Source organism: Rana temporaria, chromosome 1 (assembly GCF_905171775.1).
Source record: "Rana temporaria chromosome 1, aRanTem1.1, whole genome shotgun sequence".
Classification (NCBI taxonomy): domain Eukaryota; kingdom Metazoa; phylum Chordata; class Amphibia; order Anura; family Ranidae; genus Rana; species Rana temporaria.
In genome coordinates this window covers 452,568,969-452,641,057 of record NC_053489.1, presented here as the reverse complement: position 1 = coordinate 452,641,057, position 72,089 = coordinate 452,568,969, and the positions used below count along the sequence as shown (strand labels likewise).

General features: G+C 41.1%; 1 protein-coding gene across 1 annotated transcript; it reads left to right on the top strand.

Annotated features, from left to right (window-relative positions):
* The first annotated feature begins 14,872 nt into the window (after positions 1-14,872).
* Positions 14,873-43,121, top strand: EREG (epiregulin). Its single transcript, XM_040327740.1, has 5 exons — positions 14,873-15,315; positions 34,611-34,691; positions 35,571-35,694; positions 37,247-37,393; positions 39,793-43,121. The coding sequence occupies exons 1-5, from the start codon at positions 15,273-15,275 to the stop codon at positions 39,857-39,859; spliced, it is 462 nt and encodes a 153-aa protein (XP_040183674.1). The 5' UTR covers positions 14,873-15,272; the 3' UTR covers positions 39,860-43,121.
* Positions 43,122-72,089: the final 28,968 nt, after the last annotated feature.

The following is a 72,089-nucleotide window of genomic DNA, read 5'->3' as shown; positions in this document are numbered from 1 at the left end:
ATTTTCCAAATAAGACCATGGGTGTACTGGTGAAGGTGTATAGAGGGGCTTAGGAGCTTGATAAGTTTATTGAAGATTGAGCCTAGGTTCACATTGGAGCGATTTGTCATGCGATTTGAGAGATCAAATCGCATGAGAAGTCGCAGCCCATTGGAGGCAATGACACTGTTCCAATCGGTGAAACACTGATTGTGCAGTGCCGCACTGATTTGCAAAAGTAGTTCCTGCACTACTTTTGCCGATTTCAGGTGCGATTTCAATAGACATCTGTGCATGAAGCCACACAGATGTCTATCAAGTAACAGCTGAAATCGCGCTGACCTTGCTACTTCAAGTGAACTAGCGCGATTTCAAAGTAGCATCAATGTGAACCAGGGCTTAAGCTGTTTTTGGACTTGCTATACATAACTAAAAAAAGAGGGAGCAACTGCGCTAAGTAGGTAAATTTAAAATGATAAGCAGCAATTATTATGTCAAACAAACACAAAAAATACAGAAAAAAAAGGAAGATAACTGCGCTAAACCAGAAACGTACACAAAAATGTACAGATCTTGTGATAATATGAACTGCAGTAGACAGGCAACTGTCTACTCGCTACGAGCAGTCCTGTTGCCTGTCAGCGTCCGGCCGGAGCTGCATGGCAGAAATGCTTTACTGAATCTTCTGAAATGTAAGTGTAATACCTGCTACATATATTTTAATAAAGTCACATGTGGTTTTATGCTATGGAAGCGTTTCCTTTCTTCTTTGTTTGGCTTATGTGAATATCATTGTGGAGTCTGCCTGCATCTGGATACCAACATCGCTTTTTTGAGGAGCTACATGCTGGGCTTGGTCCGTAGGGACCTTTTAATCTGGTAAGCGGCTTACGATCACTGGTGTTGGATTCACTTTTGGATAATCTATCTCACGGATAATCGCATGGTTAACAATCTGCACGGGTGTTTTCCACAGCCCATTATGGACTTTCTTTTTTTCTTGGACTATTCACAAAATTAATCATTTATGTCACAATTTCCGTGTATTGTGCAATATCACTTACTGCAAAATTGGTGATAGATTGATAGCTGTGACACATTGTTACGGTCATTTATTTGTTTATATTGGTTTCTTTTTCCACTTATAGATTTGGGCATCCAGGGATCTGGAACCCAATCGTTTAGTATTTAGTCACTTAATTACTAATAGGCCACCGTTTTGTGGCCTGTACTTTTGATACACACTTGGGCACCTGTCCATTGTATTTTCATATTATCACAAGATCTGTAAATTTTTGTGTACGTTTCTGGTTTAGCGCAGTTATCTTCCTTTTTTTTTTGCTATACATAACATTGGATGTATTATGACAATTGGATGTAGTTATATGCACTTAGTGGTTGGAGGGATATTAAAAAAAAACTAGGTATTTTTTATGTATTGTTTTTTGGTAAGAGCTTTATCAAATATGTTATTGACATTAATTGCAGAATAAGGGAATAAATATTTCAATCTTTCTTTTTGATAGAAATACATGAAAATGTATTGAAGGAAAGGCACATCCCGCTTGCTGTTTGCAGTCAAGCCAGCTGGTGGAAGTATTGTGTTTCCTGAACTGCAGCTGTGCAGTCTTATGCAAAGACCGGGATTTCCAGGATTTCACACACATACAGCGTCAAGAGGAAACAAAAATTAAGTAAGAAAACTCTGTCAGTTGTGTGGTAATCTCCTGTACAGCTAATTGTTCAATATACAGAAAATATTACTTAAGACCCCTTTCACACTGGGATGTTTTTCAGGTGCTTTAGCGTTAAAAAAAAGCGCCTAAAAGAAGCTGCATCTGCAACCCCAATGTGAAAGCCTGCGCTGGCAGGGCGTCAAAAAAAGTCCTGCAAGCAGCTTCTTTGCAGCGCTATAGGAGCGTTGAATACACCGCTCCTAAAGCGCCCCTTCCCATTCAGATGATTTTTTAACGCCAAAGCGGCTGAAAAGCGCCCCAGTGTGAAAGGGGTCTTAGCGGAGCTTTACCAGTGTTTTTTGGGCACTGGCAGTGTGAAAGGGCTCTGAAAGCACTCAAGCTTTCACATTGGGATTGCAGCTGAGGTTTCTTTCAGGCGCTTTACAGGTGCTTTCAACGCCAAAGCGCCTGAAAAACGCCCCAGTGTGAAAAGGGTCTAAAAGACCTTTCACCAATAACTGAACTGTCTGCCATTCCTTCATCCCATCCCCCACATACACAATTACAACTACTTTTCCTGCTTGGAGTTACATCAATATTTTAGCTGAATTCATCCTACCATATCCTGATTTTTTGCCTAGGCAAGAGTGACCTACCCTTGGACTGCCTGCAAGCCCCCTTATAAAGAGTGGTGCTACAGTGCACCACTCTTTACAAGCTCAGGGATACCGCTGAAGTAATGTGTCCTTTCCTTTAGCTGAGAATGCTCCACTGCCTCCTGCACCATCCTGTCCCCTCCCCAGGCTTAATTGCAGGGTCACACGCTCTAAGGTGAGCGCATATACGGAAGGGGGAGCATCTGAGTGGACACAAGGACACGTTTTGCTATGACCAGTTGCTTTGGATTTTTTTGAACTGTGAATGGACTGTATAAATTATGCATGTCAGTTTGTGAATAAAGCAAAATAGCACTTTGCACATAGCACTTTTGTAGTGATTAGGATCACATTTGTGAATATTTTGAGCACAATCATATTGGAGGTATTCTATGACAGATGTTGTTATTTGAGCATTAATGCATATCATTTTTATTTGTCGCACAGAATCACTTTAATTAGCATTAAGTTGTGGCACTAAATAGCACTTTATGTATGTGATCTTCTATAGGCAATTAATAGAGTGTGGATATATAGATAAGTAGAGAAACTAATTACCGTATTTTTCGGACCATAAGACGCACCTGACCATAAGACGCACCTAGATTTTAGAGGAGAAAAATTAGAAAAAAAAAATTCTGACCCAAATATGTACTGAAATAATATCCAGTATTCAGTTACCAAGTACTGTAATGTACTAACGTATATACTGTCCTTCAGATGCTATGCTACAAGTGTAATATTGCACTGCATAAGCCACTCGCTCATTACGGTATTTAAAAGTGACAGCAAGAGTCTGACTATTTTGTATTCTTCATATTTATATCAGTAAATGTTTTTTGGTATTACAATATACTGTACATAATATGCTGAACAGTCTGCTGATAACTTGACTGTCAGTGCTGGTTATTTTCTCTTTAGCAGGTACACTTTATCTCTGATCATTGAAATGTGATCCAACAGAGATTTGGTGATTTATATGGTATAATGCCTCTAGGGTGACATGCCTTGCAAATTAGGAATCCATCAGTTGTCTCCTTCTGCTGGGTTCAGTAGAGGGTCACACACTCATTCATACACTGTACTTCAGATGCTTTTGAAGTAGTGACCAATGAGCGCTTACTATATTGGTCAGCTGACTCAGGATTATAGGCAGAGTGCAAGGAGCAACACGTAATGACGACGTGTGGGCGTACCTCCGTGCACTGGACCTGCTGCTTCTTCCTCATAGGCCGCCCCCCTTCCCTTGCTGTGATAGCGGTACATGCCGCTGTAAATGCCCCCATGAAAAAAAAACGGTATACCGCCGTGGACACTGACACCGTGAGCCTTCTGCCTGCCATCTGCGGACGTGTTCTGTGACCACCGATGCCCCGGTATGTTAAATGGCGGAGACCGGGGGGGGGGGGGGGGTGGGGGCTGTCCATTCACTATTCGGACTATAAGATGCAGGGACATTTTCACCCATACATTTGGGGTAAAAAAGTGCGTCTTATAGTCCGAAAAATACGGTAATTAATAGTTTACATGCTGCACTATAATTGAGCACAGAGTTACACTAATTTGAGCTACTCTAGCTCTGAGGAAGAGGGTGCGCCCCCATAATGCGTTAGCTGTACCCCGTGTTCTGTGCATGTCCATGCACTGTGTTTATGGCCTTTTGTCAATTGCATTTTGTGAGTACCCACTTTTATACAAAAATTTCTTATTATTAAATTATCGATGGTAATGCACTAGGTGTGCACGCCTTCCATTTCTGTTTTTCTTGTAGTTCCTTTTGGATTACCCCATCTGAGGAAGGCAGCATCCACCTAGTTTTGGGATATCTGACATGTGTTATGCCACACCTTGGAAGACCTATTAGCGCTGGAAGTAACTGTGTTTTTAGTAACCATGCTGTGTCTGCTTGCGTCTTTACTGCTGATGTTGAGGAGCTATGATGAGACAACTTGCGAACATGTATCCAGGGTAGCAGTATGTAAGGAAACAGCACCAAGAATACAGCATTTAAAGCTAATGTTTACTTTATATTTTACTTTTTTCTATGTTCAGTCACCTTTGGACAGTTCTGGATAACTTCCATAGTAGAACTGGAAAGATGGAGCTGAGGGAGATCTGATAACACATAACTGCCATCTTATTTAACCTCAGGTTCCTTATTTGTGGATGGTAGTGTCCAATGGAAACTCTCCATATACTGTAGATTATACCACAGCTGAACCCAGTAGTACATTAAAGAGACCCTGTTAACTTTTCCACATACAATCACAGAAAAAAAAGGTATAATACTTACTTTTTTTATTCGCTTGTAATGTGTCTCACGTACACTACTCCTGAAGAGTTAATTCCTGTGCACAGCCCCCTCCCTCCCTCCCATGTCATTGCCCTCTCCTTTGGGAGTCTTTAATTACTTTGTGATGACCCAGCTCCTCTACTCCTCCCCTCACCTCCCTACATGACCTTGCATGTAGCTGCCAGGGGAGAAGTGAAGGGGGAATACTATAGAGCAGAGGTCTCCAACCTGTAATTTCAGTGGTGCGGCGGCGAGGGAGAGAGATTACATCATCTCTCATTGCCCGCACTGCTGTTCCGCCCTTACTTACAGGGCCGGGAAGGCTTCTCGACACAGAAGAGAGAGAGAATGACGTCATCTCTCACCGCCCGCCCTCACTCTCATTTCTCACTCGCATGTGCCTCTGTTTCACCTGCAGCTAGTTTACCCGCGCTGAGGAGAGGCTGACAGCATTGTACCTGGCTGCAAGTACTCTGCATTGCTGGGGGGAGCTTGATTTTACATGCAAATTATTAGGTAACTGTGACAATCCCAATTCTGCTAGCAGGCAGTGTGGCAAGTGACATTCACATCTGGTGGCAGGCAGCGTGGCAAGTGAAATTCCCATTTGTTGGCAGGCAGCATGGCAAGTGTCATCTCCATCTGGTGGCAGGCAGCATGGCAAGTGACAAGGTTGGGGACCGCTGCTATAGAGTGACCCTTGAATGATAGCTCTGAGTCTTCAGGAGCTGCTGATGTCACATTTAAAATGGCTACACATAGAAGCAGTCTCAGGGTTTGTGAATATCTACACAAGGGAGGCTTTTACAGGTAAATAACATAATAATTTAAATGCACATACTGTATATTCTCATGGAAGGATTTTTGTTGAAATGAATAGTCTGGTGACAAGATCTCTTTGACATGTAAGTGAAGGAAAGATTTTCCTTTTGTTTTGCTCTGGATAGGTTATGAAAGGTTTTTACTGCTTTCTGTGTGCCTGCTGAAGAGATTTCTCTCTTTATTTGTCCCGGAGACCACTGCCACTGAAATAAAAGTAGATTGGAATTCCACATTTTTGAAATGTCTTTAGAGCAAGAGCAATGGAAAACGTGGACACCTCTTCCTATGACAACTCACTAATTCCGCTCACTTTAGAGAGATTGCTTCTCATTTCCTTTTGCATCTCCAGGGCAGGAAGTTAAGGGAAATCTCCTAATTATTTTTATTTCTTTCATATGAATATAATTGTTAAATATCAGATACCTCTTTCACGGTAATTGAAGATTTTTGTTTTTCTGTTATTGCATTTGATTTAGAGATTACTATCACGTTAGATGTCAAAAGAGTTTAGTAGAGTTCTATTAAATGGAATTTGTAAGCTGTTTCAACATCTAACAAATCAAACATGTTTTTGTAAAAGGTTAAAGTTACAACAAACTAATGAGTTTGTAAGGTTAAATATTAAAAAGATAACCCTTTTTCTGTAATCTGTTAAACATGTTTATAAAGATAGCATACATATTACAAACTTTAGCAAAACACATACAGTAAATCTCCCATTGTGATGTATAATCTTTCTTTTTAAAGAATGTTCATGCTGTACCACCAAATTACAGTTTAATTACCAGAGAGTTGGCGCCAACTTTTTATTCATAGCACTGGTCTCCAATTCTAAACTCTTTAAAAAACAAGATGTAAACACTGGATTCTTGGGCTATAGAACTTTACATGAATAATATGGTACAGAAATCCAATAATGTTGACATAACGATACTACTATAGGTCCCTATAATTGTTATTGGCATCTTGAAACTCCAGTTAAATATGAAAAAGTGCATATGACCAGTTTTATAATTATTATTGCACAATTACTTTTCACAGATAAAACATGTTTTTGTGCACTTTTTAAGGACCCTACAAGCTATCTTTAGGTCCTCGGTAATGCCCTCTTCTTTAAATTCCTTAGACATGTCTCATTACTTACTTGCATTTAACCATTATCTTTGGAGCTTTTATCTCCACCTTGGTCAGCCCTTTAGAAATCTTTGAGTATTTCTTAGTCCTTTAGGGCAAGCTTTTTTTTTTAAGATTTATTTTCGTTCATAAAGTTTTCTTCCATTGGTCACCCACATTCTTCTATATGAAGCATTCTTCAGCTTCTGTGATGATCTGGATTTTCTTCTCAGACTGTTCTTCATTTTAACCTTTTACAATCTTCATACTTTCTACATCACTAAACTCCTTCAGTGCATATTTATTTTTCATTTAATACATTTCATTGGGCTGTGCATCAATGTTTTGTGAAGGTTTTGATTTCCTTTTCTCTCCAGTACATGGAATTGTAGGTCACACTTATCTATATATATATATATATATATATAGTAAATAACAAGCAAGACAACCAATTTGGTGTTTTAAATGGCGGCAGCACCTTTGGTATTTTAATAAATAAATGTCTTTATTCAAATATTAATCATTGAAATCATAAATAAATATATGTAAAACTTTTAAAACAAAATCTAAACACGCTCAGTCATAGGATTCGAGCTATAATGAATAAATTGATAAACCAAAGTCCCCCCTTTAACCACATAATGGTGCCAGCGACAGGGTGGGAGGGAGGGGGAGCTCCAAGCCTAATTGCTTCAGGGGCTGCTGTGAGGAACTCTGTCACACAGGTGGCTTACATAACCTCCAGCCACCTGTGCCCACACATTATTCCCGCTCAAAGCCCCATGTCTAGCCCGTTTTTTTTTTTTTTTTTAATACATTAAACAAAGCTTTTTTATAAAGTGTGGTGGCCACAATCCCATGTTGTGGACTCCTTATTGTGCCCACTGTTCATTCTTTAGGGACTAAAGGCTAACAAACACTTATAGTCTCTGGGTACCTTTTTCACTCACGTCTTTGGAGAGCCTGAGAAAGAAAACTGTTGTCTTCAAGCTTTATTTAGTCCAGGTCTCTTCTTTGTCTCTGTGATTGGGAATACCCTTATATTGTTTTAGCTTCCTTATCACTGGGGACTCCAGCGTTCCAGGGACTCCAGCGTTGTCCTTAACCACCACCAGCTTGTCACCTGTGAAGTCTGTTCAGCCAGTTAGGCCGCATACACACGGTCGGTCCAAACCGATGAAAACGGACTGAAGGACCTTTTCATCGGTCCAAACCGATCGTGTGTGGGCCCCATCGGTCAGTTATCCTTCGGTCAAAAATTTTAGAACTTGCTCTAAAATTGAACCGATGGACGCCTAACTGATAGGTCAAAACCGATGGTTAGTATGTAAAAGCATCGGTTAAAAACCCGCGCATGCTCAGAATCAAGTCGACGCATGCTTGGAAGCATTGAACTTCATTTTTCTCTGCACGTCGTTGTGTTTTACGTCACCGCTTTGGACTCGATCGTTTTTTTAACTGATGGTGTGTAGGCACATCAGACCATCAGTCAGCTTCATCGGTTAACCGATGGGATTGGTCCTTCGGACCATTCTCATCGGATGGACTGATCGTGTGTACGCGGCCTCATTATTGCATTTTTTCATAACTTAGTTTTGGAGCTTGTACAGAATGGCCCTAAAGAGCTCTGATACAAGGAATGAGTGCCTCCATTTGACCCAGTTTACATAGTGCTTTTCTTTGCGGGCTAGTTTTAACCATCCCTAAGGAGCCATCCCTGCCTATGGTTTGTCTGACTCTTCTACCTCAACTTGTTAATCTTGGTTGCCCCTACCAGTAATATAAGCTATTATAAGTATAGCTCATTGGGTCATATAGGAGCCTTTTCAACTCAAATGTACTTATTTCACAAGTGGACTGGACTTAACTTGAACTGTATTAACATTTTTTGAGGAGAACCACAAAATGATAATAAAATATATTTCCTATTTAAAAGAAAAATCTGCTCTAGGTTACCTCCAGTGCTGCTCATGCAATCAAAATATAAGGGCCTTGGTCATATGATCTCTGCTAAAGTAGAGGTTAAACTAGAGTTCTACTTTCTCTATGACTACAGCCACACATTTGTGCATGACGTTAACCTTGTAATGCTGTTAAGCAAATGACATGCACTTAGAGCATATACTTCTATGGGCCTTTGAAGATTCTCTTATACCCACAGAAAAATGTTCAGCATTTTGTCATTCTTGTAGAAGTCTGTCAAAAATGGCTGGCAAAGAAGTGCTTTAGTTAGTACCTGAGTAAAATGATTTGATGACTCTCATGATTGGTTGGTCACAATTAATTAGGCTGAAATTGTAGTGCAGAGAAATTAGGGTATAGAAGCAAACACAATGCATAATTTAGGCAAGGATGCACAAGGTATTAGCATTAAACCAGGTCAACACAAGATTCGATTAGGGTCAGTAACACTGCACGGCCAAAAACGTTGTTGTAAAATTGAAAACAGATTGATCCTTGGTCGGCCTGAAAGACACAGGATCACATGTATCAAGGGTAAAATTGGTAGTTTGTGCCTGGAAAGGGGATTGTACAAACACAATAACTGGTCCTTTCATGGTAGGAAAATATTTCTGTGGAATAAAGGCAGGGTAGCACACCAACTGTGCCATGGTACAGCATTGATTAGTGAGCATGGTGAAAGGTGAGTGTTCCTAGAGGACATGGTTTATTGAGACACAACTTCACCTCTTCCAGCATCAGCTTCCTTCAGGGTTTTTGGCATTTGGTCACACGATACAGTGCCTTGAAAAAGTATTCATTCCCCTTAAAATTTTCCACATTTTGTCATGTTACAACCAAAAATGTAAATGTATTTTGTTGGGATTTTATGTGATAGACCAACACAAAGTGGCACATAGTTGTGAAGTGGAAGGAAAATGATAAATGGCTTTCAAAATATTTTACAAATAAATATGTGAAAAGTGTGGCGTGCATTTGTATTCTTTGTAGAACCTCCTTTCGCTGCAATTACAGCAGCAAGTCTTTTTGGGGATGTCTCTACCAGCTTTGCACATCTAGAGAGTGAAATTTTGTCCATTCTTCTTTGCAAAATAGCTCATGCTTTGTCAGATTGGATGGAGAGCAATTTTCAAGTCTTGACACAGATTCTTAATTGGATTCAGGTCTGGACTTTGACTGGGCCATTCTAACACATGAATATGCTTTGATCTAATCTATTCTATTGTAGTTTTGGCTGCATGTTTAAGGTCATTGTCCTGAACCTCCACCCCAGTCTCAAGTCTTTTGCAGATTCTAATAGGTTTTCTTCTAAGATTGCACTGCATTTGGCTCCATTCATCTTCCCATCAACTCTGATGAGCTTCCCTGTCCCTGCTGAAGAAAAGCATCCCCACAACATGATGCTGGCACCACTATGTTTCACAGGATGGAGGGTTCAGGGCGATGTGCAGTGTTAGTTTTCCGCCACACATAGCATTTTGCTTTTAGGCCAAAAAGTTCCATTTTGGTCTCATATGACCAGAGAAACTTTTTTCACATGTTTGCTGTGCACCCCACATGGCTTCTCGCAAACTGCGAATGGGACTTTTTATGGATTTCTTTCAACAATGGCTTTCTTCTTGCCACTCATTCCATAAAGGCCAGATATGTGGAGTGCACGACTGATAGTTGTCTTGTGGACAGATTCTCCCACCTGAGCTGTGGATCTTTGCAGGACCTCCAGAGTTACCATGGGCCCCTTGGCTGACTCTCTGATTATTGATCTCCTTGCCCGGCCTGTCAGTTTAGGTGGACGGCCATGTCTTGGTAGATTTGCAGTTGTGCCATACTAATTTCATTTTTGGATGATTGATTGAACAGTGCTCAGTGAGATGTTCAAAGCTTGGGATATTTTTTTATAACCTAATCCTGCTTTTAACTTCTCCACGACTTTATCGCTGACCTGTCTGGTGTGTTCATTGGCCTTCATGATGCTGTTTGTTCACTAAGGTTCTCTAACAACCCTCTGAGGGCTTCACAGAACTGCTGTATTTATACTAAGATTAAATTACACATGGGGACTTGATTTACTAATTAGGTAACTTCTGAAGGCAATAGGTTTTTCACTAGATTTTAGTTATCGGTATCAGACTAAAGGGGGCTTAATACCAATGTATTTCTGAGCTGCAGATGATGTTGGTGCTGGAAGACTTACCTCTGCCAGAAGCTGTAATTACAGTTCTGAAGGAAAATAAGGTAGCTACATACATGGCTGCAGATTTCTGAAAAGAGAAGTGTTTTCACTCAGGGGCACACACCCAACATATCTTATAGGTACTAGAACATGGGGTAAATGCTTCCCAGCCTGCTATAAAACCCCTTCCCTGACATGAATTTAGATGTCAATCTGAGCTCATTTAAAATTCTTACTTTGAAGTAAATAATGGGGGAACTAATGCGCAAACCACACGAAATAAAACCAATAGTCTAATAAAAATAAATGAATAAATGAACTAAGCAGCAGCCACAACTAAATAAGTGTTTGCACACTGACAGTAATGAATATAAAGGGGGAAACAAATTATCATTTGTTGTCTAGCAAGCGCCATCACACCCCCTTTGTATTCATTACTTTGAAGTAAGGTAACTGTTTAACCCTGCAAATGGTAACCTCATGATATTTGGCAGATTATTATTTATTATTATTATTCAGGATTTATATAGCGCCAACTGTTTACGCAGCACTTTACAACATGGGGGCAAGACAGTACAGTTACAATACAAATCAATACAGGAGGAATCAGAGGGCCCTGCTCGTTACATCCCATTGACAACGTCCAATGACGAAACGCGTCTGGGAGGATGTGCGGTGACGTCATCACGTCAGGAGGAAGGGCTCCGCTTTGCATGTTCGCCGGCCGGCAACAAACCTTTTTAAACAAATGCTCGTTATTCTTTTATCAAATGTGAGTAATTTTTTTTGGATTACTTTTTATCAATAAATGTTTTTGCTGTACTACGCTATGTCTGCTATTTTCCACTTATGATTCGTATGGTGGTATCCGGTTACACGTGTGGGAGCTAAGGGCAGATCTGATCCAGGGATCCTCCCCAAAGGCCGCGGCTGGGTCACAGCTGACTGTTGTCTAGCAACATCCCTCTGGTAAGCTGCTTTACATAAGTGGTGGCGGGCTCTCACTACAGGAGTGTGCAGTGGATTCACATGATGACCAGCGTATTCTGTGTACAGCAAGATTTGGATCTAGTGGAAGGAATTTAGACCTCCTTTTTTTATTATCCAGTTCTTTATAGGACGTGTGCACCATCCATTTATTGGTTTTGGACTGAGTTTTCCCTACCATCCAGATTCATTATAGGGCTTGTGCACCACCTGTCTATTCAAATTTGGACTGAGATTACACCCAGTCCGGGTTCTACAGCGCAGCTCAACCCCCCTTCTTTTTCCTATATTCCAGTGCATCTGCACATGAGCTGCAGCTTCCCTCATCTATTGTTTTATTGTGTTTATCTATTGGTAATAATTCTGTTCATGCATTGACAAGCGCAGTTTTTTTCTTTATATTTCCCTGCTCGTTATAGCTTACAATCTAGAAATAAACTTTTCCTTAAAGTGATTGTAAAGTGTAATTTAAAAAAAAAAAAAAAAAATGTCATACTTACCTGCTCTGTGCAGGGGTTTTGCACAGAACAGCCCTAATCCCCCTCTTCTCGGGTCTCTCCTTGGTGTTCCTGGTCCCTCCCTCCTGATGAGTGCCCCCACAGCAAGAAGCTTGCTATGGGGGCACCCAAGCCAAGCCAGAGCTCCCTGTGTCCATTCAGACACAGAGCCGTGGCCTGGCTCTGCGCAGCCCCTTTTGTTCTCTTTACTCATTGGCTCACTCAATTTGATTGACAGCAGCGGGAGCCAATGGCACCACACTGCCATCTTAGCCAATGAGAAGGGAGAGTCTCGGGCCAGCCGGGACACTCCTGGAACATTGCTGGATCGAGATAGGCTCAGGTAAGTATTAGTAGGGCTGAGTGGGGCTGTTGCACACAGAAGACTTTTTATCTTAATGCATAGAAAGTATTAAGATAAAAAACCTTCTGACTTTACAACCACTTTAAGCTTTAAGCCTCCTTACACATGATCAGAAGATTGAATGAAAAATACCGCTTTCGAAGCAATCGTACAATAAGCTGTTAGCACACAGCTTTTGAGAGCCAATCACGAAAGTTCATGCAAAATTATCTGAAGGGACAAATGCAAAAATGTTCTCGTACAATAACAGAAGGTATTATTTTCATTTAATCAGTACAGTTTTCATCCAAAAATTTTGTGTTACCAAGACGGCGCATGTTCAGAAACGTCAGAATACATTACAATACAATACAACACATTACTCACTTGCAAAGTTGTATTCTATCGTACGAGAATTTTAGCAACCTCTCTATTTTCAATATGAGACTAGCATTTGAGACTTGCATCATTGTGTGTACAAGGCTTTAGTATCTAACATTCAGGATTTGTCAAGTTCATGGCTACTGTTTATATGAATAGATGATGTCGATGCCTGGAATGTCTCAAAACACACAGATATGCATGCTTATCTAATATGAAATAGGTGAACAAGTATGTTGCGCTTAAATGAAATAAATAGTAAATAAATAATATAAACAAGTGAGTCCAAGAGTCACAAGTGTGACACAATAGTGAAAGTTTGAATGTTGTGTCACCAACTTCCTCCACCTTGTGCGACCACCACCAAAAAAATAGGATGTGCCCTTACCAAAGAACGTTAACTACCTATTATGGGGGGTCAACATAGGCTTGTATGTCTGGAAACACTCCATGTCTGTAAAGAGGTCCACTCAACTGAAACTTCAATTCACCATGGGGCAAAACATCAGGTTTCTTTTACTCCAACTGTGACATCAGGTCATATACCCCAATAGAGAGACAAACGCCACAATAGTGTAAAACCTTCCTTGCTCCGGAAGAAGTCCCATTAGCGACGAAACCGGTCGAGCGACAGCGCCATTTCCTTTCATCGCGTTTGGAAAATTTTCCTCTGAAACCACTGTGTCCAGTACATGCTGTTTTAATTGTCTTTTCATGTAAGTGCCTTCATTAAATCCTGGTAAAAAAGGTTTTACACTATTGTGGCGTTTGTCTCTCATTTGGCGTATATGACCCGATATTACGGTTGGAGTAATAGAAACCTGATGTTTTCCCTGGTGGTGGATTGAAGTTGCTGTTAAGTGGACCTCTTTACAGACGTGGAGTGTTTCCAGACATACAAGCCTATGTTTACCCCCCCGTGATAGGTGGTCAACGCTCTTTGGTAAGAGCACATCGTATTTTTTTGGTGGTGGCCGCAGAAGGTGGAGGAAGTTGGTGACACAACAAACTTTCACTATTGTGTCACGTTTGTGACTCTTGGACTTACTTGTTTATATTATTTATTTACTGTTTATTTCATTTAAATGCAACATACTTGTTCTCCTATTTCATTTTTGTGATCGTATCTAACTTGATTGTTGCAGCTGCAATTTTTGTTTCTGTTTATCATAAACGCAGTTTATTTTCGATTGTTTTTTATCCAATATGACATACTCCTTAAAGCGGGGGTTCACCCTAAAAAAATAAAAAATAAATTCTACCATGCCATCCAGCATACTAGCGCGAGCTACAGTATGCCTTTATTTTATTTTTTGCGCCGCACTCACAGTTTAATCCATTAGTTAAGTTTCATTAGTTAAGTAGGCGTTTCTATGCAGAGGGGAACATGATTGACGGCCGGCTATGGCGCGTCACGCTTCCCGAAAATAGCCGAAATAGGACTTGGCTCTTCACGGCGCCTGCACAGTCAGCTCCTAGTCTGTGCGCTGGCGCCGTATAGCGCCGTGAAGAGCCGAGTCCTACTCCGGCTATATTCGGAAAGCGTGACGCGCCATAGCCAGCTGTCAATCATGTTCCCCTCTGCATAGGAACGCCTACTCCCCACGGGGAGTCTGAAACTAAACTAATGGATTAAACTGTGAGTACGGCGCAAAAAATAAAAATAAAGGCATACTGTAGCTCACGCTAGTATGCTGGATGGCATGGTAGAAACTTGTTTTTTAGGGTGAACCTCCACTTTAAATGACTTAATTTAATTTTCCAGACAGCTCATTAACAACTGATGATTTTGATGTACGTCATTATCTGTAGTAACTAGGCATATACAATAAAATAATGCTTGAAACGTTAGTGGGAAAAAACTCATTTAGTGCTGGGTAGGAAAAAGTTAATAAAGCCAGTGATATGGGTGAGACTTTCAATCTAAGACTGGGTGTGAATAGTCATAGAAGAGGATGAGGAAGAAGAGAAGAAGCATATTTCTCACTACCTGCAACCGCCCACCGCCCTGTCAAAATTTTATTGCTCTCAGCAAAAACATGTGTTATCAAGAGGTTTACTCCATAACTTAGGAAACTTCCGCTGGTGGGCTGAAAAAAAAAAAAGAAAAAAGAAAAAAAAAATCTCCTCCCTCATTGTTTGTACGTCTGCACTGGAACTGGAGCCAAACCAGGACTGGTTGTATAAATGACTCTGCGGCTCAGAGGTCACAGCAGAACTGAGAGTAGCATTCCAGGGTGAGAGGGAAACCTGCCTGAACATTGAGTCTGATTAGTCATTCCTCTGAGCTCTGTAGCACTGCTTCATCCACAGGCTCTCCCAACTCCTTTACTGCCAGCCAAGAACAGACTGACTCAAGGGTTTTCAGCCTCTTCCCATCAGCTGACGGCATGGATTGTTTCAGGAGGATATCCAGTGTCATCATTTTCCTTAGTAAGTATGCAATGCACCTGACAGCTGACTTTTATACGTTTATATTCCTTTTGTCATAAACCGTAGAATGCCACCATACCTGGTGAGCGCCATTAATTTAAAACATGTACATAAAATTAACTTAATTTTTTAGAATAAAAATTATGACTAAGGTACAGAATAAAAATTGATTATAATATCACATACATGTAAAAACCATAACAATTATTAACATTAAAAAGAGGTCTAATCCAATGTCATATTCTGTCATTTTAAAGCAGAGAACAATTAAAAGCACAACTCTTTAAATAATAATAAGGCACAATTAGTATTTGCAATAGTTTAAGTGTTATACCTACTATTTATGATCGGTGCATTTAAGACTTATTTCTCCATGAATGTTAACAATTTCATTATTATGTACGGAAGTTCTGTATGCACAATGTGTGTACCTACAGAAACTGGAATATATGTTTTTTTTTTTTATAATAGCTAAAATAATATAGTCCTTGTCAGATACTCAGTTCAGTAGTGACTTTGGCAAAGTGTTCTGGTATTTCAGTAACTTTAGCATCAAATGCACATAACCTTTCATGACAGTATAGCGCCACTTTCCCTTTTTGCTAACTCAGTAGTAGTAGTAATATTAGTGCTAATAATACTACTGTATTAGGAAAAGGGGAATGAGGCTGCTTTATTGTAAAAAGGTACGATTTGCACTAAGAGTACAGTGCATGAATATTCAAGCTCCCACTATACAAACACATGTAGTTATGGACTAACCTGTAACTGAGAGAAATATGGAAGCTGTCATTGCTGACGTAACTTTCTTTAAATGCTAGTTGCTATGCTTCAATACTTTGTCTGTCACTGAACAAGTATCAGTGACAGAATGATACTTGCCACATGTTTCCTCTGAGTCATTGAGTGAAGCCAAAGGCAGCCAGAAAACTAGCATTTTTTATCAGGTCGACACCATCCTGTATATCGTTACATAAAAAAATGCTCAGATACAATAGTCAGATCCAGCTAACGTGTCTAGCCTTCAAACCAAGTCTATAGTCAGCTTAATACTGTATTGCTTAAAAGCATAACAACTTCCTCTTATTCTTTGCAAATAAAACATACATGCTGCAATAAAACTGAATGATTGATTGATGTCCGATTCAACAAAATGACTGAATTGGACAGTGATTGAGCAAGACGAAAATGGCATGGCCGAGCGGTGAACCACATATAGTGCTGGTTTATTTCTGCCCAATTTGATTGGTTGTGGCAGAATAAATTTGATCGTACGTGGTTGATCTATAGGTCTTGTTTTTTTTACCTTACATGTAGAGTGATCATAAATGATTCATGGGCAGGAAAAAAGCCATTGAATGATTTTGTATGATCCTTTTCTCTGATATTACCAATAGGCTTGGGTCAATCAAAACCACTATTGTTCACTTTTAGGTGCCATTTTTGTCTCGCTCATGTCTGATTCCTTTGTTTTTTCGTATCGGAAATAAATTGTTCCGTTTGAATGGAACATGTATGGCCACCTACAACATATAAAATTATTTTGAACTTTGGTCTGTGGCGCAATCTGAAAGCAATTGTTGTGCTTTTTGTGTGTTTGCATATATATATATATATATATATATATCAATCTCAAATATTTTACTTTGCAAAGACAGTGTTTGCTTTAGAGCCGGTTCACACAGGGGCAGCACAACTTTGCGTGGTGACCTCAGCGCGACTTGAGCGTGAACCACAGCGCGACTTGGAGCGACTTGAAGTCGCCTCTAGGACAGGGGACTTTTCCAATCAAAGAGTAATCAGCTCTATGGGAGGGAGGGGTTTGCCCAGAAAACTATTTTTACTTCCTGGAAAGTTGCTTCAGTTAAGACAGGGGATCCGACTTGGAGGCGACTTCGATTAAAATCAATGGGTACAAGTCACCTAGAAGTTGGATTGAAGTAGTACAGGAACCTTTTCTGAAGTCGGAGCGACTTTAGTAGTGTACATTCAGAGCCGGTTCACACAGGGGCGGCACGACTTGGGGGGCGACTCGGCCAGGCAACATGAAGACGACATCTAAGGCGACTTGCAAAATGACTTCTGTATAGAAGTCAATGCAGGTCGCCCCGGGTCGCCCCTGAAGTAGTACAAGAACCTTTTTCTAAGTCGGAGCGACTTGCGTCGCTCCTATTAGAACGGTTCTATTCACTAGAATGGGACGCGACTTGTCAGGCGGCTTCGTCGCCTGACGAGTCGCCCCAGTGTGAACCGGCTCTAAGATGGCTCCCATTCACTTCAATGTAATTTGACATGTCGTGCGACTTGGGGCAACTTGAAGTCGGATCCCAAGTCGCCCCTGTGTGAACCGGCTTTAACAGACAAGGTGACGCTGTATTTATTTTAATCACCCAATCATATACGAGTTAAACTTTTTTTTCTTTGCACATGACTGAATGCTCAGTGTGAACACATCTTAATATATTCATAAACATTTACTATGCAAAGTTAGCATTCTCTACTCCTTTAGTAAATCTCCATGCTTATGACTTGAATAGGGTGCAAAGGAATGCGGGGAAGCCACTAAATGTATTTGCCTACCAGGGACGTTGCATTTCAAGTTCCAATGTGCAAGGACAGATGTGCTTGTATACCGTGTGACTGTAAAAGTATCTGCAATTCAAATAGAGAAACATTATAGCAATGTTTCATAGCAACAAAGTAGCTTAGAAACAAAGCTGGTTAGGTTGAAAATGACAAGTTGACGAAGGTATAACTCATAAAACCTAAACAAAAAAAGTGATCTATCAGTGTCATTTGACGCCTCCTAAAAGCGTGCACACACATTACACAATACTGTGATGTCCATTCACGACTAAATATTTTCTGAGGCATGACAGTGCTTGACAAAGGTGTCAAGTCTTGCTTCCCATACATTCTTATTCTGTGCATTCTTAAACTAGGTGTCATTTTTCTACATGTCTGGGATAAGCCTGTGATGCAATAAAAAAAAAAAAATGGGTGCAGCATATAAACAAAATTTGTATTTTTCGCTAAATACCACTTCTTTTTAGTGTAATGTCTATCTGAAAGTCATTTTTGACATGATTTTCACATGTTGCTTTATCATATTGCCTTAGTTGTATTTTGTACACAGATTTATAAATGTCCTCTCTGCTGGCCATTTTCTTGTCAGGGAATGTGATCAGAATCCCTGCTTAATGGCTGCTGAGATAAGCTCAGTTAGCATTATAGAAAGTTTTTAAATTTTTTTTTTAGTCAGGCCAGACATGACTTATATAGACCAGTACTGAGAGTTGCAGTCAAGTACAATCACTGGCCCAGATTCAAAAAGCAATTGCGTCTGCGTAACCATAGTTACGCAGCGCAATTGCTTACTTGCGCTGGCGTTTCGAATGCTCCTGATTCAGGAACCTCGTTACGCCGACTGCAGCCTAAGATATGACTAGCATAAGGCTCTTATGCCAGTCATATCGTAGGCTGCATTCTTACGATGGCCGCTAGGGGGCGTTCCCGTAGTGGTCAGCGTATAGTATGCAAAGTTTCCGTTCGTCGGGTTTCGCGTAAGGCTGCTCCTGCTATTAGCAGGGGCAGCCAATGCTACGTATACCCGTCGTTCCCGCGTCGCGAAGTTTACATTTTACGTCGTTTGCGTAAGTGAATCATGAATGGCGCTGGACGCCACCTACGTTCACTTTGAAGCAAATGACGTCCTTGCGACGTCAGTTGCCGCAATGCACGTCGGGAAAGTTTCCCGACGGAGCATGCGCACTACGTTCGGCGCGGGAACGCGCCTAATTTAAATGATCCACGCCCCCTACGGGATCATTTAAATTACGCGCCCTTACGCCGGGCATTTTTGAGGAGCGCCCACGCAAATTACGTGGCTACTGCTTCGTGAATGAAGCGTAACGCAGATAATTTGTGGGGGCTCAGGGCAAAAAACGGGACGCTGCGCCTCCGTATGAAGTGTGCAGCGGTACCTGAATCTGGCCCACTGTGCATTACTATAAGCAAGGCATTGAATCTGCATATTGAATCAGAAAATATACCTGTTTCATGTATGTATATATTAGAAAAATATATGAACATTTTAAATAAAAAATATACAATTATATATAATTATAATTATATATAAAAAAATTATACAAAATATGGAATTTAGAAATCATTTTTTTTTCATATATTATCACTAGGAATTTGGGGAAATAGATTTTGCTGCAAAACTGCTAAATTCACTATTGGAATCTTTTTTTTTCTGACGCAGAACATTTAATTTTGTACTCATTGAGTTGCTTTTTCCTTATTTAGAATGCATGGGATTGTTGGTGTATTTACGGTAGTATTGTTTTTGTACTGTTTCTTTACATGTTTTATTTTACTATGAATTGAATTTTCATTTTCTTTATATAAAACCTTTATTTATTTATTTTTCAAAGGGATCTAAGCATAAACTGCTTTTAGATCATCTCTCTCTAATTGAAACTACACTCTGCCTATATAAACAAATCAGGAAGGAAGGAGAAGTACCACTTCACTCTGATCAGACTGTGGCAATACCATACTCAAATACAGCATAGATTTATATGTGTGAATCTAGGCACTAAAGCCTAGTATACACTATTATTATTTTTTTTCATTCAATCCAGCAGGGCTGAATTAAAAAAACTGACAGCTCCGTAGGAGCCTCAGTACTAACCATGTGATGTTAGTACAGCAATATCCCCTGCTGTGCTATTGTGTTCTGAAAGGGGGACACCCCCACCATCCCGCTAGAACACTCTGGTCTGTGCTTTCAGCCATTGGCTTAGAGCGCTGATTGGGACCTAATTGTCAGACCCTTTTTGGTCATGCCCCATCTACAGAAGCCAGCTGAATGGTTGGCTTTTGTAGTTCCAGCTGCAGTACATGTCGGCCGGTTGCTATTGAACCAGCCAATGCCATCCGACAATATGGGCCATGTGTTATAGGCTTTAGACTGGCCATACATGATTACCTACTTGGGGATCAGCTGCCGTTGTTATACGGTAAAAGGTTGGCTCCTCTGCGTAAATCACCGTAGGTGTACGGCGGCCGCTTTAAGGGCTATAGGGGGTGCGCATGCATGGCAGCCGCAATGTCCGCCGGCAACCCGCGATCGCTTCTCAGAGAGCCAGACTGGGGATCTGTCAATGTAAACATACAGATCCCTGTTCTGTCAGGGAAGTAGAGAGAGATCTGCTGTTCCTACTGATCAGGAACAGCGATCTTTCTTTACTCCTCGTCAGGCCACTTGCCCTACATTTAGAAACACCTCCCTAGGACACACTTAACCCCTTGATCACCCCCTAGTGTTAACCTGTTCCCTGCCAGTGACATTTATACAGTAATCAGTGGCTATTTTTTAGCTCTGATCGCTGCATAAATGTCAATGCTCCCAAAAAAGTGTCAAAATTGTCCGATCTGTCTGCCGCAATGTCGTAGTCCCACAAAAAAACGCTGTTCATCGGCATTACTAGTAAAAAAAAAAAATGCCATAAATACATCCCCGTTTTTGGAGACGCTATAACTTTTGCCAAACCAATCAATATAAACTTATTGCGATTTTTTTTTTTACCATAAATATGTAGAAGAATACATATTGGCCTAAACTGATAAAGAATTTTTTATTTTTTGGATATTTATTATAGCACAAAATGTTAAAAATATTGTTTTTTATTTTTTCAAAATTGTTGCCCTTTTTTTGTTTATAGTGCAAAAAATAAAAACCGCAGAGGTGATAAAATACCACCAAAAGATAGCTCTATTTGTAGGGAAAAAGGACACCAATTCTGTTCGGGTACAGCGTCCCATGACTACGCAATTGTCAGTTAAAGCAATGCAGTGCCACATTGGAAAAAAAATGCCCGGGTCAGGAAGTGGGTAAATCCTTATTGGGCTAGTCTGAGATACGCTATGCCGGCGTAAATTACTTTTTTTGGTTTGAATCCTGGAAGAATTTGTGCCGTAAGTTACGGCGGCGTAGTGTATCTCTTGCGGCGTAATGGCGCCTAATTCAAATCGGCGAGTAGGGGGGCGTGTTTCATTTAAATAAAGCGCGTCCCTGTGCCAAACGAACTGCGCATGCGCCGTCCCTAAATTTTCCGCCGTGCATTGCGCTAAATGACGTCGCAAGGAGAAAATTCGAATTAAACGCGGGAACGACGGCCATACTTAACATAGCAGGTTTAACTATACGCCACCAAACAGCAGCTTTAACTATACGCCGGAAAAAGCCGACTAGAGACGACGTAAAAGAATGCGACGGCAGCTCGTACGTTTGTGGATCGTCGGAAATAGCTAATTTGCATACTCAACGCGGATTACGACGGGAACGCCACCCAGCGGACGCCGAAGAATTGCATCTTAGATCCGAAGGCGTACGAAGACGTACGCCTGTCGGATCGAACCCAGATGCCGTCGTATCTTGTTTTGAGGATTCAAAACAAAGATACGACGCGGGAAATTTTAAAGTACACCGGCGTATCAGTAGATACGCCGGCATACTCGCTTTGTGGATCTGCCCCTAAGTGTGTGGATGCGGGACTCCTCCCATGGAGCAATTGTATTCTGACAACGTGGAGGCTTCCCCACTGTCAGCATACACTCATCAGCACATCCAGCTATAGCTGGCGGCACTGATTGAGCGAAAAATTTCCAACAGGCTGGTTGCACAGAAGTCAATTGAAAGATCGAAATTCGCCCGATCCCTGCTGAGCCGGCTGAGTTTCAATCCATTTATGGCTGGCTTTAAACTACTGTGAATTTACTTGTGACAAAGGGCAACTTTCTAGCAAACTGCATTAACATTGTTGAAAAAGATATTCCACATTCTGTTATCTATTCCCCGCAGTTGACAGTCAGTTTTGACTTTGAAACTTGTCACGACTGCTAATTCTTGCATTACCTGTATGGGTTCATTCCTACAGAGAGGTATGATAATCAGACCTAGATAGGGGTTTAACAATCTAAACCACATAAAAGTATTTACAGCCTATTTAATGAATTGTTTGCGTTTTTGAAAGATCAATCTACCTTCAAGTTGCTACAGCATCAGTAAAGGTGTATGATGTAATTTAGGCGTTGCGTGCCCCTGCATTTACAGTCCTCATATAGATAAGGAGGCATATCCAGAAAATGCCTGTAATCAGATCTATGCGAATTGCAGGTGGGTAAAATCCAGGAGTGCCCTGTTTATCTCACATTCCTCGGTACAATAAAGGAACAAAACTGAGCTAAGTTACCAGCAACTGAAAATGAACAGGAAACTGCAGTCTGGGTTGTAATAAAGCTATTTAAAAATGGCATGCAGGTGATTTAAACAGTGCCTTAAATAAATGAAGGCATGCACATACTTGTCATCTATTTCTTTTTATGTTGGTCACTCAGGCTTTCAGAACTACAACACTTCAACTAATAACAACAGGGGGGGGGGGGGGTGGTAATACTTGCAATGCAAAATCAAAGGGTTAATGACCAAAGTGTCTGGGAACCTGAATTAGCTTGATTACTAAACCTGGCTACATTTTTGGACACTGTCGTATTTAATTACAGGTTGCAAATTTCATCACTAACCAAACCCTTATTATGCATGATATAGGCCAGTTTCTGTTTCCTTGGCTGGTGCCCTTATTCGCATACCAACAGAAATCTCTACAATTGTTCCTGTAATTACCCTATTATTTGCCTTTCATAATTTTAGAACAAGATATCCCATGTGAATTCCAGTGTTCTGTATACCTGTGTTATTCAAAAAAGTTAGGGAGCCATGGCACCTAGCAACAGAACATTTAGGCACTGAATACAAAGATACAACACAGCTTAAAAACCTGTGTCAAAAATGTCATAGACAGACAACATAAAATAATTATAATACAAATTTGAGAAAAGTAGCTGGTAATATATATATATATATATATATATATATATATATATATATATATATATATATATCTATATATATATATATATATATATATATATATATATATATATATATATCTCTATCTATCTATCTATCTATCTATCTATCTATCTATCTATCTATCTATCTATCTATCTAGATCTATATATAGATAGATCTATATAGATACATATCTATATAGATCAGTGGTTCTCAACCTTACTAGTGCCGTGACCCCTTGATAAAATTTCCCAAGTTGTGGGGACTCCTAACAGTAAAATTATTTTCGTAGCCTGGGTTGTCAGCACCCAAGGCAAGACAAGTAATTTGCACCCATAACCCACAGACATTTAGGGCTCCCTGAGTCCCTTCCACTCGTACAGTATTAAACCCCCTGCTGGTACATTTTAGGATGTGCCACTGTTTCTCTTTGTTCTCCTTTCTTTCCCTTTTATCTCTCGCTATCCTAATTTCTTGTTTTGCCCCTCCCCCCCCCTTCCCTCTCTCTAGCCGTCTTTTTTGTTCTTTCTCTTATTCTTTCTCTCTTTTTTCTTTGTTCCACTCACTCTTTTCCTCTCCCTTCCATGTATTCTCTATTTTTATTCTTTCTCTTGCTACTTGGTGGTGGTGGTGGTGGGGGGGGGGGAATGGGACGAGTGGCAGTTCTGGTGGGGGGTGGGATCAGTGGCAGTGCTGGGCAGAGTTGGAATAAGTGGCAGTGCTGGGGGGGATTTCTGATTGACCAACTTAGGTGTTCTTGATCAAGGCCATCTGCTTATCTGAGAATTGTAGTGGGGACTTATAAAGGCAACTATAATCACAGGTAGTGTTACTCACTGTGTCTTCGACTTTTTGGTGTCTCGTAGCAGTGACACCTATGCCGAAATCAGCAGATAGGGTCTCCTCCAGCTTTTCCTACTTCACATTCCTCACTAGTCAGCTGACTTCTAGTCTCTGCCCCCAGCCATGCCGTGAACTGAATGGGTGGCTGCGGGCTTTAGGAACAGCCCGGCTGGGTGGCTGCAAAAAGGCTGGGAGAGCAGCGCAGGCATCAGGAACAGCCCAGGATTTGGTGACCCCTGGCAAATCGTCATTTGACCCCCGAGGGGGTCCCGACCCCCAGGTTGAGAACCACTGATATAGATCTATCTATATATATATATGTATTTATTTATTGTGATATATGGGGTAATTAGCTCAGTGGTAGAAGATTTTTTTAGTCCATGCAAGTACAAACTGTTGTTTAGGACTTGCTGGCCCAGTTTTGGTGAACAAAATTAAGGTTCAACAGAATCAGTTGCCCATGCAGGGGCTTCCACCATCGATACAAATGCTAAAAAATAATGATTAGCCTCTTGGCTCTTTTTTGCAGGACTGCTGCTCAGGCCGCAGCTTGAACTGGGCAGAGTTAGTCCTTCAGACCGGTTCACAGTACCTACTGTGCTTAAATACAGTCCATGAACCTTTCACATGTGTCCTTTCCATATCCGACAGCTCCCTGCTGCAGGGCCCAAGCCCTGACCTCTCAATAGGGGACTCTCCTGGTACCCATCTGATGTTTTCCTGTTTCCTAGCTTGAGATTACACCTGTCCCCTTACCAAAGCAGACCTGTCTCTTAATGGGAGCACCAAACTATCCCCAAGTCTTTCATTATAAGGGCTGTGCACACCTGCTCTCACAGCCAGTTGGTCTTCAAGACCTGGACACTGGGTTGGAGATTTCTCCCCTCCCAAAACCCTTAGAAATCTCCAAACTCCGGAACTCAATCCAGTAATACCAAAAGCCAGAGAAAGTTGAAAAAACTGCTTTCTACATTCAGAATTAATAATCCAGAGCTCTGCACAAACCCTGTGTCATATCTGCTTCCCTTTTCATGGTGGCCATGGCAGGGCCTTGTAGTGTCACTCTAAGGCCTCGTACACACGATAGGTTATCCAGAGGACAACGGTCTGATGGACCGTTTTCATCGGTCCAAACCAATCGTGTGTAGGCCCCATAGGTTATTTAACCTTAGGTTAAAAAAAAGCCAACTTGCTTTAAAATGAACCTATGGATTCCTAGCCGATGGGAAAAAAACGATCGTTAGTAGGCACGTCCATCGGTTAAAAATCCAGGCATGCTCAGAATCATTGAAGCATTGAACTTCGTTTTTTTCAGCACGTCGTTGTGTTTTACGTCACCGCGTTCTGACGCGATAGTTTTTTTAACTGATGGTGTGTAGGCACGACAGACCATCAGTCAGCTTCATAGGTTAACCTAGGACAACGGTCGTCCTCTGGTTAACCTATCGAGTGTACGAGGCCATAGTATACATTATATTACCTAAAGTATTGGGACATCTGCATTTACACGCACTGGTAGAAATCATTTGGTTAAGGGGGAATAATGGTGTGGGGTTGATTTTTCAGGGGTTGGGCTTGGCCTCTTAGTTCCAGCGAAGGGAACTTTTAAGGCAGGGGTAGGCAACCTCAGCCCTCCAGCTGTTTTGAAACTACGAGTCCCATGAGACATTGCAAGACCCTAACAATAACAGGCATGACTCGTAGAGGCAGAGGCACGATGGGATTTGTAGTTTCACCACAGCTGAAGGGCTGAAGTTGCCTACCCCTGTCTTAGCGCATCAGCATACCAAGACATTTTGGACAATTTTATGCTCACAACTTTGTGGGAACAGTTTGGCGATGGCCTCTTTCTGTTCCAACGTGACTGTGCACCAGTGCACAAACAAGGTCCATAAAGACATGATTTTGTTTATAAAAAACTCCTATAAAGTTTATGTTTTATTACCTGTTGATCCTGCCAGTAGATTAACTTTTTTCCCCACTTCTTTCAACAGGCCAAGTTGTCCATCAAACTTGGCAGTTACAGGGCTGGTACAAACTGTATACCAATGACAGGTTATATATCAGCTTATATTCATAGTGTTATAACCTTTACTGTATATCGAAATTAAAAAAAGACTGTTGCTATAACTATTTAAAAAACATTAGCTAAAGGTGGGTTTAATTTGTTTTTCTCTTGCTTAAAAATTATGTCCAACTACTGTACTGCGGAACTACTCTGCCACACATGGTGACAACAACACTGTTGTATAATCTCATTGTAGAACAATGTCTTCACCTTGTTAAAGGAAGTTGAAAAATGGCAGATCTACTGAAAATAAAACTAAGTTACAAAAGGAAACTCAGAAAAACAAAAACTGCTGGTGACTGACTGCATCATTTATGTATTTTTTGTTTTGCTCATAGTTCCATTTTAAGAACACTTTCCAACCCTACTTACCTAAAGTTACAGCCTTGGTGGCTATCGTTTTTTGATGGCAAATTGCAGTTCCCTTTCATCTTCCGGGAACTTTTTCCCCTGTATTCCAATGGCTCTAGTTCACAGCAGTGCAGTCAGTTTCCGGTCAGTTTCCGGTCAGTTTTCGGTGCAGAAAAAACGGAACTGCATCTGGTATAAACTGGCCCTAAGGAAACAGGCCTTTTGGTCGTAAACTTGGATAGTTTATGCTAAAATATGCTACATATTAATAATATATACAAAAGTTTTCATAAATATAAATTAAAACAAGACTTGAACAGCAAGCTTGTTAAAATAATTGCAAAATGCTCTTCCAAGGTAATGCAGAACTTGCCTTAGTTTATCATTAACCTGACAATTCGTCTTTTTTACTTTTGATGTAAGAGGTGACTCATAAATAGAATGTTGTTGCATCACTTTCACCTTGGTATGATCTACACAACTGCTTATGCTCTTAAAGATTTTCAAAATGACTAAAAGGTTTAAACCAAGATGTTGGAATTATTTTTAAGGGCTCTTTAAAAAAGTGTCATCCCTCCAAAGAATGATCTGTGGCTGATCGCTCTTCAGAGGGAGCTTGACAGGTAGTGAGAAGTTGTCGCCTCCTCACTCCTGGTTTTAATCCTTAAGTACCGGCACCACTATGGTTTCAGGGCAGAAGTGCAATGGCTCAATTTAGATCAATGGGTTGCATTTTTCTGAGAGTTTCAAATGACCTTAAATGTTGGCAAAAAAAAAGAAAGCAAAATTAAGGTGCTTTTTGGCAGGGTTATGAAAGCTCCTTTTAAATACCACTGACCTCTTGTTGTACCTAAACACATATTAGCCTCATTATTTTACCTTTTCCAGGAGAAACATAAATAAAGTGAAAAACAGTAATATAATTTTTTTTTAAAGTGACAGTAACAATGGCATACAAAGAGTGGAAGCAATAATGAAATCAACTATAGACAGTAGTGGATGGTAATGTAGCGCTATGTGTGAGCCCAATGGCAATAACTATATGCACCTAGTGAGGTGTGACCATATAATGTGACACAAAAGATGTAATGACAAAAATTGCACAACAACAAAATGTGAAATACGAATCAATAAAGTGAACAATATAAACAAAAATGTAATATAGTGTCCATAACAAAATATAAAAAAGGTGAATATGTCATGAGATGGAAAGGAACTTCCCAACAGAAATCTTTAAATATGAGGTGGAATACATATGCGCTTACTGCAACCAATGGACCCAAATGTCTTACGACAGTGGATCGATCGAGCTTGGGATGTCCCACAAAGATGTCACTGGAAGTCCAGAAAAAAATGGAGTCTGCCTCATAGGCAGTCAGATGTCGTCAACCTAGGAAAGGGCAGGAAGACCAGATGTTCATCGGCCACCGACTACTCCAATACTGAAGATCCTAGAAAACCGTGGGTATGTCAATCATAAAGATCCTCCAAGCATCCAAACACGATCTGGTTCAGGTAAGTAATAACCCTGGCATGGGTACTAGAAACCAACTGGAGTGGGCTCAAAAAAACGTATCTTCCATCAGCTCCAGCACTGCAGCCTCCATCCCTATAGACAGTAGAACAAGTCTTATTCTCCATAAATAAAAGTAGCACCCTCTTACCCCCAGTTTGGTGGGGTATTTCACCTCAGGGTTGGATTCTTGTCTTTAACAGAGGTGTGAAGAAATGGGGCGCTAGTCACTTTAAGAAGGTTTAACAGAGTTTAATATAGGACCAATAAACTCAGGGAGAAGGGGATTAGAGCTAAAGATGCTCAAAACGTTTATCACCACTCACCGTCAATACAGAAAAAAATGACCTTTTGGTCCTAGACTTGCACTCTGTAATATAGAGCAGCGCCAGTTCAGCACACTTACACCTTGGATGAGTTCCCAGAACTTCCTGCAATGTCCACTGGCAGGAGCTTCTACCCAGCTCTCCAGGACCATCTTCATCAGAAGAAATCTTTAACCCTTCCTGTTCCATATCCCCTGGATATTACCTCTAGCAGGAAGATTTGGGCCACAGGCTTGGGTATCTCTATAGCACATCCACCCCAAGCAGCAGGACAGGAACACACAGCAACACATCTTCCCCAGGCAGAGCCTGGGTGGCAAGAGAGGTTTCCAAGGTCACTCCCAAATATTTATATCCTTCCCCAGCCAGCATGCACCTCTGGCAAATAAACCTTCTAGTGATTGGCCAAGGATTCATAAATGTTCATAGCTACGCTTAATGGATCCTATAACATTGTTGCCTAGGGCACTTTCCAGCATCAGGAAGAAACAAACAATAACACTACGCTTAAGGGAAAGCAAAACTATCCATACTCGTGTTGACTATGGCCCAGCAACACTGATTTTAGACTAGGGGCAATACTGCTCAGGGCTTAGGAATAAAAAGGAGTCCTTTTTTTTAAATGTCACTTAAGCAGTTCAGTGAGCTAAATTATAACTTTCTGCACCTACAAAATCTTGCTGGTATTGAAATTGGCGATTTCGCCATAGAATCAATATTGCAAAAAAAAAATCTCTCTGCTCATCCCCACATTTTTGCATAACTGTAAAATCACCTTCCTATTCTGCACCCAAATCTCACCAGGTTACCCGGCTGCCAGCATCACTTTGCCACAACACTGTAGAATTATGTACGTAATACTGTATATACTGTATTTATATGAAACGCTGTAGCAGTCCGTCTGTAGTGCAATTAACTTTCTGCCATGTCATCATCATACTCACATGGCCTCTTAAAAACGACAAAGAGGGACATCTATTCTAAGATTTGTCTTATCAGTGATTTTCTATAACAGTGCTAATAACTGTAATCCTCTGCTATTGTAATTACATTCCACAAAACCACACAAGTGTTTGTTGTTCTGTTCAGAATGACATTCCATTAAGAAAAGTGTACTGTATTCTACATTTCTGGGAATATGTTGTAATACTGTGTAGTCACTGTTGTCACCATGTAAGTCATTTACTACCCAGAAATGACAGCTAATTAATTTACATTTTTTTATCCAGTCTTAAATTCACTCTTTAAAGGAAACCTCAACTAAGAAACATACTTACACCATTGCAATGTGGTAAAGCGCACAGTAACACATTGGTGCAATGCAGTGGCATTCATTCTGAATGGCACCCCAGCACACTTACCTTGCAGTGCAGAAATGCACTAACATGTGTTGTGCTGCTCTGACAAAAATGTTGCATGCATGTTTTTTGGTCTGTTATAGAACATTAAACAGTCCATTGAAATCCAGCAATGTGCATGAGAGCAGCTGCTGTCCCAGCTCTAGGCCTCCTCGTTGGCCCAGAGACGGCAGCAGAAGCCATTGTCAAATACAGCCAGTTAAGAGGACGTGGGGGGCAAGGCCAACCCCTCTCTGTGTATCTTATGGACACACAGAGGCGGCTTTGGAGGGAACATGCACAAATACACTCATAGCTTGCTATAGTCACACTCAGTGAAGGGGTAGGGGTCCAGAGTGCTGGCAGGGGACCTGCAAAGAGGAGGCTCAGGGCTGCTCCGTGCAAAACTATTACACAGAGCAGGTAAGCATAACATGTTTGTTATTTAAAAAAAAAACACAAAACTGAGCCTTTACTATCACTTTAACAATTGTTGAATCATTGAATCAGTGACTGAGCTAATGCTTTCCCAGACCTCTCCTTCCCACTGTCCCAGTTGACCAGAGCTTTTGTATATCACTTCCAATAACCTCAGATGTAAAGACAGCGTAGTTAATCTAGGCAGAGTCAAAAGAGATGAGATGAGTGCCAGGGACAAGTGGGATAATGGGACTTAACAGGCAACTACTATCAAGTACTCTTTTCATGCCATTGACTGCCGACTTGAAAAACATTTACATGTTTACTGTTCGCCAATTACTTAAAATTATATATATATATTATATATATATTAAAATAAAATATTAGATGACTGTTTAAAACCTGCAATCTTCATGCTAAACGTAGCTCTACTGCCCTTTGGACTATATTGCTGTTAAAGGTCCTAAATCTGTGTTGTAATAATGTTGTGAATCAAAGTCCGAACATTCAGGAAAAAGTAAGACTCAGGTGACTTTATAGTTACAAAATGATTTATAGCACAATAGATAGTTACAGGTATATGATAAAAGTCATGTAACATCAGAGATCGATAATGCTTCCAGGTTGTATATAATAAGTTCATGTGCATGATATACAGTCATGTGATATATCAGGCTTTACAGGCATATGGGAGTATGGGGTGGAGGTGAACTCTAAGCTACATTGACAGCTCCCAATTTCTCATTGTTGGAAGCTTTAAAGCGCTGACAGATCAACACGGATGTAGAAAAAATAGGGCTTGGTTCTCACTTTGATCTTACCTTTTACCTAGAGTTGTGAAAAATGATGACACACTTCTTAATATAGTTAACAGTTTGCGTAACTCTGCATTCTATTACGTGCTTTGAGAAATAAAGTTTTAAAAAGCGTTTCAAATTGTTGTAGCAATTCTGGTCCTAACATTGTGAGGATTTAAACAATATAATTGTTTAAGATAAATACCAACCAAATTTTAAGAACCCCATAAATAGATTAATTTTGCTGAAAAAAAATGTATCCTACTGTGAAGGAACACAATTTTTGTCAAGAGACCAGGGTTAAAAAAAAACATTAAATAATAAAACCACTGTCTGTTACCACAATTGAATGATTCTGGTCTTTAGGGCATAGTGATAAGAGTATGTCAATATAGATATTACTAATCTGTAGCAGTCAATTGCTGGGCCCAAGCAGAGGTAGTGATGTCACCGCTCCCCCTAGTAACCAAAACAAGCCAATACCTTGAATTTCAGTGCTGGCATCAGTGGAGGAAGGAGCTGCAAGGGATCGCCGATAAGGTGAGTATACTAATCATTTTACCTTGCATGGGCAAGGTGACAGTATTTCTTTAACACTGACCATTTACCTATAAAGGCAGCCTGACCCACAGTGCAGTTCTTGACTTTAAAAAACAATTGCCTATTCAACAAAATGTTCAAACTGGAGAATTGCTTTAATTTGGAGGTGCGCCAAAGTTATGTAAGGAATTTATTTGAAACCCGAACAGGAATCGCATAAATTGGATGACAGATCTATTGTCTGTGGGTAGCTTAACAACACAAAGGAGGCAAAGGAAATTTTCGACTTAAAGTTAATGCATAAACAAACTAATGCTAAACATCTTGCATTGTAACTATGGAGAGTATGTTATTGGTTACAAAGCATGGAGCTAGTGTTTACCTGGGATAAACACATCCGGTTATTAGCTTGCTAAGCATTGATAACCTTCTGACTTGTTTTAGTAAACCCATTACATCTACATAGCATCCACTATTGATCTCGTTGTCACAGCATAACAATAAAGCTTTAGCTGCATGGGTGCTTTTTGACCATGTAAATGTGACAGAGAACTGTCCCTGCCACCGAAAGAGCATGATTTTTTGTAACTCACAACTTTTAACCTACTTGATACACCTGCTCAGTGTTAGTTGCCTGACTAAGTATAGATAAAGCATTAAAGGCTTTTTAACGTAAAAGTGTAATCTTCATTTATCCTTTTTTCCAGCACAGACAAAATGAAATAAGTTGTGGAAAAGCATCCTGTGTAATATTTCAAATGCACAAACCCTAATTTCCCAAATCAAGTAAATTGAATAGGGCAATTTACAAAGCATATTATATGTTGCCAAAAAAGACATTGAGTGTTTGCATTGGTTCAGAGTTGTATCTGCAGGTACTTGTTTTAGTCTTTAAATTGCCCCTCTTATTCCTGTGGAACCTATTTGATAGGTCCAGGCTCTACATGGAAACTTGACGTTTGCTCGAGTCAAAATGATATCATTGTCCATTCTGTCACTAAGCCCTGTCTTCAGGGGGCAGTAGTGGCTCTGGCACACAACAGTTCTTTGGCAGATGACGGGTTTTAGCACCAGCAGGGGCAGAGCTTAATTTTTGTTTTGGTAGATTTTGAGGCCAGATACATAACCTGGGCTTTGTATCACAGGGATTTAGGGGTATCACAAGCTGCCTGTACATCATCACTGCTGTTATCTTACAAGTATTGTAGGTGCACTTTAAACATTTATGAACAATTATTAAAAGTTGCCAACATTCTATAGCAAAGTGCATTACTCAAACAAATCTAATACAGTTATGAAACAAAAGATTCACCATCCTATCCAGTGTCTTGCATCAACATTTCTTTAAGAATAGACCTATTGGGTGCACAAATATATCCTATCAAATTATCTGAATCGTTATTTAAATTGCTAACAGACACTCTTTCAACCTATAATTAACTCTTTGCTTTATGTCTTAAAAAAAAATAGCATTTTTAGCTAATCCTTCTCTTTAAAAAAAAAAAAAAAAAAGTTTACTATGCGCAGAGTAACTATGTTTGTTTGCCTGGTTTGTTGGATACTCTGTTACGCTGGTAGGCGTATTGAGAATATGATTAAAGCAGTGCCACTCCCACATCCTATCATTAACTTTTCTACAAGGGTAAATATTGATTTTCTTACACATTATAGGCTGACACCAAGTTTCCGACTTTACAGTCAAAATTACTTTACAAATAACTACAGAGTGTTTGATATATGTAGAACAAATTGCTGTTTCCTAGAGTGCCTAGAAAAGTACAGTACACAGTGTGCAAGGCAGGCTTTACCAGTTACAATGAGTTTCACTATACACTGTATGTTGTTTTTATGTTGTGCTTTTTGTTCCCATACATTTTAGTATTTTATGCCTATGCTAATCAAATAATGCTTTCCGAAAGAATTGTACCATCAGCCCTAATCTAAAATATCTTTCTCTTCCACTTTATAATTGGCATCCCTTTTAAATTTAAGTGGTTCTTCTCGACATTTGTTTTACATGGAAGGACATAGAGAGGTAGATGGCTCAAACACATGAAGAATCAGCCCCATCATGGCAAGATTTAAAAATGTATTGGAATAGCGGAGATGGAAAATGGGGGTGTATACCTGTATAGTGTCTGAATGGCAACTGCATGGATATATTGGAAGTTTCTTATTACTGGGTTTAGTTGAAGACAAAGAAAGAATCACTGATTGCAATTTTTGTAAATGACCCATGTACTAAAAGCTTACTGTTATCATAATCTATAAAAATATCAATCTGCAAAACAATATTGTATACCCAACACATATTTCTGTAAAACTTTGCAAAGGCAGTGGCCCAGCAAAGTCATTTGAAATCAGATGTGGCCTATTGCCACTACTGAAGCCTAGTTTACTGTAAGTTAAAGCCTTAGCAGTAAAAGGGATTTTGATTAAGAAAAATTGAAAAGAAAACTGCAACTACAGGGGTGTTGTCTGTTGTGGCCAATCAGATGTCTTATTACATCCTCTGGCAAAATTAAACAAGGGATTTGATTGGTCACCATGGACAACCCTGATTATGTTCATGTTTTCTGCTATTTATTTAATTTTTTTTACCAACATTGGTTTCAGAAATGAGCTAAGTACTGAACTAAGTCCCAAATTAAACAAATATTATATTAATGTGATATGTCATTAACGTATAACTAAAGGCAAAACTTTTTTTTGTTTGTTTTGGACAGAGCAGAGAGGGGATAGAATGTTTGTCATTTATTATTGCTGTCTTTGCCCCCATTAAGAAGATTATTTGTCTCTCTATTTGTCCTGTTTACCATTATAATTCAAAGTGAAAGTAAAAAAAAACAGAAAAGTAATAAAGGGGAAATCTCCCAATGGGGACACTAGTTCTGGTGACCTGGGGGTCCCCAAGGAATTTCCATAATTTGCAAGGATTTCCTTGCACTTCCTGTTTTGGCAATGAGACAAGAAGTTAAGATAAATCTACCCAATGGGACACGAAAAAATCTAACAGGGGTTATAACCCTCCCATGTTCTATCCAAAATGGAAAAAAAAAGTTTTCCATACAGTTCTACTTTAAATTTAATTTATAACTTTGTTTGTCACATGCAATGTATTGTGATATTTATATGCTGCAATATATAAGCGAATAATTTAACACTTTTACTTTTTATAGGTTTTCATATGCTACAGCTTGTTTGTGGGACAACAGTTATACCATTGTGCAAACCTGGAGAAAACTGTACAACTGAAATGGGTAAGAAAAGATGATATCTTTTAATTATATCCTTGTAAAGTTACACTAATGATTAATGTAAAGTTAGATTAATGACTTAAAGTGGTTGTACACCCTCCCTGCTGACTTTTACCTATAGGTAAGCGTAGAATAAGGCTTACCTATAGGTAGTGGAAATATCTCCTAAACGTGCGCCGTTTAGGAGATATTTCACTTGTAGTGCGCCGATGATGTAATCGGCCATGTGCCGTTATAGCCCATTATGCTTTTCATTTACAGGGTTTGCACAGAGCAAAAGAGGAAGTAAAACCCGTCAAGAGCATCTCAGAAACAAGTGTTTATCTGCCTAAGCCAATCCATTAGTGCATATAGATATACATTTCAGCAAAAGTTTATTGATTGTTTAGTGTATAATGGCACATCTGTGCCCAAAAAAATACACCTAGACATGAAGGGAATGTACCAGGTGTTTTGAATTAGAATTAAAGGGATTGTAAAGTCAGTTTTTTTATCTGAATGCATTCAATGCATTCAGATAAAAAGCCTTCTGTGCGCAGCAGCCCCCCTCAGCCCCCCTAAAACTTACCTGAGGTCCCTCACTGTCCAGCGATGTCCATGAGTGTCTCAGCCATCCGATATTCTCCCTCTTGATTGGCTGAGACAAAGCAGTTGCGCCATTGGCCCTAGATTTGTTTACCTTAATGCAGAGAAAACATCAATTTTAACAAAAAAAACCTTAAGACTTTAGAACCACTTTACGAATTTTCTAACATCCCCAAATTTTATATTGGCATGGGGCATGGGGGATTATTACAGTCAGTCAAAATAAATTTTACTCTTATAGTACTGTTAATACATTTGTGTTTGCATGTTTATTTACAATGCTTTTTTTGTTATCAGTGAAAACAACTGAAAATCCACATGGGTTTACACTGAAGGTATCAAAATGTGCACCAGAAATGAGCAACTACTGTATTAATGGTCAGTGCTTGTACCACGAGGAGGCTGATGAACACTACTGTCAGTAAGTAGCTATTACTCTATAGGAGTGTGAAGAAATTACATAAGTTGTGTTGATGTCAAGCATCCACTCGTGTGCAGGGAAAAATCTTCTTCTTCACATGATTGGATGTTTGATGCATTTTTTTTTTTACTTTACTTTATTTCTAATAACATAGAATGCTACTAAAGGCACATTTTGTGTTACTCTGTGCAACAATTTTGCAATAAAAGGTCACTTTCCTCTTCTTTTGGCAGTCCCTGTCAGCACTGTCAGGTTCTTTCTCCTTCAGGTGCCTCCTGTAGCAAGGCTTGAGTGCTAAAGAGGCACCTGTGCATGTTTGCTCCTGTTGGGTCTTTAGCCAGGCTGTGTGCATTCATAGACACACACAGCCCCAGTAAGCCATGCCCCTTTTCCTTTCTCACAGGCATTTGACTCATGGCAGGAGGAACCTAAGGCTCCACTGCCTCAGTTTCTTCTGTCGAAGACAGTGCTGGAGCAGTTACATGGAGCCAAGTAAATGTTTAGGTATGTGGAAAAGGAGGGGGGGCAGTTAGTGAGGTATATTTTGCTTTAATGTGGAGAATGCATTAAGGTAAAAAAAATAAACTTTAGATTTTAATACCACTTTAAGGCCCCTTTTACACAGGGCAGCGGAGGTGGTGGTATAGCGGCGCGATTTTTAGCGCCGCTATACTGTTGTATTTACCGCGATAGTTGGCCTCTAGCGGTGCGGTTTTAACCCCCGCTAGCAGGCAAAAAAGGGTTAATACCGCCCGCAATGCGCCTCTGCATTGTGGGCTGTATTACCGCGGTTTCCCATTGATTTCAATGGGAAGGAGCGGTATAGGAGCGCTAAACACCCTGCTCTTATCTTGCTCCAAAGATGCGGCTAGTAGGACCTTTGGAGCGGTCCTGCTAGCGCACCGCTTCAATGTGAAAGCCTTTCGGGCTTTCACATTGAAGACTGCAGGGCACAATTTTTTCAGGCGGTATAGCAGTGCTATTTTTAGCGCTCAACCGCCTGAAAAATTTGTCAGTGTGAAAGGGGCCTTAAGCTTAACTTTGGCAAAAGTAAATGTTGTTTACATATGAGGCATGTGTATTCGTACAACATACTGTAATCTGTATTTAAGCTATAAAAATAGGGGTTATTTATATAACATTCCTTTATTTGCTTTTTATCTATTAAGAAAGTGACCTGCATGTGGACAAATTTCTATAAATGTGGTACCTTTTTTTAACTGCTATAGTTACTTGCAGTGAAATAATAATATAACTATATGTATATAATATTAAACAATATAATATAAAATAATAAGATATAGTGAGACCCTTAGATCAGTGTTTCTCAACTCCAGTCCTCAGGGCGCACCAACAGGTCTTGTTTTCAGGCTTTCCATTATTGTGCACAGGTGATTTTATCAGTTTCACTGCCTTAGTAATTACCACAGCAGTTTGATCTGAGGGAAATCCTGAAAACATGACCTGTTGGTGCGCCCCGAGGACTGGAGTTGAGAAACACTGCCTTAGATGACCATTTGAATGATCCATTATCATCTTTTTTGTTCTCTAGGTGTGAAAGAGGTTATCTAGGACTTCGCTGTGCTCATTCAGAACTTGTAAAGCAACCTCTCAATGAAGAATATTTGGCGCTCATCGTCTTTTTAACATCTATGTTGCTTTTAGTAACTGTCTTGGCTGTGTTCTTTGCACTTAAGTGGTAAGTGATTTCATTATAACTCATTTTTAAAATACACTTTAGGGGAAACCTACTGACAGAATATGTGCTTTGCTATTAGATGAGAGAAAAGTACTATTTTGAATAAAAAATGGCACCAGACATCTCTCTGAATGAAAGAAAAGCTTCCTCTGATTGGACGAGGTGGAGAGGCAGGTGGCTCATGTGATTTAAATGGATATCTCATAATAGTCTAGCATCTAGCAATATATCATAATAGTCTAGCAATTCAGTTGCCCAGTAGACCTATGTAGCAATAAACTTACAGTAAAAGTATAGGCAAAACGTATTTGTTTATATTTTGGATAAATTAGGGAGGGTTATACCCCTGTAAGTCATCTGTGTCTTATTGGGGAGATTTTCCTGCATGTCCTGTCCCATAGCCAAAACAAGAAGTGAGAGGAAATCCCCCCGGTCACCAGAACTAGTGTCTCTATTGGAACACTTCCCCCCTCTTAGGCCTTGTACACACGATCGGACCAAACCGATGTGACTGGTCCGTCGGACCGTTTTCATCGGTTCACCTCTGAAGTGGCCATACGGCCTGATATGTGTACACACCGTCAGTCCAAAATCCGATCAGGTCAGAACGCGGTGACGTCAAACACACGACGTGCTGAATAAAACGAAGTTCAATGCTTCCAAGCATGCGTTGACTTGATTCTGAGCATGCGCGGGTTTTGAATCGATGCTTTTCTGTACTAACCATCGGTTTGGTCCGGTGGGGCAGCGGTCCATCGGTTCGGTTTTGAAGCATGTTTTAAAATTTTGGGCCGAAGGAAAACAGACCGATGGCCTATACACACGGTCGGTTTGGTCCGATGAAACTGAACTTCGGTTCATTCTCATCGGTTTGGTCCGACCGTGTGTACAAGGCCTTACTGTTCTGGTGACAACCAAAAATGTGGTATTTTCTTTTACTTTTACTGTTGAGAGTAATGGTAAACAGGATAAATAGAGAGGGTGAATTTCCCTAATGGAGCAGAGGTACCAATAAAAACCTATCATGTATTCTAATCCATCTCCACTCTCGTAATCCATCTCCACTCTGTTATCTGTTTCGATAGCTCCCTCTGATCTTTTGAAAATATTTGCTAAGTATTTACTAAGTATTTACTAAATTACATTACAGTATTCCTAATAACTGTTATGATAGCTGTGTTTAATTGGAAGAGAAATAAAGTAGAAGCTCAGCCAAAGCGAAAAAGAGGGTAAATCTAAAATATTACATTTGCACCTGGAACATGAATAGGGAAAGTATGGTTCTAGGGGCAACAGTCAAAGCTGGAACTTAGGCCCCTTTGGGGCAGGGGCAGCGTCGGTGGTAAAGCGCCGGTATTTTTAGCGGCGATTTACCGGCAGATTTGCGGCGCTATTCTCCCACTAGCAGGCCAAAAAGGGTTAAAACCCACCGTAAAGCACCTCTGCAGAGGCGCTTTGCCGGCGGTATAGCCGCCGTGCCCCATTGATTTCAATAGGCAGGAGTGGTGGTCCCCCTCATCACAGACTGGCCCCCCTAATCACAGGCTGGTCCCCCCTCATCACAGACTCGTCCCCCCATCACAGACTGGCCACCCCATCACAGACTGGTCCCCCCTCATCACAGACTAGTCCCCCCATCACAGACTGGTCCCCCTCATCACAGACTGCCCCCTTCATCACAGACTGGCCCCCCTGATCAAAGACTGGTCCCCCATCACAGACCCCCCTAAATAGCAGACTCCTGTCCTCATAACAGCACAGCACTTCCCCCTCCCCACAGAGCCCTACCTTATTTACACAAGACGTGTAGCGCCGCCGCTCTGGACAATGGGTGGGACTTTTCAAGTTAAAGGTGAGTAATTGATTGATGGGACCGCCCCGCTGCGTAGCAACCAATCACCTGCTTCTTAACTTAAAGTCATTTTGTCCAGAGCAGTCATGCTTCTCATCTTGTGTAAATAAGACAGACAGAGGGCGGAGACACTCCAGCGATCCGAAACTGAAGGGAGTCAGGGACAGACCAACCTGTGCGTGGTGCACCTGCCATGCTGTGAACATAGCAGCAGGCAGGCGGGCGAGCCATTGGCGGGGAGAGGAGTGGGACACCCAGGCAACTATTTGGCAAGGCGGTCCAGATAGTATGGCTACTGGGGCCGGAAACCAAACCGCGGTCCGCCATTTAGCGATGCCTGATATAGCTGTTGCAGGAGTCCAAATATGGGCTCAATTACATGGCGCTGAAGTTGTTTAACAGTATTGATGGTCTCAGTGATTCAGGACATAAATTGCTTTAATTTATATATATATTACAAAGCACATTGTCACTCTCAGGAAAGTAGTAGCCTGACTAGTAGTGGACTGAAGCAGCAGTTAATTTTGTGTGTTTGTTTTCTCTACAGGTACAGACTTAAGAAATCTTCCCAGCCTGACCAGAAATACATGGGAGTCAATACCCCACTTGCATAGCATCTTGGCTTTCTATGAAGGTCAAAGAGAAATTAGTGTTCCCAAAGCAGCTGGTGCTCTCAACAACATTTAATGTAAACTATTCATTTCGTGAGTTTTTGTATTGTTCAATATTTATATATTTAGATTTATTTTGTGCACTGCAGGTCAACCATGACTTATTAGTATTGCTGTTAATATTGTTATATGTATTATTTGTGACCATCACCTAAGAGGACATTTGTATGTAAATATTTTACAGAATTTAATTTTTGTATTCCGGGTTTTTTTTATGGAATATTTATGTGTCTTTTTATGTGTTGTAAATTATTTTGTAATGTCTAATGCCTGGAGTACGATTGGCCACAGTTTGTTTAATGCTTACATTTTAAGCATCGTTTGTACTTATTGACCTATTTTTGCTTAACTGAGTGCTGATAAGAAGTACAATAAATAGGAGTTGCTTCTTATTGCACATTGTCTATTTTTCAACCAGTTGGAAAATCTCCCAGCAAGCAGATCCTAATTCTTTAAACTAATGGAGAAGAGTGAAAAATAAAAAGTACCACATGGGAGCCATAATGAGTAGAGTATTATGGGGAGCTCAGGCACACATTCGTCATACAGTATTAGCATGGCTAGATACAACCCAACCCATCATTTTTAGGGACTTACCTGCCCGTCTATAGCAAGTCTAAATGTTATCCCATGTCTAGAGTATAAGATGACAAAATACACAGAATAATGTACAATTTAGTTGTTCCTCAGTCATAATATTTGTTACCCAATTATTGTACCTTTAAAATTGTCCATACCCTGACAGACTGAGTAACCTAAAATAATAAAAATGTAGGCTGCCCTATCTGCAGCACACCTGGGCCATCACAGTGCTAACTGATCCAGTCGGTGTGCAGAAAAAAAGTGTGCTCATACATGTACCACATAGCAGATATTTGGATGTGGGGGAAAGTTGATACATAGTTAGATTAGGTCTAAATTTACTTAATATGCATGATAATCAGTATGCCTATGGACATGTTGACTTATGTTAAACACACGCAATCATTTGGGAAAAAAAATCAAAATAATACAAAAAAAGCAAACAAAAAGAAACTCCTTTAAAAAGTATTTTTAAAATGGCAATTGTGCCAGGCATGCAGTGGTGCATTTATTAACCATTGTGCCTGGTAAAACTATAAAGGAGGGTTATGGCAGAAAGCTGCTTGTTAAGGAATGACAAGCCTGAATCTCCCCTTGCTTTAATCGTCAAGTATGGAAGCAGTAGTAATGGACATACTGCATGCCTGGAGAGATTCTTTCTTTGGCACAGGGGATCAGTAACGTTTTAACTATTCTAGGTGGAAATCAACATGATAATAATGAGTTTTTCTGGCTGTTCTAAGCAGATCTGAGACACTGTTTTGGTTGCTTGGATGCTTATTGGTTTTGAAGTAAGTGAGGGTGATTGCATGTGCCCTAAGGTAGGGCAAATTTTATATACCGTATGTAAAAAAAAAAAAAAAAAAAGAATGTACACTTTTTAAGCTATAATAAAAGCTTCTTGTTTCTTGTTTGTAAATACTATTAAAATAAATTGTAAGCAAGCATTTAAAGGAAGCCTGTCGTGGTAGAATTACATAGGTTGCTGTAGCTTTTCTGCTATATTCTGTTTGTCATGTTGAACCCCGGGCTTTAATATTTCCACTGATCTTGAACAAGTATGACCTGTACATCCATATTCTCACATGTACAAATGCTTTGCTTTATACACATTCTGTTTTGTTTTTTCATTTTATTATAATAATTTAATGTTATTAAAGACTAACTTGATTCTTTGATAGTTCAAAAAGCAAAAAGCACTGTAATTATATTTATTAAGCTATCAAGTGACACAGTCTAGATAATAAGACATTTTCCTATATGTTCAATATGCATGTTCCCAGGGTTAGCTTTTAGGAAACAGCAAGTAGAAAATATGAGGTATGTAAGTGATCACCAAAAAGTAGTCTTCAGCTACTATAAAGATTAATTAGATCCTATCAATCATGCTTGGAGCATTATTACATACAATGTAATTGTGCTCCAGAATATGACTACAATTTACAGCTTATGCCAGCTAAGAGGCCTGGGTAAGACCCCATTCATCTAGAACAACCATCCTCAGCCATTTTCAACTGGGTTCCTCCAGAGGTTGCTAGTGGTTCTTTGAAATGTGGCTAATTAACATTCCATCTGCTGGTTCTTGCATAGCTCCATGGCAAACATCACTTAACAGAGCCAGCAGCATTACACCAATCCTCTTTTTAGCTTTTTGTATGGGTTGAAGTCTGACCACAACTGTAAGGAGGACATTCTTTCATCTTGCCACTAATGTAAGGGACACTTTTCTCCCTAGCCACCAACGCAAGGGGCATTCTTCCCACTGGTTTGATTTTAGCAAGTGTTCCTTAAGACCTAAAAATTATTTCAAGAGTTCCTCTGGGGGGAAAAGGTGGAAAAAGGCTGATCTAGGAGATCTTTGAACTTGCAGTGCTAAGCAATTTTAGAGAAGTGGTAGGTCTTGGAATTTTTGCTAGCTGCCCTGTGAGTGACATTTTCCAGTATGGCACTGCCAAGACTGTATGGCAAACTCTCAAACATGTTTGAGGTCTGCGGAGCCTTAAAAGTATTAAACTATATGTTAAATTGAATTTGACATGCTTTTCTAGTGTAACCATAATGCTTTTTACAGCTCAGTTATCATAGTTGCATTGCTAGAATACTCTATGATTCTGTTAATAATAAACTAATTTTATGCAGGGACTGCAATTCACTAAAACAATCCATGTATGTATGTTTTTTAATATAGTTTAGTAATCACCTCCACAGGGAAGCAATTATTTGTGCACTGATGCAAAATTGATGAAAATTCAACATAGTAATCATATCTGTTATGTTACATGGGTACAGAAAGGTTTTTTAGGAGTTGGCCTAGATCAATGTACTTCTTCCAAGTCTCCTATATCTTCCCTTTGATGTCACTTCCCTATTCTTTGAATCCTCCCACTAACTAAGCAGAGATACTGAGAAGTACTAGGAGCAATGGATGACAAATTACCAGGGCAAATTTATTTGCTCAAAGATTGTGAAGTGGCAATAACATTTATCATAATTATAAGGGCCTGTTTTCAACATAATACAGTTTTCATGTAACAAAACCGTACAAATAGCATTAATCCATAACAATTAAATGAAAAGTGTTTTGTAATTGTTGCAATATGTTACTTTACAAGTTGCTTTTTTTTTTAAATAAATGAATTTAAACATACATTGTACTGCAGACATGCTGCTGCATCACTCTATAGCAGTGTTTCTCAATTCCAGTCCTCAGGCCCCCCCAACAGGTCAGGTTTTCAGGATTTCCCTCAGATGAAAAGGCTGTGGTGATTACCAAGGCAGTAAAACTGAAACTGATCAAATCACCTGTGCAAAATAATGGAAATCCTGAAAACCTGACCTGTTGGGGGGGCCTGAGGACTGGAATTGAGAAACACTGCTCTATGGACATGTAATCCAACAGAATCAAAATGTATCTAAATGTACCTAAAGGCAAAACTTTATTTATTAATTTTTCGTTTTGGACATAGCGGAGATGGATAGAACACTTGCCAGTTTTTATTGCTGTCTGTGGCCCCGTTAGGGAGTCACCTTTTCTATTTGTCCTGTTTACCATTATCATTGAAAGTGAGAGTAAAAGAAGTTCCCCAGAAAAGTAATAGAGGGGAAATCTTCCAATGGGGACACTAGTTCTGGTGACCTGGGGGTCTACAAGGAATTCCTTTAATTTGCTGGGACTTCCTATTACTTCCTGTTTTGCTAAGGGTCAGGAAGTGAAAGGACATCTCTGCAATGGGAAACGGATGGCAAAAAAATCTGACTGGGGTTATAACACTCCCTTGATCTATCCAAAATAATAATTAAAAAAAAAGGTTTGCCTATATTTCTACTTTAATATGGTTGTCATTTGTACTGTTATTTACACTTGCCATTAGCTAAGACGGTTGTATAAGCATATTTGAAAAATTTGTTCAGATAAAATAATTTCTGTTGTTTATAGAAAAAAAAAGGAAGTTAACTGAAACATTATTTATACAATGACAGTTTTTGTCATAATATTTGTTCAAATAAAACAATTTGCAATCATAGCTTATGTGTGTGTGCTCTTTTTTTTTACTCAAAATGTCTCCTGGCCTGAGGCCCACCTCCGATATCAAAAGAAATGTCCACACAAGCAGCCTTTAACAATGGCGTCAACATTAAGGGCTCTTTCACACGGAGCGGATCGTTTCTGGGTCCGCTCCGTGTGTCCGCCAAAGCTCAGTGGGGATCCCCGCTGAGCTGTCGGCGGATAGGGCGGTCCCCGCACACAGTGCAGGGACCGCCCTGTCTCTGCTCCGCTGTCCCCTATGGGGGATCGGATGCAGACGGACCGTCTGTCCGTCTGCATCCGATCCGTTCTCCCGAACGGAAGAAAAATAGGGTTTCTTTCGTTCGGAAAAGCAGATCCCGACGGACGCGGACGCTAGCGGATGCTCCATCCGCTAACGGACGCGATCCCATAGGGATTCATTACAAGTCCGTTAACGGACTTGTAATGAACGGACGAACGGTCCGCTCGTGAGAAAGGACCCTAATAGTGCAATACATCTCATTCTCCCTTTCCATAGCATAAGGTTCAGCAAACCAATTCACCACAGGATAAGAACATATAATGTCTCCCCAACTCTCTTACCTTGAAGTGGATTCTTCTCCAGAGTTTCTACAGCCTACTCCAAGGAGTACTCCCTCCCAAGCTATAGACTTACATATCATATACTGTATCAGGGGTAGCCTGTTCTCATTATTCTTTCTGACCAAGACTCCAAACCACATCAGATTATATAGGAGTACAGTACTCCACCAACTAACTCCAACCAATTAAAGGGACTTCACTAAAAGAGGTACTAACCCCTACTTACAAGTGTAGCACTACCCCCGGAGGAGCTGCTGGATTGTTTTGGGTCTACGCTTGGTGATTAACCCCTAAAGTGGCTCAAAACCCTCCCGTGACACACCTGGGTATAGTTTGAGAGTTGTGAACCTCATTAACTTGTGAGGAACACAATATCAGAGATTACCTTAAGTGGAAGGATCCTGCAGTATAAAGGACAGGCTGCACACAGACTTCAAGATAACCAAATTAATGCTTTACTTAAAGAAGAACAAAAGAACATGAGAACATTCCTGCAGTATCAGTGGCAATATTAAAGTTTTGGCAAAAGCTAGGCTGCAACGTCAATTAGACCTGTGTGAACTCACAACAAGGGGAACTCCTTCAACATTGTGGTATATTGATTGTACTGTACAGTAATATACCACAATATACAAAACAGTAAAGTTAGCCCAATTTTTAGGGATAATGTGAAAGATGATGTTACACCGAGTAAATAGATACCCAACTTGTCACGCTTTAATATCGCACACACTCATGGAATGGCGCCAAACTTCGGGACTTAAAAATCTTCATAGGTGACGCTTTAATTTTTTTTACAGGTTACCAGTTTAGAGTTACAGAGGAGGTATAGTGCTAGAATTATTGCTCTCGCTCTAATGCACATGTCAATACCTCACATGTGTGGTTTGAACTGCGTTTACATATGTGGGTGGAACTTACATGTGCGTTCGCTTCTGACTGCGAGCTACTAGGGACAGGTGCGTTTTTGTTTTTTTTACTGATTTTTTTTTTTAGTTTTGCACTTTTTTTCCTTTTTTTTTAATCACTTTGATTCCTATTACAAGGAACGTAAACATCCCTTGTAGTAGAAAAAGTGTGTGCCAGGTCCTCTGTATAGAGAGAGGCGAGGTCAATAAGACCCCACATCTGTCCTCCAGGCTGGAAAGCATGAGATCGGAAAAAAAAACACTGATCTCATGCTTTCAGCCGCAATCATGCTCGTTCAGCACAGTGGTGTAGTGGATAGCACTTTCACCTAGCAGCAAAAAGGGTCGCTGGCCGCCCATGACCCTATCTGCCTGGAGTTTGCATGTTCTCCCTGTGCCTGCGTGGTTTTCTTCCCACAATATAAAAACATGCTGTAAATCGGATCCTGTCTAAATAAGCCCTAATATGCAGTAGTATATTTAGGTTTTGTGCTGCCCTAGGCCTGACTAAACTTCTGCACCTCCTAATAGAAAAATAACCCACCCCTTCCTGTCAAGGTCACACCCTGTTTTTTTATGACCCGCCCAGACATTTTCAGGGGGGGGACACACACTAGTTCTGGGGGGGGCATTGGATTCCCTTAATTTGCATAGTTTTTCTCTCACTTCCTGTTACTCTATCCAAAATGAAAAAAAAAAAAGGTGTTGATTATGGTTCTACATTAACCTTCCTGGCGGTATGATTCTTTCAGAAAAAAGGTGCTGAAAGCGGTACCATTATTTGCAAGGAAATTTGGTGTTTTATATTGTAGGCCTGTAATTCTTAGGAATAACTCACTTAAATCTGACCAAACCAGAGTCTAATAGGCATCCCGTGTATGACATTTTTTTAAAAACAAAATTATAAATTATAATCTAATAAATAACTATAAATAATTATAACACATAATAATATAATTATAATAAAAATTATTCAATAATGTAATCAACTCAAAATCACTGAAATTTGCTCAGTTGCAGAATTGTCGCTGTCATTACTTAAATTTTTTTATGACGAATTTCCTCACAAATCGCTATCGCACAATTCTGCAAGTGATTATAATTTATTATCGCTGTTTTCTAGCTGCTCTAAAATCATTTTTGACATAAAAAGACACTTTTGGTTGCTATGGACAATCTACAGTTTGCAGGGAGAAAGAAAGGTTTTTATTTTATAAAAGTACATGCAGGGCGCTGGGCAGACCACTAGGGACAAGGGGTGTGTGTATTTTTTACATACGGTACTGTAATCTATAAGATTACAGTATACTGTATGTATTGTGTTTGTTTACGTTTTTGAACGTCGCAGGGAACAGAGATCGGCGGCACAGGAGGACGCTGTGTGAATCGAGCGAGGTCCCGCTCGCTCACACAGCGCGGTGGCATCGCTGGATCCAGGGACAAGGTAAGTAAACCATGCCTGTGGATCTAGCGAGGCAAGCCCGAGTCTGACTCGGGGTTACCGATCGCAGCACAGAAATCTAACCCAGAGTCAGACTCGGGAACACCGCCAGGAGGGTTAAGCACAAACTTCTTATAATTTTATTGAGAGGACTAAGAAAATATAACCATGCCAATAGGCCAGGATACAGCGTTGCTAATATGTATGAATGTGTGTTAGGAACCCCCACAAACACCACCCAATGTTAAATAAACAATTTTCTTCATTTGCAAATAAGTATCATCCCTTCCTCAGAGACCTTACAAGCAACTTCCTGTAGGGGCGTGATGTCTTGTGTGCTGGCCACCGATTTCTGAGAACATCATATGCGCATATCCAATACAGGGTGGTCGCGCATCTACGTGCAGGACCCCAATTTTTAGGGAAAGTGATAGTAAAGCAGATGCAGATCTCCAGGATTGGACTAACAAATATTTCTAGTGAAAGGCAACTGGTGTTTTCTATTAAACAATGGCTAAATGGGCCATTGACATGCATCACAGTTGATCTGAGGAATGTGTCTTTTGCAAATTTAAACTAAATGAAATTCTTTCTTCTTTTTACTTGGGGCTAGAGTGCAGAGGGATTAAAAGTCTGCTCATTTTTTGGGGATGTTTGTACCCCTGATAGGGTGAAGACACCTCACAAATGTTGTCACTTTCTACTTCAAATTCATTCACTTCCTGTCACATAGCCAAACAAGAAGTGAGGGTAAAACCTTATTAATGTCTTTTCTTGGGGGGACACAGATCAATCGAAATAGTTTCCCATTATGTAAAGTGCACTCTAGCATTTTGCTGTGTACACCCCAAATGATTAGGGATCTTGGACTTTGGGGTCCATTTACTAAAGGCAAATCCACTTTGCACTACAAGTGGACAAGCAAGGAAGAAAAGAGAGAAAAAAAAAGTCTTTGCTTCTACATGATTGGATGTTAAAATCATCAGTGCTTCCCCTCAGATTTACAGCGACTACACTTGTACTGCAGAGTGGCTTTGCCTTTACTAAACCCAAAACTAACTAATCATTTGGGGTGTACACAACAAAGTGCTTGAATGCAATTTGCTTAAATGGGCCACTAGTTAGATTGACCTGTGTTGCCCAAGAAAAGACATTGGTAGGGTTTTTTTTACCTCACTTCCTGTTCAGCTGTGTGACAGGAAGTGAAGCCAATTTTAAGAAAAGGGATACAAAGCCCAACCCAAAAAACACAAGCAGGGGCTCTAACACTCACTTGGTTTCCCTCGAACACCCACAATTAGAATAGGATTGCCTTGCGCTAGATTTAAGCACAGTGCTGTAAATCAGCACTTCAAGCCGGTCCGCCAATACCCCCCCCCCCCCCCAACAGGCCATGTTTGCAGGTTATCCTTCATCTTGCACATGTGCAGCAATTATTGATAAGAAAAATCCACAAACATGTCCTGTCAGGGGTACTTGAGGACTGAGGCTGAGAACCACTGCAGTAAAAAGGAAAACATTAAATACTTACCGCTCTGTACTTTTCCTTTCCTGGTGACTATACATGGCAGCACAAAATCCATGCATATGCTATCATGAAGGCACCAGGAAAGGAGCTTCGAGACAAAATCACACCTGTTTTGTTTTGTTAGGCCAATCAGCCTATTTCAGCTGCAGCTGTCAAAATCTGTAGCATGAAAAAGTAACAAAAAACAAACTTTAAAATTTGAAAGTAATTTTATTGGTCAACAAAACAGGTTTTTGAAAAAAGAGCAAGGAAAGCAAAAACAAACAAAAATAAATAAATAAATAATATAAAAAATAAAAATAAACATAGGTTCATTTGAGACAGTAAACAGGATATGGTTTATGCAAAGGAAATTAACAGAAGAATAAAAAGGCCCACGTAGATATATTAGGATTGAAACATTAATTAGTCACAACATCTTGAGAAAGATTTAGCAAAAAAATGCAGCACAGACAATTACATCAAAGTAAACACCCTACAAACAATATACATTGACAGCCTCACAAATATTTCAGGTGAAGATAGCCCCCACCCAAAATAAATAAATAAACCAGTCAAAAACCCTTGATCAAAAACATATCTGTTTTGCAAAGACATAAATGAAATAGGCATTCAATAAGGACACACAAATATAATCTTTCTGGCCGCCCCCCCCTCCACACACTCTTGGCTCTTTTCAGGGCAAGGTAACAAATGCTCTATGCAAGCTTTATACAACATAGGCTTGTGTGCTAATAAAGCAATTGAAAACATATGCACAGCCCATGAAACACACAAAACGCAAGTTCACCCAATGTAGAGATAGAAAAAAACCCGAAGGTTGACGCTGCGCTAAATTAATATTGAAAATAAATACAATTGTAAACAGCTGCTTGCACTAAAATTGTGTACACAACTTAGTAACCATAAAAAAGAAAAAACAGTGCAGCGCTAGTAGGTGATATTGTGCTTCATATAAATTAATAATTGAACATGAAAATCATTCTGGAATAGGCTGAAAATATCCAGAATCTTAAAGAAATAAAAATTTAAAAATGGTGTAGTAGAGAAAAAAGAGTCTTTAGAAGCCGTGAAGTAACGTTCATGTGACTTTATCCAACATTTTTTCTTGTGAGAGAGAGTGGTTTATGCAAACAGTGTGAAAGTTCTTGATAGATGTGAGATAAGCTGTCACCAATACACCCGTGAAGAAGGATATGATTGCCTGCTTACCAGATGAAAAGACTGTTTTGCATCAGTCACCCAATGTAGAGACTGAACTTTAACCCCCCTGGCGGTATCCCCGAGCGTGACTCGGGGTTGATTTTTTCTGCTGCGATCGGTATCCCCGAGTCACGCTCGGGGTAGACATGCAGAGCCTGCAGCGTGCGCTGGCTTACCTTGTCCTGGATCCAGCGATGTCACCACGCTGTGTGAGCGAGCGAGACCTCGCTCGATTCACACAGCGTCCTCCTGTGCCGCCGATCTCCGTTCCCTGCGACGTTACGACGCATGGGAGCGGAGATCGGCGCCAAATTCAAAAAAGTAAACAAACACCTTACATACAGTATACTGTAATCTTATAGATTACAGTACTGTATGTAAAAAATACACACCCCCCCCCCTTGTCCCTAGTGGTCTGCCCAGTGCCCTGCATGTCATTTTATATAATAAAAACCTTTCTTTCTGCCTGAAAACTGTAGATTGTCCATAGCAACCAAAAGTGTCTTTTTATGTCAAAAATGGTTTTAGATCAGCTAGAAAACAGCGATAATAAATTATAATCACTTGCAGAATTGTGCGATAGCCATTTGCGGGGAAATTCATCATAAAAAAAAAAATAATGACAGCAACAATTCTGCAACTGAGCAAATTTCAGTGATTTTGAGTTGATTACATTATTGAATAATTTTTATTTTAATTATATTATTACTTGCTATAATTATTTATAATTATTTATTATATTATAATTTAAAATTTTGTTTTTAAAAAAATGTCATACCCGGGATGCCTATTAGATTCTTGTTTGGTCAGATTTAAGTGAGTTATTCCTAAAAATCACAGGCCTACAGTATAAAACACCAAATTTCCTTGCAAATAATTGTACCGCTTTCAGCATGTTTTTTCAGACAGAATCATACCGCCAGGGAGGTTAAAGTGGGTACACCTGTTAAGGATGTCCTTAAATTACTAACCCAAAAAACATGCTCTATGAGCATGCCCAGAAACATCCAAGTGCTGTTCACACTCAAAAAGCAAGATCAAAAAATCTAAGTCCCTGGGCATACTCAGATCACCAGAAATGCAGCTAGCAGAAAATAGGGCAAAGCCATGTCCGAAATGAATCACATCATCCAGCATGCTACAAAATTAGAGATGGGACAAACACCCCCTGGTCTGGGTGGGCAAACAAAGAGCCTAACATGGGCAAAAGTTATACCAAAAATACCATTACAGTCTATGGGAAGTGACTTGTTCATTTTGCTAGACCCCACTTGTCTGGCTTATCTTCTATTAATTGGCCTTAAAATGGGTATGGGGTCCAGGTCCCAACCTAAGGGACATACAGTACCTGCCACCGTTATTGTACTTTCAGCGTGATCTCATCAATCTGGTTCTCGGTGACATGGTACTGTAAATCCTGTGCTGTCTGCCGCAATAGGAAAAACACAGGAGAGAGAGCGGCCTCCATGATGGGGGGGGGGCATGCGACGTATGGGCACAGGCAGCACTGGGCAGAAAGGCAGAGGCTCAGAGGCAGAGCTGGCTGGCTGTAGCGGAGGCAGAGCGGTACATCAGAGGCAGACTGGTGGTGGACGGTAACGATGTGACTGCAGGTACACAGACAGGTCACACTCACTGCCAGTGGCACTGTGATGATCAGGGGCGCGCAGGGGATGTTTTCTCTCCTTCCTCCATTCCTCCACCGCTGCTGTGCCAGCGTCTCTAACACTGTACGGAGGGACTCTAGAGTGGAGCGGCTCCCTGTTGAGTTAGTTTCTGAGAGGGAGTAGGATCACCGGTGGCCGGGCACCCTGGGTGGTAGTGCCCCCGCCTCTCTCCAGTACGCCCTAAGCGGCTGCCTAGTGGTAGCACTGGCCCTGACTCCAAGGAAAATTTTAAACACTTCCGTACCATAGGATGTCATATGACGTCCTGGACTTCAGTGGGGGATATCTGAATGATGGGTGCAGCTACAGGCATCATTCAGATATCCTTTTTTACATCCCTCCTCCCACCTCCAACGAATCGTCCGCTGCCGAAAGAGGAGCATAGAGATTTAAAAACATAAACATAAACAAAGCTGCAATCGCGGCTGAAAGCATGAGATCAGTGGATTTTTTTTTAAGATCTCATGCTTTCCAGCCTGGAGGACAGATGTGGGGTCTTATTGACCCCACCTCTCTCCATAAAGAGTACCTGTCACACACTATTCCTATTACAAGGGATGTTTAGGTTCCTTGTAATAGGAATAAAAGTGATTAAAAAAAAGGGAAAAAAAAGTGCAAAAATAAAAAAAAATACATAATAAAAAAAATGCATAATAAAAAAAAATACATAATAAAAAAGTAGTAGTAGTAGTAGTAGCTCGCACTCAGAAGCAAACACGCATGTAAGTCCCGCCAACATATGTAAACGCTGTTCAAACCACACATGTGAGGTATTGACGCGTGCGTTAGAGCGAGAGCAATAATTCTAGCACAGGACCTCCTCTGTAACTCTAAACTGGCAACCTGTAAAAAAAATTCAAGCATCGCCTATGGAGATTTTTAAGTCCCAAAGTTTGTGCAATATTAAAGCGTCACAAGTTGGGTATCTATTTACTCGGTGTAACATCATCTTTCACATTATCCCAAAAAATTGGGCTAACTTTACTGTTTTGTTATTTTTTAATTCATGAAACCGTTTTTTTTTGGCAAAAAAAAAAGGTGTTTTAAGAATTATTGCGCAAATACCATTGAAGATAAAACATTGCCATGACCGCCACTTTATTCCCTAGAGTGTCTTCTAAAAAAAAAATATATAATGTTTGGGGTTCTGAGTAATTTTCTAGTAAAAATATATGATGATTTTTATATGGAGAGAAGTTCCAGAATAGGCGTGGTATGGAAGTGGTTAAATAAAACACCGGCATGGGTTTTTGTTACGCTGATCATGAAGGGGAAATAAAAAAAAAACGGCGGGGGCTCCCCTTCAGGAGCATACCAGGCCCTTAGGTTTGGTATGGATTGTAAGGGGGAACACCAACTCCGAAAGAATGGCGTGGGGGTTCCCCCAAGATCCATACCAAACCCTTATCCGAGCACGCCGCCTGGCCAGACAGGAATGGGGGTGGGGACAAACGAGCGCCCCCCCTCCTGAGCCCTACCAGACCGCATTCCCTCAACATGGGGGGGTGGGTCTTCTCCTCCGCTGTCTTCTCTGTTCTCTCTTCTGCCAGGCTCCACCGTGGGGGTCCGGTCTTCTCCGCTGTCTTGTTCCGTCTTCTCTTCTAGTGATGTTGACACGACGAGCGGTGGAGCCCGGCAGAAGAGGGAACACAGCGGTGAAGTGCGGGCCTACCCCTCCCCTTGTAAAAGAGCCTAAAGAAGAAAGGGGGGGCGGCAGGAGACCCCCCCAGCTGACTAATAAATTACTTCAAAAATCTGTGTAGTGTGTTTTTTTAACTTAACATTTTCCCCCCAGGTGAATGTGTAGGGGTACGATGTACCCCATACTCATTCACATAGGGTGGGGGGCCGGCATCTGGGGGCCACCTTATTAAATGGGGCTCCCAGATTCCGATAAGCCCCCGCCCGACAACTAACGGCCAGGGTTGTCGGGAAGAGGCACTCACCACCCCATGTTGAGGGCATGCGGTCTGGTACGGCTCAGGAGGGGGGGGGGGGGCGCTCGCTCGTCCCCACCCCCATTTCTGTCTGGCCAGGCGGCGTGCTTGGATAAGGGTTTGGTATGAAATCTGGCGCGGAGTTCCCCTTCATGGTCAGCGTAAGCTAAAAATGATTCTGTCATTCACGTGCGCTGCTTCAAGCCACGCAAAGGCAACTACGCCGCTTGTTATTTACCAACATTTTGCTGGCGTAGTGAACAGGCGTGCGTGATTGTCCGAAATTGCAGCTCACGCATGCGCAGTACACAAATAAACCACAGGTTTTAATGTACTAGCAGGTGCAGCGGCTCGTTTTTACAAAAGTCACTTTCACTTTCAATTCGGCCCGTAAATGTTAAACAAACACATGTCACTACACTTCCCCACATCATCCCACACCCCCCCCTAAAAACTCACTCCCAAACACATTTTATTTACATTTCTAGATGCCGTGCGCCAGGTCCATAGGGGCGCACCATGCGCCCCCTCCTGGGCGCACTCGACATTATAGTAAATAAGGAATTGTGCTGCTTTGACAGTGCATTCCTTTAGTAAATTCAATAACGGCCGTTGCGCCCGCCGATGCGCCATGATTCATGGCGCAAAGGCTTGATAAATCAGCCCCATTGTGTTTTTTTTTCAAAATTGTTGCTCTTCTTTTGTTTATAGCGCAAAAAATAAAAACCGCAGATGTGATCGAATACCACCAAAAGAAAGCTCTATTTGTGGTAAAAAAAGGGCGTCAATTTTGTTTGGGAGCCACATCGCACGACTGCGCAATTGTCATTCAAAGTGCGACAGAGCTGAAAACTAAAAATTGGTCTGGGCAGGAAGGGGGTGAAAATGCCCTGTATTGAAGTGGTTAAAAAAAAAAAGATTCCAGCGGTGGTAATCCACTCTCGGTCTCCGCTCCAATGCTGTCGGTATCATGCGATGGGTGATCTCCTCTCCGGGGTCCAGCGATGAGAAGATCTCCTTTTCATCCAGGTCCAGGATCCAGCAATGAGATGTCCATCCAGCACAGCGCATCACCCCTTGATGTAACGCAGGTTTGCCGTTACATCAGAGGGGGGGGGGGGGGTCACCCGCACGTCAGTGGGAAAGCCTGGGTTCAGAGGGGGGATGGGGTCACGTGACGGGTGGCCCCTCCCTCACCTACATAAGAGATGTCACTGGCTGAAGCTGTATCATTCCCGGGGTGTCTCCGGTGGAGACAAGTGATGCACTGCACTGGATGGACATTTTTTTTCTCAATGACTGCAAATTTCCCTTCTCGTAACTTGCTTCTGAGCATGCACGTTTTTTTCCCCCATCGCTAAAGCCTACACACAACCGTTTTTCACGACGAGAAAAACGAGAAAAAATAGAGCAGGTCCTAAATTTTTAATGCCCATTTTTCTCGTTGAGAAAAATGCTCTGGAGCCTACACATGATAGTTTTTAATGACCAATTAAAAAAATGGCATTTTTCTCGTCATGAAAAACGGTCGTGTGTACGCGGCATAATAGTTAACATACAAACGATGTTAGACTGACTGGCCTGTAGTTACCAGGTATATATCTTTTTTAAATATTGGTACCAGGTTGGCATTTCACCAATCAGCTGGTACCAATCCAGTTATTAAGCTAAAAATTAGGAATACCAGTCTGACTATAACCTGGCTAAGTTCTTTGTGGACTCTCAGGTGTAAGCCACCTGGTCCTGGTACTTTATTTGTATTAAGTATTTCAAGTCTTTTTTGACACTGGCTTCTGTTAGCCACAAGGGTACATTCTGTGTTCAGTCCTGAATACTATACCCCTCCTTTTGCTTGTAAAAACTAAAGAGAAGAATGCATTTAGTATAATTGCCTTCTCCTTGTCACTTGTAAGCAACTTCCCCTTTCCTTTAATGGGCAAATATTCTCTGACCTCGCTTTCTTACTATTAATGTGTTTTTAAAAAAAATGGGGGGGGGGGGGTTGGTTTCCTCTGCTATATGTCTCTTGTGGTCTTTTTTGGCTGCTCTGGTTGTGTTCTTATGCCGCGTACACACGATAATTTTTCGGCTTGTTAAAAAACAAAGTTTTTCAGCCTCTAGAAAGACGTTTTTCCAACTTCATCATTAAAACAACGTTGCCCACACACGATCGTTAAAAAAAAATGCTCTAGCAAAGCTCGGTGACATACAACACATACGACGGCACTACAAAGGGGAAGTTCTATTCGGATGGCGCCACCCTTTGGGCTGCTTTAGCTGATTTCATGTTAGTAAAAGACGACTGTCTGTTACAGCCTGATGAATGTGCGCTCCCGTCTCATAACTTGCTTCTGAGCATGCACAGGTTTTTAAGCCCACACACTATCATTTTTTACAACCCGAAAACCGACATAGTTTAAAACGTTGTTAAAAAATGCAGCATGTTCGAATTTTTTTTGGGGCGTTTTTCAGAACACCAAAAATGATGTGAAGCCCACACACGATTCTTTTAAATTACATTTTTTTTAAAACGTTGTTTTTTACATGTGGAAAAATGATCGTGTGTACGCGGCATTACATTTCTTAATGCATTCCTTGCAGTGTTGGAATGGTAACAATGATAAAAAAAATTTATGGACGTTTTTTTTCTCATTTTAGATATCTTTTGATAGTAAAGTTTAACCACCCAAGTTTAATATTAGCTCTTTTATATTTGTTGCCCATTGGAATACATTAGCTAATGCCATTATTTATTTGTTTATTTGTTCTTATAGGGTCACTAAAGGAAAATATTCTTTTTGCTGAAATGACTGTTTACAGGGTATAGAGACATAAACGTTAACTGATTCCTTTTAAAAAATATTAAAAATAGATTAAATTCAATCATATAATGTGCCTCTAGTTTCACTTTCGGTTTTAAACTGGTTTCATGTTTCTGTGAAGTAAAGAGACCCACAGAACCAAAACAAAAAAATCCAGGGCAGTGTTTTGTTTTTAAAATGAATCTGATTGCATTATTGGATACGTGATGCGTCCGAGGAGGACGTGAGGCGTCGGGTGGTGGGAGGTGCCGGATCGCTCCATGGCTGTCAGCGGAGCACGCTGTGTCGAGTCTCCGTCGAATCCATCAGCGGACCGACAGAGGACAGCGTGAGAGACTGGAGCTCTGTCGGCCTCACGGGAGACCTATCCCCGCTCCCCGCTCAAGCCCTGAAGCTTCCGGGGGACCCTGCTAGAAAGCTGGTCCCCAGGTATACTACGAAAGGTGGAAGGGGACTATAGCGCCACGCGGAGCCACGCGATCTATGCTCTGCATCGGTCTGCAGGGTGAGATGCAGCAAGAAGGGGAGACAACACTGACTACACGCAGCGCAGCGTGTGCAGTGGCGGGACTTCGAACAAAACAACCCCTTGGAGTTGCGCAGCTTAGCAGTCGGATGGAGGATGGGTCGCGAGGATTGGTGAGGCGCTCAGTCTGAGCCGAGTTGGGTCGGGTCTTGTCCCCCCCGGACCCCCCCCCCTTCCCCTTCTCTCACCCTTTCATAGTGACTGAGTTTATTATATGTTCAGGCAATTGTATGACAACAATACATAAGGACTAAGCTTCTAAATCCCATTAAGGCATGATATATGGGAGGATTGACAATGCTTCTTCTCTGTTTTTTCTGTCCTGGGGTTTGGGACGATTTGAGTAATCAGCGATCTGGATTGTGAGGGGGATGCTGGGGACAGTGAAGTGAATTATCTAGATTCTATAAGTATACACCTATAAACCCAGCTCCTCGAGCGCTGGCACTCATTTGAATTTACAAACACTCTAAGTGTTAGAATGGTCTCGGAATTGCAGAATTTTGAGGGCATATATATATCTCTGACCCCAGCGATCCAAGGAGCAGTATTGTGGAGCATCTGGATTCTTGCGCTCGAGATCATAGCAATCGCGACCCCGAACTTCCATCTATGATCCAATATTTTGATCATAAGCATCTCTAACCATAACCCTGGCTATTTGAGCATAATCTCTTGCTTTGCGGTATGTTTGCTCCCATTCAAGTCTGTGTCTCTCGGAGTACAATTTCTTGATTGGTTGAATGCTTGTTGGGGGGGGGGGGGGGGCTAGGTCTTGTGTCTTCCCTATACATAACTGGGTTAAAAGTACTTAAGATCTTAAACATCAGAACACCCTCAAACTGGGTAAGAGAATAAGACCTATTAATAGGATGAATAGGTCCACGAGAGGCGTAGCCCCAAAGGGGCCTAAAAGTAAACCTGGGACTAGCTCAATACAGCACTATATGACCCAAGAGGGTAACACCAAAAGTCCTGGGACGGCAAAGAAAAGTGAAAAAAAGAAAACCGGAGCTATAACTGGGGAAGGCAGTGTGGACCGCTCTAAAGGGGAAACGACCTCAGAAAGTGAACAAGAGCAAAGTAGACTAGACGAGACTGGTCAGGAGACTCGGCCGCCATCAAAAGCTGAAATGGATGTGATGCTGCTAAGGATGGAAAATGTTATCAAAACAGAAATTGACAGGATAAGAACAGATCTGGGTGGTCTCTTAGAAAGAGTGGAGGAGACTCCACAAGAAAGAGGTAGATTCATTTGAATTTCCCTTAGATGGCTGACATTAGATTTCTCTCATACACTGTAAGAGGGTTGAACTCCCATGTTAAGAGACTCAAAATTCTTAAGGAACTGGAGCACTATAAGGTGGATGTTGTCTTTGTACAGGAGACCCACTTAACATCAGAGTCCAACATTAAGATGTTCTCCCCCAATTTCCCCACATGGTTCTATGGAGACACAATATCAAAGAGGTCACGTGGGGTTGCTATAGGATTTGCTAGGGACGTACGGTTTACACTGGGTGATAGACTGACTGACCCCGAAGGAAGATTTTTATTTTTGAAAGTTAAAATAGGAGGAGTGGATTTCACCCTGGCAAACGTCTATGCCCCCAATGTGAACTCAGTCAAATACGTAAGTAAAATCCTAAGGAAATTAAAAGATTTCGAGGAAGGGCATGTGGTACTAATGGGGGATCTCAATTGCTGTATGGATCCCATACTTGATAGTATGTCCCGGGCACATGGGACCAATGGTGAACACTTAAAAGAACTGAAACAACGAATGTCACATAACCAACTGATAGATGTGTGGCGAACTCTTCATCCCAAAACTCATGACTACACTTTTTATTCCCCTGTGCACGGGACGTACTCGAGGATAGATTATATCCTCATAGATCATAGATTACTCGATAGGGTGATCGATGCAGGAATTGAGATCACGACAATTTCTGACCATGCCCCTATAACTTTAACCAGTTCCCGACCCCCGCATGTACATATACGTCCACAATATGGCACGTACAGGCACATGGGCGTACATGTACGTCCTCGCCTATTAGCGGGTGGGGGGTCCGATCGGGACCCCCCCCGCTACATGCGGAGGTCGGGTCCGCTCGGGGAGCGATCCGGGACCACGGCGCGGCTATTTGTTTATAGCCGCTCCGTCGCGATCGCTCCCCGGAGCTGAAGAACGGGGAGAGCCGTGTGTAAACACGGCTTCCCCGTGCTTCACTGTGTCGGCGCATCGATCGCGTCATTCCCTTTATAGGGAAGACACGATCGATGACGTCATTCCTACAGCCACACCCCCCTACAGTTGTAAACACATACTAGGTGCACCCTAACTCCTACAGCGCCACCTGTGGTTAACTCCCAAACTGCAACTGTCATTTTCACAATAAAGAAAGCAATTTAAATGCATTTTTTGCTGTGAAAATGACAATGGTCCCAAAAATGTGTCAAAATTGTCCGAAGTGTCCACCATAATGTCGCAGTCACGAAAAAAATTGCTGATCGCCGCCATTAGTAGTAAAAAATTTTTTTTTATAAAAATGCAATAAAACTATCCCCTATTTTGTAAACGCTATAAATTTTGCGCAAACCAATCGATAAACGCTTATTGCGATTTTTTTTACTAAAAATAGGTAGAAGAATACGTATCGGCCTAAACTGAGGAAAAAAAATGTTTTTATATATGTTTTTGGGGGATATATATTACAGCAAAAAGTAAAAAATATTGCATTTTTTTCAAAATTGTCGCTCTATTTTTGTTTATAGCGCAAAAACTAAAAACCGCAGATGTGATCAAATACCACCAAAAGAAAGTTCTATTTGTGGGGGGAAAAAGGATGCCAATTTTGTTTGGGAGCCACGTCGCACGACCGCGCAATTGTCTGTTAAAGCGACGCAGTCCCGAACTGTAAAAACACCTTGGGTCTTTAGGCTGCGTATTGGTCCGGGGCTTAACTGGATAAGAATTAGTACATCACTACAGAAAACAAATCCACCGGCGTGGAGACTGGATGAAAGTTTACTGGAAGACGAAGAGGTTGCAGGGAGAGTCCAAAAGGAACTAGAGTTCTATTTCGGGGAGAATGATACGGAGGGGATCTCGGGGGCATCCCTATGGGACGCTCACAAAGCGTACATAAGAGGGATCTTTATTGCTGAGGGAGCAAGGAAAAAGAAAGAAAGTACCAGGAAATTAAAATCTTTAACAGAAGAAATGTATAAGTTAGAACAAGATCATAAAACACAGGGTCAAAAGAGAGAAACTCTCCATGCATTGTCCCTAAAAAGAGATGAATATAGAGCACTCTCAGAGAAAGAAACAAGGAGATTACTAAATAGAAGGGATAGAGAAAGATACATTTGGGGGAACAAACCCAGTAAGCATTTAGCTAGAATGGTACAAAGAAAGAAAACCAGAAATTTTATTGAAAAGATCCAAAAAAAGAATGGGGAATTAGCTAACTCAACTAGGGATATAGCCAAAGTTTTCAGAAACTACTATGAAGGCCTATACACTGTACAACAAAAGAAGTGGAACCCCAGCGAGAAAGAGGCCAAAATAAGAGCAGTACTACAGAAAGCAAACTTACCTAAGATAGAAGCTCAAGCAACCGCAAAAATGGAAGAGCCTATAACTGAGGAGGAGGTTAGCCTCGCCCTAAAAAACTCAGCTAAGGGGAAAAGCCCAGGTCCAGATGGCTTTACGACCTTGTATTTGCAAAAGTTTGGTACCACTTTGATACCTAGACTTTGCCACTATTTTAATGGGTTGGGGGCTGAATATGAGATGAGCCGGGAGGCATTGGAAGCAACAATCACTGTTATAAAAAAAGAGGGAAAAGATAATACTTTCGGCCCATCTCACTATTAAATGCAGATACAAAATTGTATGCTAAAATATTGGCCGAATGCATGAAGGGGCTAATGACAACCATAGTGCATCCTGACCAGGTGGGCTTTATACCTGGCAGAGAGGGTAAGGATAATGGGGTCAGGGCTCTCCTTCTCCTTCGGCAAATTAAAGACAGTGGGTCCCCCGGTCTACTCCTGTCAGTGGACGCTGAAAAAGCGTTTGACAGGGTAGACTGGGGGCTCATGATTCAAACGTTAGAAAATATAGGCATAGGCCCGAGGATGGTGAGGCGGATTAAAAAGCTTTACCATCACCCGTGCGCCAGGATTAAAATCATTGGGTCCTTATCCACTCCCCTTGAGATGAGGAATGGGACTAGGCAGGGGTTCCCCCTGTCCCCTCTCCTCTTCGTTCTTTCGCTGGAACCCCTTCTGGCAATGATACGTAACAATTCCGAGATTATGGGAGCCAAAGTTGGAGAAGAAGAGCACAAATTGGCCGCCTTCGCGGACGATATCCTATTCTTTATAAGCAGCCCCAGAAACACTCTCCCGAAACACACTCCCGAATCTAATGATAAATATTATACATTCATTTTAAAATGAATGTATCTAAGATGGAGATCCTGAATGTCAATATTTCTAAGGAGGAAAAACGATACCTTCAAAAGGCATTCAATTTCTCCTGGAAAAAAGAAATAAATTATCTCGGCATAAAACTTGTAAACTCTCTAAAGAAAATGTATAGAGTCAACTATATCCCCCCGTTAAACTAAATTAAACGAGAAATTAAAACTATTTATTATCGGCCAATCTCATGGTTCGGTAGGATAAACGTCGTAAAAATGGTCTTAATCCCAAAAATAATTTATAAATTTCAAATGGTCCCAGTAGCATTGCCACAGACGTATATTAAAATATTAAATTCCCTTCTGATGAATTACATCTGGAAAAACAAAATACAGAGGATTTCTGCTCAAGTATTAAAACAGAATAAGAAAATGGGTGGACTGGCGGTCCCAGACATCAGAAAATATTACGTTGCAACGGTTCTCGCACGGGTAATAGAGTGGGCCAAAGAAAATCTAGACAAAAGATGGATTAATATTGAATGTGCACTTGCAAGGGCACAATTGGGGCGAATAATTTGGAATCCACCACAACATAGAACCTTAGACACTTCTGCACATGAAATAACATTTAATGCACTGCAGGTCTGGGATAGTTTACACAAACAATTAAAATCAAAATTGAATTCCCCATTAATGGACCTTAAAGACAATGAATACTTTGCACCAGGGACTGAAGGGGTGGGAGGGAATTGGATTAAAAATAGAATTCAGGTTAGGGATATAATACAAAAGGGTAAGATATTGACACATCACGAGATTAAAGCAAAGATAGAATCCATGAGGCTGGATGAATGGCGATATATGCAGCTGGCTCATTAAGCGCCTCCCGCTACCTCTTCGACCACGTGAGGATTATACACCGATTGAAAAACTCTGCATTACCGATAGCTCAAAAGGCAACATTTCCAAAATCTATAGGTATCTGTTTAAAAGGGAAGAGTTAGAGATCCCAAAATACATCCTAAAATGGGAAAGAGAATTAGATGCACCCAGAGGAAAAACGTCAGCAACAAGAATACTAAAAATGATCCATACCTCTGCAATAGACGTAAGGACTGCCGAGATGAATTTTAAATGCTTAACGGGGTGGTACGCTACCCCAGACAAAACCAGCAAATATAGAGAAGGGCAGTCAGCAGACTGTTGGAGAGGGTGTACAGTAAGGGGGACAATGGCCCACCTATGGTGGGACTGCCCGGTAATAAAAAACTATTGGAAAAAAATTCTGCCACTGATTAAGGTAATAACCAAGAAAGAGATAATAGAAGACCCATGGGTAGTTCTGTTCCATGGGGGGGGTGAGAGTATAAAAGAATATAAAAGATCTCTGACTCCCCATCTACTTAACGCAGCCAAACGTCTGATACCAAAAAAGTGGAGGGAAGCAGAAAGCCCACAAGTGTGGGAGTGGATGGAGTCTGTGGAGGAGACCTACAGGAGGGAGGAGTGGAAGGACGGGGCGGACAAGGAAAACGCTGACCACAGGGGTAAATGGGCAAATTGGACCGAGTTCAAAAAAACTAGGGGATATATGGAAAATCTGAGGGAGATATAGAAAGTTCAAGTAGCATCTGGGACAAATTAGTAAAGTGGAGTCACGAGATGGTGGGGTGGGGGGGGGGGTTAGGAGGTGGGGAGGGGGGGGATTGTTGGGTTCAATATATGTATTCCTTTATTCTCTTCTTTGGTTGTAAAATGTAATTTATTCTTTATAAAAATAGATAATATATACTTAAAAAAAATAAAAAATAAAGAATAGCATGAAAAACCTAAAAAAAAAAAAAAAAGGGAATCATACATCTGCAGATGATGCTAAAACTTCTTTGGAGACGATGGGGGACCATCTAAAAAAAAAAAATAAAAAAAAATGAATCTGATCGGTTCTGTTAAGTTTTAGACACACAGTAATGACAGCTTAGACCACCGTGAAAAGCTCCCAGTACTGTGGTTATAAGGAAACGGCAACCAGGAAGTGTGGAGATCACAGCAGAATTACAGCTACTTCAAAGCAAAAACTAACAATGAGGACATGAAACCAGTACTGCGGTAAGGTAAAGGAAGCTATTTAGCTAAAAAAAATATTTCCTTTAGTGACCCTTTAAAGCACTCCCATTTTTCCTGTTCAATGTTTCTAGAAAGTATTGAACACAGTTTAGAAAAGCTGGTTCTTGAACCACCCTTGTGTCTCCTTTTACTAACTAAGCTGTCCTTCATTTCCACATCTGCAATCAGATCTGTGTTATTTGTAATTAGTAGATCTAGCAATACTTTATTTCTAGTTGGGGCATCCAAAAATTGACATATGACATTTAAGAAATTACGAGCCTTGGATGAGTGAGCAGTTCTGCCCAGCCAACATCTGGATAACTGAAGTCCTTCATTATAAACATTGCCTGGAACGCATTATGGCGACCGCACAATGATGTCATCGTCCAGCCCCGCGTGCGTTCCACCGTAGAACGCGGAAAGTGCGCCGCAAATCACCGCCGGCGCAAATTTGTGCTATCCACTACACCTGCCTCTCACCTATAAAGAGAGCGGTGTGCAGATTGCACACCATTCTTTTATTGTCGGCCGTAGCCGGCCTGGCTGCAAGGAACTACAGGTACCATCTGTCCCAGGCTGGAAACCATCCCATTCCTACACCTGCGCTATCAACCTCACTGTTGTTGCTGCGGACACTCTAAAGATACCTTCCTTCTTGGATCCCTACACTACAATATCCCATGGCCTAAAAGCCCTGCAAATGGATAAGTAGACATTGTGTTACTTGTAGTGCCTTAAGAAGATCTTCTACACATATACTGCTGTTATACAAGTCCTATACTTAACGCTGGCTTATATTCTATCATCATACTACTTGGGACTGTCTGTTGTGTTTTGGCTGTTTGCTGCGCAAGATCTTAAAGGAATATATACTCTCAAATAAGCTGAGCTATATATGTCTCTCTTATGCAATTACTGGTTGCTACAGTATTCCTATTTACTATGTGCTGGACATAAGTTATTACTTGTTAAAGGGCCAATGCCCTAAGTTACTGAACATGTTCGCTCTAAACTTTTCTATGCTAAGGGTTGAAGGTATTTCATACCTACTCCCTTAGTGGCCTAATGTACTTCTTTATGTTGAAGTGATATAATGTAGGCAACCCCCAAACTCCCGTTCCCTGACTGGAGTGATGCCTGGGGTCCCGTACTGATATTCGCTTGCATTCAGAAGTGCATTGGAAATCTTCACGTGTATTGCATACTTTTAAACGCCAGGGCTTGGTCGCATGTTGTAATACGTCCATCCCTAGAAGCTCAACGCATTCCTTTATGTGAGAGAGATGATGTAGTGAACCCCAAAACTCCTGTTTGTGTGGAGTGACGCCTGGGGCTCAATACTGAAATCTCACATAAATCCTTGCTATCCGCAGTTGTGGTTCACTCCTTTCACTAGTGCCGTTACACAGCTTTATATTGGATGGATACACTTTGTAGACCATAGATGTTTGAGTTGGTTTTGATGCCTACGACATCTGTGCTAATCAAACTAAACTGTGATTCATACACAAGCAACCCTGTCAAATTTGTACACACATTCTGCTCAAATCTTGCTATATTATATTCGCCCAACCATCATTTTGACCATACTCCTGCTGGTTCTCTTTTTTCACAAATTGCCCTTCCAACACTCTCACAAACCAACCTTGAACGACTCGGGTGTCCCATCTCTGCAACAGAAGTCATTGCGGCTTTTAAGGCTTTCAAACTTAACATTTTTAACTCTCCGACACAAAACAAGTTGAGTTTATCCCCTCGTGCCAAGCAAGTGATAATATTCGTAGAGCTTCTTTACTCGCCCATGTTGCTAAATCCAGATGTCTACCTGCATGTTTTTTATCGCTTGGTATAAGAAAAAGCATTTGACACTGTCTCATGGCCATACTTATATATTCTTAAAAAAATGGGGGTTTGGACAACATTTTTTGAAGTTGATTTCATCCTTATATGACAAGTCGAATACATTTATCAAATATGCAGGTTTAAAATCAGACCCTTTCCCTATTGAGAGGGATGTCAAGGATGTCCTCTCTCCCCGCTCTTATTTGCACTCCTTATTGAACCCATGGCCCATTTATCAGATCTGATTCAAACATAAAAGGTATTAAATTACCAGGATGTCATCATAAAGTATGTCTTTTTACACATGACATCTTACTCTTCATGTCGTCTCCCTGTATCAAGGCACCTAATTGTTTGCCGCCCCCTCCCCAAACAAAATCACCATCCGCCACTGCTCATGCCTAAGATATCTGACTTATACTCAGCTAACTTCCCTCCATTACTAAAAAAGGTTACTGAATTATTATCACAATCATCCTCTATCCCCCTATCCTGGATAGGCAAAATGAATGTAATTAAGATGGCTATATTGCCCAATTTTTTATATCTTTTTAGGGTCTTACCCATCCCAGTCCCATCTAATTTTTTATAGCTTATACAGTGCAGAATTATCTCCTTTTTCTGGGGTAAAACAAAACCTTAAACCTCTAAATACACTCTTTATCTCTCACAATGCTGCAGAGGTTTAGGTCTTCCAAATATTTCTGCTTTCTATCATGCTACACAGCTTGCACATTTACCAAAATACCATATGATCAAAGAAATTCCTTTATGGGTAACAATTAAATCTGTTGACAGTGACCCTATTTCAGTATCTATTTCAGTATGGGTTAAGCATTGTTTACCTCCAAACGTCGATGAGACACTATTCTTGCCTTGGTATTTTAATCTATTTGCCTTGACTATAATTTTTATTCGTTTGGGATTACATCACCACTTTTAAACCCCCCCCCCCCCCCCATTTCCTTCCCACCTTTTTTCTCTATCTACTCCTATTTTTTGTTTTCTACCTTCATTTTAATATTGTGTGGAACTTATATACACATTACATTTTCTGTTAATAATCTCCTTATTACTTGATGTAATACTTTATTGGTTTATTCGTTGCTCTACTCAAAAATCGATATGTTTAGCTTTATTGCTATTTGAATATTGTACCACCATCCTTGTATGTACTCAATTTGTCAATCTTTGTTATATTTAAAGCATAATAAACACATTTGATGAGATGCATTTAGATTTATTACCAATTATTAGGGATGAGCTTCGAGTTCGAGTCGAACTCATGTTCGACTCGAACATTGCCTGTTCGCCTGTTCGGCGAACAACGAACAATTTGGGGTGTTCGCGGCAAATTCGAAAAGCCGCGTAACACCCTATTAAAGTCTATGGGAGAAATCTAAAGTGCTAATATGCAAGTTATTGTCCTAAAAGGTGTTTGGGGACCTGGGTCCTGTCCCAGGGGACATGTATCAATGCAAAAAAAAGTTTTAAAAACTAACATTTTTCCGGGAGCAGTGATTTTAATAATGCTAAAAGTGAAACAATAAAAGTGAAATATTCCTTTAAATTTCGTACCTAGGGGGGGTGTAAAGTTAGCATGTGAAATAGCGCATGTTTCCCGTACTTAGAACTGTCTCTGCACAAAGTGTCATTTCTGAAAGAAAAAAAGACATTTAAAATGACTTGAGGCTATAATGAATTGTCGACTCTGGCAATTCAGAGCGAATTCATTCATAAAAAAAAAAAAATAGCGTGGGGGTCCCCCGAATTCAATTACCAGGCCCTTCAGGTCTGGAATGGATATTAAGGGGAACCCCGCCGTCAATTTAAAAAAAAAATGACGTGGGGTTCCCCCAAATATCCATTCCAGACCCTTCAGGTCTGGTGTGGATTTTAAGGGGAACTCCACCCCAAATTGTAAAAAAAATTGCGTGAGTTCCCCCAAACATCCACACCAGACCCCTTATCCGAGCATGTTAACCTGGCCGGCTAGCAGAAAAGAGGGGGGGACAGAGTGCGCCCCCCCTCTCCTGAACCGTACCAGGCCACATGCCCTCAAAATGGGGAGGATGTCCCCATGTTGATGGGGACAAGGGCCTCATCCCCACAACCCTTGCCCGGTGGTTGTGGGGGTCTGCGGGCGGGGGGCTTATCAGAATCTGGAAGACCCCTTTAACAAGGGGACCCCCAAATCCTGCCCCCCTATGTGAATTGGTAATGGGGTACATTGTACCCCTACCATTTCACAAAGAAAGTGAAAATAGTTGGAAAAAACACACATTTGTTTTTTTAAATTTGGGGTGGAGTTCCCCTTAAAATCCACACCAGACCTGAAGGGTCTGGAATGGATATTTGGGGGAACCCCACGTAATTTTTTTCTTTAAATTGACAGCGGGGTTCCCCTTAATATCCATTCCAGACCTAAAGGGCCTGGTAATTGAATTTGGGGGGACCCCCACGCTATTTTTTATTTTTTTTATGAATGAATTAGCTCTGAATTGCCAGAGCCGACAATTCTTTATTGCCGCAAGTCAGTTTTAAATGTCTTTTTTTCTTTCAGAAATGACACTTTGTGCAGGGACAGTTCTAAGTACGGGAAACATGCGATATTTCACATGCTAACTTTACACCCCCCCTAGGTACGAAAGGAATATTTCACTTTTATTGTTTCACTTTTAGCATTATTAAATTCACTGCTCCCGAAAAAACAGCCGTTTTTAAAACTTTTTTTTGCATTGATACATGTCCCCTGGGACAGGACCCAGGTCCCCAAATACTTTTTAGGACAGTAACTTGCATATTAGCCTTTAAAATTAGCACTTTAGATTTCAAACGTTCGAGTCCCATAGACTTTAATAGGGTTCTAAAGTTCACACGAATATTTGGTGTGTTCGCAAGTTCTGGTGCGAACCGAACAGGGGGGTGTCCGGCTCATCCCTACCAATTATGCCTTGACCTTTGTGAATCCTTTGGATAGAGGAACAAAGGGTTTCACACAGGACCCACAACAAGGCTTTGTCTAGTTTATTACTGTATTCATAAAAAGATCTTTTTGGTCCTGACTTGTTAGGATTTTATTTTAAATACAAGCTGATTGACCAGTTGAGTTTCTAAGTGTTGAACTTCATTCATGCAGCATTTTTTTTGTGTAGAATTTCTAATGTATGTGGTTGTAATAACGCAACTGATATACTTTTAACCCTAGCTGCTTTTAGTTTTGAGCACTGAACTCTCAGGGTTCCCCTTATCATACACAATATCAGAGGGGAGGTGTCAGAGAGTGGATTGGCTTGCAGTAAATCTTTAGTTTCCCCATTCAATCACCTAAGTGGATTTGGGAATTGTTAAAGGGACTTGTTAAGGGTCTAGTGCCACCTTTTGGTGGCCTCCTCACCAAAGAGAAAACACATGCACTACTGAAAGGCTCCAGACCAAATGATAAAAGAGTCAAAATTCATTCATTATTTTATTCTAAAAACAGCCAACGCATTTTAGGCGTCAGAAAAAAACTCCCTCTTCTTCAGAGGGGAGTATTTAGAGAAAGAAAAAAATATATATTGCAACTTCTGTGAGGTTAAACCAGAGAGATGCATATGGAGGTGTTACTTGGATGTACAAACAAATGCATATAGAGGCTATACCAAAGAGATGCATATGGGGTCTATAATTGGATGTATTTGTATTATGTATGCACTTATATGTACACATATGTTATCAATGATTTTTTTATGATTGTTAGACTTACGACTATATAAGTCACATTTTCATTTGCATTATATTGTGTTTTGTTGTAGAACTAATATGAAGGGCGGGGGGTTTGACCCCTGAAACACAGTGGGCTAGATTCACAAAGCCTTTACGTCGGCATATCTATTGATACGCCGCGTAAGTTCAAAGATGCGCCGTCGTATCTATGCTTGCTATTCAGGGAGCTAGATACGCCTGAATTTCGGCTTCCTCCGAACGATGTAAGTCTTAGTACGCCGTCGTATTTAGGGTGCATATTTACGCTGGCAGCTAGGGGCGCTTCCGTAGATTTACTCGTAGAATATGTAAATGACCTAGATACGCCGATTCGCGAACGTACTTGCGCTCGCTACGCCGTTTACGTAAGGCTTACGTCCGGCGTAAAGTTATCCCTGCTATATGAGGCACTGCAATGTTAAGGTATGGACGTTTCTTAGGGAGTATTTGCGACGTGATTCTGAGCATGCGTGCGCATGCGCCGTAAGAACGGCCATTCATTTACATGGGGTCACGGCTAATTTAAATGAGGCACGCCCCCTACCTGCCTATTTTGAATTAGGCGGCCTTACGCCGGCCTATTTACACTATGCCGGCGCAACGTACGGCGCAAGATATTAGAGAATACTGTTCTGGGCTCCCTGATTTACGTTGGCGTAGCGCATATGAGATATGCGCCGCTGTACGCCGCTGTACCTGAATCTAGCCCAGTGGATGTTTTTTTTAGCATAAGCTAATATGTTCGTTTTGACTCTTTTATCATTTGGTCTGCCACTTCTTCCATTAGTGCATGTTTTTTTCTAATAACCTGCTGGGGTACTTAGTGGAGGGTAGCCGTGTCTATTGTGTGCAACCTGCCATGAGCCAGTTAGTTCTCCAAATGTTTCTCCAAATGGGAATGCTAAGTAGAGTGGAAACTGGTAGAGTAAATAAAATTAAGTTGTTATAGAGATAGAGGAGAAAGCTCTCCAATTAAAACTGTGCTAGCCTATGTGGCCAGTAAGAGGCCTAATGGGGGAAGCAGAAGAGCACTACAGAGAACGAGATTCCAGGCTCTTGATGAAAGATGTATTCGAACTACAGTACAACCTGCTGTAAATTTAAATTACAAATTACTTTAACAATGCAATTGCCCTTGGTGGTCTATAGGGACTAGCCTTCCTCCACTGCCAGATAAACTATCCATTTTCCACCTCATATCACAAATCATTGCTACTGAAGGAGGAGAAACTCAGCTTGTTGCTTCCTAGCAGGGCCACTAGGGCAAGGGCTGGTGCGTTGATAATGAGGAAAGCAAGAAAGGAGGGTACCTAACAACCACCTAGCACAAACAAAAATGTAACAATATAAAATATATACATTTGTGCTTGAAAATAGCAACAGACATCCAGGTAAAACCTTGTACTGTACATGTATGAGCATTGAAGTGAACATCCTAAAACACCTGAACAGATTACAGCAGTGTTAAACTGAGTTATGGTGTCTTTTGACTATCACCCAACACAAGCAAGCTATCCACCTGTAAAAAAAAAAAAAAATACAAAACAATAAAAGAAAGCAATACAGAGCTTCATTGGGCCCTGAAAAGTATACAAGCATAAGTAATTAACAGGTTACCATTAAAAAGCTATAGCATAACCCCACATTACAATATCAAGTGAAATAGTGAAGAATCTCGTTGCAGCATGCACCACCAACTAGGGGAGAGGGGTTGGTTGCAGGGATATAAAAGAAAGGTGTTAAAAGGAATGCTCAGGGAAAAAAAGAAGATGCCCGCCGTACAGTCCGCCCTATGTGCCTGAATTGGAGAATCGGATTCGGCAGGGTGGCTGAATATAGAGGAAATTAGCTTTCTATATTTATTCCTCCATGCAACCATGGAATGCTTGATTCGCCTCCTCTCCCTCCTGCAAGCATTCAGCGGCTGTATAAATATAGAAAGCAAATTTCCTATATATGCGCCCCCCTGCTTCTCCTCCTATCCATTTCTCCTTGTAGCTCCCCCCCCAGTGTTCTCCTCCCCCACCACACTCTCCAGCCCCCCCCACAGTTCTCTCCACCTGTTCTTTCTGCCCCCCTGCTCTCCAGCTCTCCCCCCCAGTGCTCTCCACCCCTGTTCTCCCCCCACAGTGCTCTCCACCCCTGTTCCCCCCCCCCAGTGCTCTCCACCCCTGTTCTCCCCCCCAGTGCTCGCCACCCCTGTTCTCCCCCAGTGCGCTCCACCCCTGTTCTCCCCCCAGTGCTCTCCACCCCCCCCTCACTGCTCTCCACCCCTGTTCCCCCCAGTGCTATCCACCCCTGTCCCCCCAGTGCTCTCCACCCCTGTTCCCCCATGCTCTCCACCCCTGTTCCCCCCATGCTCTCTACCCCTGTCCCCCCCCCAGTGCTCCCCACCCCTGTTCTTTCTGCCCCCCCCCCAGAGTGCTCTCAAGGTCCACCCATCGCTCTCCAGCCCCCCCAGTGCTCCCCACCCCTGTTCTTTTTTTTTTAACAAACAAGGTTGGTCTTTATTGAGTCAACGAAGGTGCAAGACACATTACAAGCAATAAAACAAGAAATCAGGGTACATAATACACACAGAACATGAGATAGGGGGCAAGCCCCATGATATAACGAGCAGGGTACATAAATCCAGGGAGGCAGCAATACCAAGACAAAGAGTATTTAAATGAGTGAGCCACGATCGGGGAAGGGAGGGGGAAGAGGAGGAGGGAAAAAAGGGGGGAGGGGCGGGAGGGGAAGGGGAGGAGCGGGAGGAGAAGGGGAGGGCGGGAGGCCCACATCTACCAGTATCCAATGGAGCAGACGCATCCAAATACAATTTACATGGGATTAATCCAAGGGCCCCAGACTTGCTCGTATTTCAACGGGCAACCCCTATTAATGTATGTCAGTTTGTATAGAGGCAAAGCAGCATTAATTAAGTCCATCCACGCTCCTACCGTGGGGGGCGCCCTAGAATTCCATTTAAACAGAATCACCTTTTTAGCATAAAAGAGCAACATTGATAACAGGATCTTAGTAAATCGAGGCCTCTGGTCATCATCCTGTATCCCCAAGAGGCCTAGGGACTTCTAACTGCAGACGAACATTAATAAAGTCAAAGACGGCGGACCAAAAGTCCGAGAGCTTGGGGCAGGCCCAGAACATATGGACGTAGGTGGCTTCGGGAGATTGACATCGCGGGCAGTTAGGAGAACGTTGGGGAAATATTCCATGCAGCCTCTGAGGCGTATATTATACCCTATGGAGGAACTTTGTCTGTATCAACCTGTCTCTGGATGATATCACTAATCTATAGCTATCTTCAAAGC

What these genes read in the sequence shown, in the direction of transcription:
- EREG (XM_040327740.1), top strand. Translation starts at nt 15,273, where the DNA reads ATGGATTGTTTCAGGAGGATATCCAGTGTCATCATTTTCCTTA. An exon ending in CAGTGTCATCATTTTCCTTA is followed by an intron (nt 15,316 to 34,610) that starts GTAAGTATGCAA and finishes TACTTTTTATAG; the next exon opens with GTTTTCATATGCTACAGCTT. An exon ending in GCTGATGAACACTACTGTCA is followed by an intron (nt 35,695 to 37,246) that starts GTAAGTAGCTAT and finishes TTTGTTCTCTAG; the next exon opens with GTGTGAAAGAGGTTATCTAG.